The 50745-nt window shown below is 47.4% G+C and overlaps 2 protein-coding genes, 1 long non-coding RNA gene and 1 pseudogene across 8 annotated transcripts; 2 read left to right on the top strand and 2 right to left on the bottom strand.

Annotated features, from left to right (window-relative positions):
* The first annotated feature begins 16959 nt into the window (after positions 1–16959).
* On the top strand, positions 16960–19700 carry LOC141095467 (uncharacterized). The gene is made up of 2 exons (XR_012233396.1): positions 16960–17691; positions 19294–19700. It is a non-coding gene; the product is annotated as an uncharacterized lncRNA (long non-coding RNA).
* Positions 19701–21222: 1522 nt separating this feature from the next.
* On the bottom strand, positions 21223–35886 carry ADAT1 (adenosine deaminase tRNA specific 1). 6 transcript variants are annotated; one of them, XM_073584893.1, is made up of 10 exons: positions 35738–35886; positions 34955–35100; positions 31919–31975; positions 31275–31329; positions 29966–30096; positions 29319–29829; positions 29089–29228; positions 27181–27280; positions 26861–26947; positions 21223–21784 (listed from the first exon to the last, which is right to left on the bottom strand). In XM_073584893.1, coding segments are annotated over exons 1-10 (1356 nt in total). In that variant the 5' UTR covers positions 35740–35886; the 3' UTR covers positions 21223–21657. The 6 variants fall into 6 exon arrangements, with proteins under 6 accessions (XP_073440994.1, XP_073440985.1, XP_073441012.1 ...); XM_073584884.1 differs by lacking the exon at positions 35738–35886 and adding an exon at positions 35593–35731; XM_073584911.1 differs by lacking the exon at positions 35738–35886 and adding an exon at positions 35522–35665.
* Positions 35887–40682: 4796 nt separating this feature from the next.
* LOC141097608 (lysine--tRNA ligase-like) lies at positions 40683–41843 on the bottom strand. The gene is made up of 4 exons (XM_073584872.1): positions 41712–41843; positions 41487–41572; positions 40965–41402; positions 40683–40882 (listed from the first exon to the last, which is right to left on the bottom strand). The coding sequence occupies exons 1-3, from the start codon at positions 41826–41828 to the stop codon at positions 41264–41266; spliced, it is 342 nt and encodes a 113-aa protein (XP_073440973.1). The 5' UTR covers positions 41829–41843; the 3' UTR covers positions 40683–40882; positions 40965–41263.
* A 7409-nt stretch (positions 41844–49252) lies between these two features.
* Positions 49253–50400, top strand: LOC141095461 (carbohydrate sulfotransferase 6-like; annotated as a pseudogene).
* Positions 50401–50745: the final 345 nt, after the last annotated feature.

Here is a 50745-nt window from a genome sequence, read left to right as displayed (position 1 = left end):
GAGACAAATTGAGAAAAAAAAATCCAGAAAATCACATTGTCTGTTTTTTTTTCATTTTATTTGCATATTATGGTGGAAAATAAGTATTTGGTCAGAAACAAAATTTCATCTCAATACTTTGTGATATATCCTTTGTTGGCAATGACAGAGGTGAAACGTTTTCTGTAAGTCTTCACAAGGTTGCCACACACTGTTGTTGGTATGTTGGCCCATTCCTCCATGCAGATCTCCTCTAGAGCAGTGATGTTTTTGGCTTTTCGCTTGGCAACACGGACTTTCAACTCCCTCCAAAGGTTTTCTATAGGGTTGAGATCTGGAGACTGGCTAGGCCACTCCAGGACCTTGAAATGCTTCTTACGAAGCCACTCCTTCGTTGCCCTGGCGGTGTGCTTTGGATCATTGTCATGTTGAAAGACCCAGCCACGTTTCATCTTCAATGCCCTTGCTGATGGAAGGAGGTTTGCACTCAAAATCTCACGATACATGGCCCCATTCATTCTTTCATGTACCCGGATCAGTCGTCCTGGCCCCTTTGCAGAGAAACAGCCCCAAAGCATGATGTTTCCACCACCATGCTTTACAGTAGGTATGGTGTTTGATGGATGCATCTCAGTATTCTTTTTCCTCCAAACACGACAAGTTGTGTTTCTACCAAACAGTTCCAGTTTGGTTTCATCAGACCATAGGACATTCTCCCAAAACTCCTCTGGATCATCCAAATGCTCTCTAGCAAACTTCAGACGGGCCCGGACATGTACAGGCTTAAGCAGTGGGACACGTCTGGCACTGCAGGATCTGAGTCCATGGTGGCGTAGTGTGTTACTTATGGTAGGCCTTGTTACATTGGTCCCAGCTCTCTGCAGTTCATTCACTAGGTCCCCCCGCGTGGTTCTGGGATTTTTGCTCACCGTTCTTGTGATCATTCTGACCCCACGGGGTGGGATTTTGCGTGGAGCACCAGATCGAGGGAGATTATCAGTGGTCTTGTATGTCTTCCATTTTCTAATTATTGCTCCCACAGTTGATTTCTTCACTCCAAGCTGGTTGGCTATTGCAGATTCAGTCTTCCCAGCCTGGTGCAGGGCTACAATTTTGTTTCTGGTGTCCTTTGACAGCTCTTTGGTCTTCACCATAGTGGAGTTTGGAGTCAGACTGTTTGAGGGTGTGCACAGGTGTCTTTTTATACTGATAACAAGTTTAAACAGGTGCCATTACTACAGGTAATGAGTGGAGGAAAGAGGAGACTCTTAAAGAAGAAGTTACAGGTCTGTGAGAGCCAGAAATCTTGATTGCTTGTTTCTGACCAAATACTTATTTTCCACCATAATATGCAAATAAAATGAAAAAAAAACAGACAATGTGATTTTCTGGATTTTTTTTTCTCAGTTTGTCTCCCATAGTTGAGGTCTACCTATGATGTAAATTACAGACGCCTCTCATCTTTTTAAGTGGTGGAACTTGCACTATTGCTGACTGACTAAATACTTTTTTGCCCCACTGTATTTGCGTCTCTTAGACACAAATACATTTAAAGACTGTGGAGCCGGGATAGAAGTAGCGCTCATCAGTCCCGGCTCCGGCGTGCAGCAGCGCTCATCAGTCCCGGCTCCGGCGTGCAGCAGCGCTCATCAGTCCCGGCTCCGGCGTGCAGCAGCGCTCATCAGTCCCTGTCCTTGATGTGCAGCAGTGTGATCACGCTGCTGCTGACACCAAACTGCCAGGAGACGAGACAGCACGGCCAAAATAGCCAAAGACTGCATGCTTAATCGTTGTGGATAAGATGGGGAGGGGGTTAATGTTACTGTGAGGACACGTAATGGTGGAGACCGTTTTGAAAGGGGGCATAGTTTTGTTCGAGGTGGTGGTAGGGGGTATTTTATTCAAAGGGGCAGTGTGGTGTGAGGGGCACATTTTGCAGAGGTACCGTGGTGGGGGGGTATATTATGCAGGAAGCCCAGGCAATTCAGGCGTGCAGCATGGGGGATCTTTATGGTGCCGTAAAATGATACTTAAATTTTCAAGAGCACAGTGTCAGAAATCGCTGCTGAAGACGGAGAGGAGGGAAGTCTGTGAAGATGAACTCAAGCATGAAATCTCTCCATGGCATCTGTGCTACATGGAGACAAGAAGTGATGGGAACAAATTCATTTAGAGAAGATGTAAAATATAAGGTACCCGGATGTAATTATTTATCTGCGATACGGACTGTCATCAGTCCTGTGGTTCCCGCATGGTCCGCAGTCTGATGACTTAACGACTCCCAGTATCTCCTCACCATTGTTAGAGAACCTGTCATCATGTAGTAAACTACAGGCATTGTCAGGTTGGGGCTTAAAAAATGTAACTATAGCAAAATGGCGTCCTCGCCTGCGCAGTGGCATCTAAGAACATTGCTTTCAGATGTTACTGCGCAAACTGAGCAGATTCTCTCCAAATCCTCAAGTACCCAAAACTTTGTTCTGGTCATGTATTGATACGAGTACTGCTTTAAATTTTTTGCAACCCTTGGACCAGAAAATGTTGTGCACCCCTGACTTATAGTGACCCAATAGTCTGGATCAACAAAACATGAATCACAGCTATGCACGCTTTATATGCTGCTGTCATTCTCGATGACAGGAGAAAGCATTGGTGGAAGGGTGTAGGGCTTTTATTGTGTACCCATTGTTTAAAAATGTGATTACAAAGAAAGTAATTGAAAAACACCTTTTTAATACTTTTATTTTTTTTGTTCAAATCATAATCCTAGCAATACTCGTTTACTGATATTTGGACGGTGTACAGAAGAGGCCAATCCCCAGATTCGGTGTCAGTCTTTACACTTGGGTGGACGCGCCTATTGCCGATCCCCGGGTTCGGTGTCAGTCTTAGACTTGGGTGGACGTGCTGATCGCCAATCCCCGGGTTTGGTGTCAGTCTTACACTTGGGTGGACGTGCTGATTACCGATCCCCGGGTTCGGTGCAAGTCTTAAACTTGGGTGGACGTGCCGATTACCTGTCCCCAGGTTTCGTGTGAGTCTTAAGGCCCCTTTACATTTAGCGATGCACCAGCGATCCCGACAAGCGATATGACCCGGTCAGGATCGCTGGTGCATCGCTAAATGATCGCTAGTGAGCTTCCACACAGGTAGATCTCACAGCAATGCAGCAGTGATACAGCAGACGATACTTACCTTTCAGACGCGGCGATCCTGACGTCCTCCGTCCGCGTCCATGCGTCGCTCATCGGCGCCAGCAGGAAGCGCCCGACGAGAAATGAAGCTGCATGATCAGCGATGGACAGCGGGGGAGCCGGTCGGAGGTAAGTATCACACAACACATAGCGATATCGCTGCTGCGTCACCAAATTGGTGATGCTTTAGCGATATCGCTATGTGTAAAGCCCCCTTTACACTTGGTGGATGTGCTGATTTCCACCGTTGGTCTCAGCTGAAGTGCAGGTAGTCGCGTGACGCTCGGATCCAGGATGTGAAGCGCTGTTCTCGGAGTCGCCTCCAGGCCTCCTGGTAACACACAGCAGCTTCTTTGTAATCATAAAATGTCATCAAGTCCCTGGAAGAGAAAAAGGATAAGATATTATACGAGATTTACCTAAACCAGCGATGGGACCAATAAACCCTGAAATCACGATAAGGACGAGTCCTTGAGTCACGGTCTAAGCTGGAAGAGCTGGGGGACGACATTCTGTGTGATGTCAGGAGGCTCTCCTTAGTTCTCTAGGAGGTAATAAGCCGCCAGAGAAGAAACTAAGGTATCAAGAGCCTAAAATCTCCCATGGGAGAGCTCGGCCTGCAGCTGTTAACCAGTTAAATCCCGCTGCCAGTCTCTGACAACTGGATTTAACATGCGTCAACTGGAAGCGTGTCAGAAATCCCACCCATCAGCACTCATCACATGATCGCGGGGTGCCGATGGGTTGTCATGACAGCAGGGGGTCTGCAGAGAGACCCCTGTGTTTGCCATTGTGAATCTTCTGTGAACGCCGGCTTGTGGCTTATGTTCCTAGGAGAATGTGATTTTTGCTGTACATGGCAGGGAGGAAGCATGATGTGGAGCTCGGACGATCGCAGCTTCAACTCTCCCAAGAGGACGAAATATAGTAAAATGTAAAAAAGAACTAAAGTTTAACCCCTTTACCCCCAAGGGTGGTTTGCACGTTCATGACCGGGCCAATTTTTACAATTCTGACCACTGCACCTTAATGAGGTAATAACTCTGAAACGCTTCCATGGATCCCGGTGATTCTGACATTGTTTTCTCGTGACATATTGTACTTGATGATAGTGGTAAAATTTCATTCATATATATGACTTGCGTTTAGTTGTGAAAAAAAAAGAGAAAATTGGCGAAAATTTTGCAATTTTTCAACTTTGAATTTTTATGCCCTTAAATCACACAGATATGTCACACAAAAAACTTAATAAGTAACATTTCCCACATGTTTACTTTACATCAGCACAATTTTGGAACCAATTTTTTTTTTTTTGTTAGGAAGTTCTAAGGGTTAAAATTTGACCAGCGATTTCTGATTTTTACAACACCATTTTATTTTTAGGGACCACATCACATTTGAAGCCACTTTGAGGGGTCTATATGATAGAAAATACCCAGAAGTGACACCATTCTAAAAACTGCACGCCTCAAGGCGCTCAAAACCACATTCAAGACGTTTATTAACCCTTCAGGTGCTTCATAGGAATTTTTTGAATGTTTAAAAAAAAAAAATGAACATTTACGGTAACTTTTTTTTCACAAAAAAAATACTTCAGGTCCAATTTTTTTATTTTACCAAGGGTAACGGGAAATTGAACGCAAAAGTTATTGTGCAATTTGTCCTGAGTACGCCGATACCTGATATGTGGGGGGGAACCACTGTTTGGGCGCATGGCAGAGCTCAGAAGGGAAGGAGCGCCGTTTGACTTGATTTCAACGCAGAATTGGCTTGACGCCATATCGCATTTGGAGAGCCCCTGATGTGCCTAAACAGTGGAAACCCCCCACAAGTGACACCATTTTGGAAACTAGACCCCCCAAGGAACTTATCTAGATATGTGGTGAGAACTTTGAACCCCCAAGGGCTTTACAGAAGTTTATAACGTACAGCTGAACAATTAAAAAAAAATCATATTTTTTCCACAAAATTTATCTATTCACCCCAAATTTTTATTTTTCCAAGTGAAACAGGACCCCAAAAGTTATTGTGCAATTTGTCCTGAGTACACTGATACTCCATATGTGGGGGTAAACCACGGTTTGGGGTGCATGGCAGAGCTCGGAAGGGAAGGAGCGCCGTTTGATGCAAAATTTGCTGGAATTGAAATCGGGCGCCATGTCGCGTTTGGAGAGCCCCTGATGTGCGTGAACAGTGGAAACTCCCCACAAGTGACCTCATTTTGGAAACTAGACCCCCCAAGGAACTTATCTAAATGTGTGGTGAGCACTTTGAACCCCAAGTGCTTAACAGAAGTTTATAACGTCCGGACGTGAAAATAAAAAAAATCATATTTTTTCCACAAACATGATCTTTTAGTCCCCAATTGTTTTATTTTCCCAAGGGTAACAGGAGAAATTGGACCCCAAAAGTTGTTGTGCAATTTGTCCTGAGTAGGCTGATACCCCGTATGTGGGGGTAAACCACTGTTTAGGCGCATGGCAGAGCTTGGAAGGGAAGGAGGACCATTTGACTTTTTCAACGCAGAATTGGCTGGAATTGAGATCAGGCGCCATGTCGCATTTGGAGAGCAAACTAAGGGGGTGATAACGGGGGGGTTTGATTTACTATTTATGGCGGTTTTTATGTTTGGCAGCTGTCACACGCTAAAAGACGCATTTTATTGTAAAAATAGTTTTTGCATCCCCACATTTTGAGAGCTATAATTTTTCCATATTTTGACCCACCGAGTCATGTGAGGTCTTATTTTTTGCGGGCCGAGTTGAAGTTTTTATTGGTGCCATTTTTGGGCACGTGACACTTTTTGATCAATTTTATTCTGATTTTTGGGACGCAGAATGAACAAAAACCAGCGTTTCAAGAATTTCTTTTGGGGTGGGCGTTTATACCATTCCACGTGTGGTAAAATTGATAAAGCGGTTTTATTCTTCGGGTCAGTACGGTTACAGCGATACCTTATTTGTCGTTTTTTATGTTTTGGCGCTTTTATGCAATGAAAACAATTTTATATAAATAATAATTTTTGCATCGCTTTATTCTGTGAGCTATAACTTTTTTTTTTTTTTTTTCACTGATGAAGCTGTGTGGTGGCTCATTATTTGCGGGACAAGATGACGTTTTCAGCGGTACCATGGTTATTTATATCCGTCTTTTTGATCACGCGTTTAGGCGTTATTGCACTTTTTGTTCGGCGGTATGATGATAAAGCATTGTTTTTTTGTTTTGTTTTTTGAAGGGGTTCACTAAAGGGGTTAACTAGTGGGACAGTTTAATAGGGCGGGTCGTTACGGTCGCGGCGATACTAAATATGTGTACTTTTATTTTGTTTTTTTTTTATTTACAAAAAAATTTTTTATTAGGGAATATTTTAATTATTAATTTTTTTAAAAATCTATTTTTACTTTTTTTTTTCACTTTATTATATTGTCCCAAGGCGGACATTATTATAAAGTGTCAGATCACTGATCTGACACTTTTGCAGTGCACTGTGTCAGATCAGCGATCTGACAGGTGCTGCACAGGCTTCCTCAGTGCCTGCTCTCAGCAGGCACTGAGAAAGCCGCCTCCCTGCTGGACTCCGAAGGCCCCCGTAGCCATATTGGATCCAGGGGCTTGCAGGGAGGAGACCCTCGAAACAGCACGATCACATCGCGCTGTTCCGAGGGTCTCAGGGAAGCACGCAAGAAGCCCCCTCCCTGTATGATTATTCCCTATGCCCCCCAGTACACTGCGATCATGTTTGATCGCAGTGGGCCATGGGTTAATGTGCCGGGGGCGGTCCGTGACCGCCCCTGTTAGGGTGTCAGCCATGATAATCAGCTGACACTCGGCCGCGATTAGCAGCGCTTCCCCCGTGAGCGCCGTTGATCGCGGTGACGTACTATCCCGTCCACGGGCCCGGGTCACGTGGATGGGATAGTACGTCACATGTCAGACAGGGATAAAAAAAAAAAAAGTGAAAAAAAAATAAGTTCAAATCGCCATCATTTTGCCCAATTGAAAATAGAATCATTAAAAAAATAAATAAAAAATACACATTTGGTATTGCTGTGTTTCGTAAGCCCTCACCCAGCCCCAGATCCCGAAAAAATGGCGGCAAAAGCAAACTCTTTTAAATTTTGGATTTATTTATTTTTTTTTTTTGCCACTAAACTAAAAAAGAACCTATACATGTTTGGTATCTGCGCAATTTGCTAACGTGGGGTATAATATTGCCAGGTCAGTCTAACCCCTTTGCGACGTGCGCTGTACTAGTACTGTGCATGTCGCATCTCCCCCTTTGGTGTGGGCTCCAGCGGTGAGTCCATATCTTTTCCGGGACATGGCTGACAATAGCCGTGGGAGGAATCGTGATCCACCCGCGGCTATTAACTAATTAAATGCCGCTGTCAAAAAAGCAGCATTTAACAAGCGCTTCCGGCAATCGGGCCGGAAATCCCCTGTCATGTGATCGCGGGTCACGGGTGTGTTGGCATGACAACCGGAGGTCTCCTGGAGACGTCTATGGTAGTCAATGCTGGATTGCTGTGAGCACCACCCAGTGGTCGATGCTCATAGCAAGTCACTAATTCTGATATATAGAGGCGATCTGCTCATCGCCTCTATCTAGCAGAGCCGATCCGGTTATACCAGTTTCTAGTCTCCTATGGAGACTGTTGAATCATGACAAAAGTAAAAAAAAAAAAAAAAATACAAAAGTTCAAATCACTCCCCTTTTGCCCCATTCAAAATAAAGCAATAAAAAAAAAATCAAACATAAACATATTTGGTATTGCCGGGTTCAGAATCGACCGATCTATCAATAAAAATCCTGATCGCTGAACAGCGTAGCGAGAAAAAAAAGTAAAAACTCCAGAATTGTTTTTTTGGTCGTTTCGACATTGCGTTAAAATGTGAACAAAAGATCGTGTCTGCACAAAAATGTTGTCATGAAAACTAAGCCCTCACCCAACCCGAGATCACGAAAAATGGAGACGCTACAGGTTTCGGAAAATGGCACAAATTTTTTTTTTTTTTTTTGGGGGGGGGGGGATTTTTTTTTTTTCACCAATTAAAAAAGAGCCTAGACCTGTTTGGTGTCTGTGAACTCGCAATGACCTGGAGAATCGTAATGGCAGGTCAGTTTCAGCATTTAGTGACTATGGTGAAAAAAAAAAAGTAGGATTGCACTTTTTTGGCAATTTCACCGCACTTTGGAATTTTTTTTTCCCGTTTTTGAGTACACCATATGGTAAAACCAGTGGTGTCATTCCTAAAGTACAACTCGTCCGGCCAAAAACAAGCCCTCACATGGCCATATTGACGGAAAAATACAAGGTTATGGCTCTGGGAAGAAGGGGAGCGAAAAACAGAAACACAAAAACAAACATGGGCCGCGGTGCATTTAGTGAACATGGTTTGAAAAGAAAAAACAATTCTGAAATTGCACTTTTTTTTTTATCCCAATTTCACTTGCACTTTTCCAGTACATTATATGGTAAAATGAATGGTGGTGTTCAAAAGTACAACTTGTCCTGGAAAAAACACGATCTCACATGGCCATATTGCTAGAAATATATCAAAAACAATGGAAGAAAGGGAGAAAAATATTTTTTAAAAATAAAACCCCTCCAATCCCTAAACGCAGCCCCTGTTGGGTAGATCCAGGGTGGGAATTGCCCAACAAGCCATTATTTCACAGGCGTGCTGTAAACATAGTCGTCTCGGGTGTGAGCACGGTACTCGCTGTCCATGGATTGTTGGGCGAGTATCACGCACCCTCCCAAATTTGGTGACAAAAAAAAATGACAAAAATGTGAAAACTAATTATACGATTATGAAACTGGGGGTGTCCAAAACTGCGCATCCTCATGACGCAAGGAGTCAAAGCACAAAATGTAATGAAACATTTCACTTTATTTACGGTAAGTTAAAAAAAAATAATTTGCACCCTTTTGGCTTTTACAGGTTCTTAATTTTCTCGCAACATTCAACTTTGAGGAGGTCTGTGGTTATAAATCAGCTGAGCGGAGCTTGTGCCATCTGAATAAGCTCACTGATGGACTCTCAGTTGACTCATTCAATATACTGCACATTACCATGGCTAAAGGCAAACGGTGCAAAATTTTGAATGAAACCTAATTGCAAAATTAATTATGGGGGGTCTCATGGGGTGGGCTCTTGTGGGAGGGTCTTATTGGGGGTGGGGTCTTGTGGGGGTCTTATTGGGGGGGCTCATGGAGGTGGGTGTTATGGGGGTCTTATGGTGGGGTGGGAGGTCTTAATGGGGAGGGGTCTTATATGGGGTGTCTTTGGGGTCTTACATGGGGCAGTCTTATGTGGGGGGATTTTATATGGGGCTGTCTTATGTGGGGGGTCTTATATGGGAGGGTCTTATGGGGGATCTTACATGGGGGTGTCTTTGGCATCTTATATGGGGAGGTCTTATGGGGGGCGTCTTATGAGCCACATTATCAGTTAAGTACCAGAGATGGTGAGAATCCGGGGGGGTTTATATTGGAGGGGTCTCGTGGGGATATCTTATATGGGGGAGTCTTTGGAGTCTTATATGGGGGAGTCTTTGGAGTCTTATATGGGGCGTCTTATATGGGAGGGGTCTTATGTGGGGTGGGTCTTATGGAGGGGTCCTATATGGGAGGTGGAAAATGATTGTCCTTGGTTAGATTAGAGCCAGTAACCCGAGCAATGGAAACCTACAATGCCAACCTGTGGGGATAATGTTTATTATTGCATATATTACAGCTACTATGTTCTACTGTTTATTGGGGCAGGAGTCTGTGTCTCCAACAATAGTGTTATATTGTCAATAATACATTGTCTACAAAAATAAAACGAGCCCCAGGACGTTCCCGCTCGCTGTTCACACTGTGTGTAGCCGGAGCACACTCTGCTGTCACTTTACAAGCTGGCAGGCGAGATGCTAAGATCCCGAGCTGTAAGGAGGAGGATCTGATGGAGGCGATACTATGTCTCAGAACAAATTCATAGACCCATCTTCCGAGCAGCACGGTGGCTCAGTGGAAAGCACTGGCGCTGTGCAGCATGGGAGTTCAGGACCTTTTTGTTGAAAACTGTTTTTCCCACTTACTGCACAGTGTATAATAAATTGTAAGTATGTAAAAGGTTTTTGTTCTAAAGTTGTATTCCAATAAATATATTTTATGTTCTATCTAAATCCAGGATATGCTTTTTCTTGAGAAATAATAAAAAACCTTTTTTGGATAATAAGAAACCTTGGATCCTACACCTATGGGAGCGCAAATAGCCTGGTATAAAGTTTATTGGATCAGTATGTCTTTGGAAGTGGAGCTGCTCACACTCTGTTCCATTCATTGGTTATAGGACTGTCTGAGAACGCAGAGCTCTGTTATTTCCAGACAGTCCCATAGACAATGAATGCAGTGGAGGATAAGCCCGCGCACCTCTGCTCCATTCAAGAATGGGATGGATCTAGGACACTTGTGCACCGAGCTCTGGAGACCGTGTCATGGAGATTACTACGTGATGTTTTCTAGTACGTGGATGTGTCAGAGATGTCCCACAGTGAACGGCCGCCCTCGCCGGTCTCCTGTCTGAGAACACGGATACTACAAGCCTTTTGCTCCCATCTCATAGCTCGGTGCACAGCCTGCTGTTGCTGGTGGGTTGCACCCATGGGGCAGCATGGGAACACTGGGGCTTTCTTTTTCTTGTTGCTGTTTTCATTGGTTCAGCTCTGACCAAGAACAATGAGATTCCTCCTCTCAGACTCATCTCAGAAAATGAAATCAGCGACCACAAGGGAGCCTGCTCTTCCTTCTCATGACCTGTCTGTGGGCACTGATAGACATATTGATGACCTATCGATGACCTATCCATTGGGTAATGCTGTGGTGGCTCAGTGGTTAGTGTTAGGACCTTTCAGTGCTTGGGTTCTTAGTTCAGTTCTGACTGAGGTTGGAGTGATTCTACCTCTCAGTTGTACTTTAGAAATTGCAAATGGACCTGCTCTAGTTTTCCATGATCTGTCGGCGGGTACTGATAGGTATACTGATGACTTAGCTATCAGATGATGCCGTGGTGGCTCAGTGGTTAGCTCAATTACTTTTCAACACTTGGGTCCTTAGTTCAATTCTGACTGAGGTTGGAGCAATTCTTCCTCACAAATGACCTGCTCTAGTTTTTACCGATCTTCCCATTGATGCTGGTAGTAATATCAATGACTTTGCCAAAGTTTATCTTCTGAGCAGCACAGTATCCCAGTGGAAAGCGCTGGTGCTTTGTAGTGTTTGAGTCCGGGGCTCTAATCCCACCATGGATGACATCTGCAAGGTGCTTGTATCTTCTGACTGAGCTGCCATCCATCCTCCAAAGACATATAATGATGGTGTTACCTGTGCAGCATCCAGGAGGGCTGCTTGTCCCTTCATTGGGCAAGTATCCTGAGTGGTGTCCGTCCTTATTGGATGAATGTTGTGATGCAAGAAATTGACTCTTATATATGCAGATCAGTTGCAACTGAGCTGTGAAAAGTAGTTTTTGGACTTAGTAAAATTTCAGCCCCCCCCTCATGTCCATAGATGCAAATGTTTTTCCAACCCTCAGTAACACCATCACCCACGGCAAGGTGACACTTCCCTGATGGGTCCTCTCATCACCCTTCCATGACACTGAATGTGCACATGACACTTTCAGGCTAAAAGTCTACAATAATGGACAAATATGTCTCTCCCGGGCTGCAACCCTACAATTTGAATGGGCAAGTAGAATTGGTTGAGAACTCCTGCAGGTCAGTTGGAGGAGCGCAGTGTCAGAGCAGAGGGAGTCACCCCCTCCAAATCAGCTATACAAAAACCTGACCAGCACCTCCCAAGTGTGAATAGGTGCCAGTTGTAGTGACTGCAAAATATGTATAAAAAGCCCAGCAGCAGGAGAGACGCGTGCAGTCACTACAGCTGGCACCTATTCACACTTGGGAGGGGCTGGTCAGGTTTTTTGTATAGATAGATAAATATATAGATGATAGATACAAGAGGACTGCTGCTGGAGACATTGCTTCAAGAGTCACCACACACAGACGTGTCCAGGACATGGCCTACAACTCCTCACTTTAGAAATTGAAATCAATGAACAGATTGGTTAGATGTGTTTGGCGGCTATGTCTATTATTCCTGATCTTCCCATAGGTGCCGGGAGTCATATTCATGACTTACCCAGAGGTTATCACTCAGGCAGCATGATGGCCCAGTGGTTAGCACTGCTGCTGTCCAATGCTGGTGTCCTTGATTCAACTCTGACTGATGACGATGAGATTCCTCCTCTCAGGTATATTTTATAAATTATAATCAGTGATTGTAATGGGACCTGCTCTAGTTTTTTCTGACCTTCCCATAAATGCTGAGAGTCCTATTGATGATCTGGGCAGAAATAAACTCTCAGGCAGCACAGAGGCTCAGTGGTTACCTCCATTGCCATCCTACAGTTGGGTTCTGAGGTCAATGAGATTTCTCCTCTCAGACACATCTTAGAAAATGAAGTCAGAGGCCTCAAATGGAACCTGCTCTTCCTTCTCCTGACCTCTTGGTGGGCACTGATAAGCATATTGATGACCTAGCCATCAGGTGGCTCAGTGGTTCGCTCCCTTACCTTTCAGTGCTTGGGTCCTTAGTTCAATTCTGACTGAGGTCGGTGTAATTCTACCTCTCAATCGTACTTTAGAAATTGCAAATGGACCTGCTCTAGTTTTTCCTGATCTTCCCATGGGTGCTGGTAGTAATATCAATGACTTCGCCAAACATTGTCTTCCAAGCAGCATGGTGGCCCAGTGGAAAGTACTGGTGCTTTGCAGCATGGGAGTCCAGGGTTCAAATCCCACCATGGATGACGTCTGCAAGGAGTTTGTATGTGCTCAGTGGTCTGCCACCCATGCTCCAAAGACATACAGGTAGGTTCCAGTGATGGTGTTACCTGTGTTTCTGAGGGTCAAAAGAACATTTACATCTATGGATATGAGGCGGGGCCAAAATTTTACCAAGTCCAAAAACTACTTTACACAGCTCATCCAATTTCTTGTATCTGGACATTCATCCAATACAGACAGACACCACTCAGGATTCTTGCCCAATGAAGGGGACAGGCAAGCAGCCCTCCTGGATGCTACACAAGTAACACAAACACTAGATATCTTTGGCATGAGGATGGCAGCTCAATCAGGCAACATACCAATACCTTGCAGATGTCATCCATGGTGGGATTTGAACCCTGGACTCTCACACTGCAAAGCACCAGCGCTTTCCACTGGGCCACCGTGCTGCTCGGAAGATAACCTTTGGCAAAGTCATTGATATTACTACCAGCACCAATGGGAAGATCAGGAAAAACTAGAGCAGGTCCATTTGTGAGGAAGAATTACTCCAACCTCAGTCAGAGTAGAATTAAGGACCCAAGCACTGAAAGTTAAGGGAACTAACCACTGAGCCACCATAGCATTACATGATGGCTGTGTCATCAATATGTCTATCAGTGCCCAGGGTCCTTGGTTCCATTCTGAGTAATTCTACCTTTCAGTTGTACTTCAGAAATTGTAATTGGCCATGCTCTAGTTTTTCCTGATCTTCTCATAGGTGCTGGTAGTAATATCAATGACTTTAGCAAAGGACATGTTCTGAGCAGCACGGTGGCTCAGTGGAACGCACTGGTGCTTTGATACATGGTAGTCCAGGGTTCAAATCCCAATGCTTCAGAGTTCAATTTTGACTGATGTCTGAGTAATTCTACCTCTCAGTTGTACTTTAGAGATTGCAAATGGACCTGCTCTAGTTTTTCCTGATCTTCCCATTGGTGCTGGTAGTAATATCAATGACTTTGCCAAAGGTTATTTTCCAAGCAGCACAGTAGCCCAGTAGGAAAGCACTGGTGCTTTGCAGTGTGGGAGTCCAGGGTTCAAATCCCACCATGGATGACATCTGCAAGGAGTTTGTATGTTCTCCCTGTGCTCAGGTGGTCTACCACCCATGCTCCAAAGACGTACAGGTAGGGGCTAATAATGGTGTTACCTGTGCAGCATCCAGGAGGGCTGCTTGCCCCCTTCTTTGGGCAAGTAGCCTCAGTACTTATTGGATGAGTGTGCTCATACAAGTGATTGGCTTGTATATAGACAGCTCAGTTGCTTGCAACTGAGCTGCTGTCTTTTTGGACTTACAGTCACTAAATGTATTTTAAGTCCAAAAAGACAACAGCTCAAGCAACTGAGCTGTCTATATACAAGCCAATCACTTGTATGAGTACATTCATCCAATAAATACTGGGACTACTTGCCCAATGAAGGGGGCAAGCAGCCCTCCTGGATGCTGCACAGGTAACACCATCTTTAGCCCCTACCTGTATGTCTTTAGAGCATGGGTGGCAGACCACCTGAGCACAGGGAGAACATACAAACTCCTTGCAGATGTCATCCATGGTAGGATTTGAACCCTGGACTCCCACACTGCAAAGCACCAGCACTTTCCACTGGGCCACCGTGCTGCTCAGAAGATAATCTTCAGCAAAGTAATTGATATTACTACCAGCACCAATGGGAAATCAGGAAAAACTAGAGCAGGTCCATTTATAGTTTCTAGAGTACAACTGAGAAGTAGAATTACTCCGACTTCAGTCAGAATTGAAGGACCCAAGCATTGAAAGGTAATTGAGCGAACCACTGAGCTCAGTGGCTCCTTAGTTCAAGTTAATACTCAGACAGCACGGTGGCCCAGTGGAAAGCACTGATGCTCTGCAGCATGGGAGTCCAGGGTTCAAATCCCACCATGGATGAATGTCCAGATACAAGTCATTGGCTGTTATGTGGGCAGCTAAGTACAACTGAGCTGTGAAGACTCTTTTTCGACTTAGTAAAATTTATCTTCAACCTTACCATATCTTCCCTCAGAACCACGTGATAGCACTTGCTTACCTCCATGATAACACCATCTCTGGCCCCTACCTGTATGTCTTTGGAGCATGGGTGGCAGACCACCTGAGCACAGGGAGAACACACAAACTCCTTGCAGATGTAATCCATAGCGGGATTTGAACCCTGGACTCCCATGCTGTAAAGCACCAGCACTTTCCACTTTGGCTAAGTCATTGATATTACCACCAGCACCTATGGGAGGATCAGGAAAAACTAGAGCAGGTCCATTTGTGAGGAGGAATGGCTCCAAGCTCAGTCAGAGTAGAACTAAGGACACAAACATTAAAAAGTAATTGAGCTAACCACAGCATTTCTCAATGACTAGGTCATCAATATACCTATCAGTGCCCACCAACAGGTCATGAATAGGAGGAGCAGGTTCCATTTGAGGCCTCTGATTTCATTTTCTAAGATGTGTCTGAGAGGAGAAATCTCAATGACCTCAGTCAGAATTGAACTAAGGAACCAAGTGTAGGATGGTAATGGAGGTAACCACTGAGCCACTGTGCTGCTTAGGAGTTTATTTCTGGCCAGATCATCAACAGGACTCTCAGCATTTATGGGAAGGTCAGAAAAAACTAGAGCAGGTCCCATTACAATCACTGATTATAATTTATAAAATACACCTGAGAGGAGGAATCCCATTGTCCTCAGAGTAGAGCCCAGGACACCAGCATTGGACAGTAGCAGTGCTAACCACTGGGCCATCATGGTGCCCGAGTGATCACCTCTGGGTAAGTCATCTATATGACATCCGGCATCTATGGGAAGATCAGGAATAATAGACATAGCCGCCCAACACATCTAACCAATCTGTTCATTGATTTCAATTTCTAAAGTGAGGTGGGGGGGTTTTATATGGGGAGGTCTTATGGGGGGCCGTATACTTATATGGTTGGGTCTTATAAGGGAGGTCTTAGGCTAGTTTCACAGTAGCGTTTTTTAGCGCAGCGCTTCGTGCGCAATAGAAACGCATGCAAAAAACGCATCATGCGTTTTGCTTTTTTTAGGCGCATGCGTTTTAACCAGTTTGTAGCCATGTTAACTCTTAAAACGCATGCGATTTTAAACGCAGGCGTGCGCATGTCCATGCGCATGCCTGCGTTCCCATAGACTGTAATGTGATTTTTGGCGCATTCTGCACGCATGCGTTTTTTTGACACAGGTTGGACGGACCAAAAATGCAACAGGTTGCATCCGGCGTGCCTGGGCGCACACTACAAAAAAACGTATGCGCACGGAAATGCATACAAACGCGTGCAAACGTAGACCATGCGCCCCCATGTTAAACATAGGGGAGCATGGCGCATGCGCATGGACGCGCACGATGCCCTGCGCTAAAAATCGCTAGTGTCAAACCAGCCTTATATGTGGGGGTCTTATGAGCAACATTATCAGTTCAGTACCAGAGATGGTGAGAATCCAGGGGGGTCTTATATGGAGGGTTTTATATGAGAGGGGTCTTGGGGGGGGTCTAATGTGGGGGGATCTTATGGGGATATCTTATATGGGGAGGTCTTATATGGGGGTCTTATGAGCGACATTATCAGTTCAGTACCAGAGATGGTGAGAATCCAGGGGGGTCTTATATGGAGGGTTTTATATAGGAGGGGTCTTGGGGGGGGGTCTAATGTGGGGGGATCTTATGGGGATATCTTATATGGGGAGGTCTTATATGGGGGTCTTATGAGCGACATTATCAGTTCAGTACCAGAGATGGTGAGAATCCAGGGGGGTCTTATATGGAGGGTTTTATATGGGAGGGGTCTTGGGGGGTCTAATGTGGGGGGATCTTATGGGGATATCTTATATGGGGGTCTTATGGGGGGAGTCTTATGAGCGACATCAGTTCAGTATCAGAGATGGCAAGAATCCAGGTAGGAAACTGACAATTCTCCCCTACAGATGTCTCTGATTGATACTGTGGACGGCTTCACCCCTCTCCCACTGTACGTCAGATAGGTGGGGACATACACTTCACACCCCACCTCTCTTACACACATACTCTCAGGAGGAGGGTCGTCTGCCCCGACTGAGATCGACGGGATCGGTCAATGCTCGCCTGATGTGCACCCTCGGCTTATTGTCCCAAATTTTTCTTTGACAGCTTAGATAATCGAAAAAAGTATGACGCGAGAGAAGCCCGTCTTTTGTTTATTTATTTGTTTCCTGGGTCAAATGTGGGGGGCTTCTGGCTTGGATAAAAAAAAAATCTTGTGTGGTGCCCCCTTTCTTATTGGTCATGAATTGGATGTTTCATTTCCCCCTATATCTGTTTGTTTTGTTTCTGACAAGCTGCTCCTTGTTACTATCCGGCCCAGGGAAGCAGGCGCCTCGTGCCAGGTACGTCGGGGGCACACACCTGTGCCATCACATGAATAACCCGCCATGTCTCATTCATAAAGAGTCTTGTCGGCAGTCGCCCCACATTCCTGCCGTGCGGCTCACTTGACGGGTGACTCCTCCGTCATCTCCTGGTTATTACGTGGACTCTTTCCTGAATCTTCCTTAATTCCTAATTTATTTTTTTCAGAGCACAGGTGCGTGGAGTTGGCGAAAATCCGAGCCAAATATCCTGACCGTGTTCCGGTAAGTTGTGGTGTTTCCTGCGAGGGCTCATCCATTATTCAGCACTCGATCTATTAGAGCTGTATATAGATTGCATCTGCTACAAGCAATAATTCCCCTCTTATCTCCGAGTACCAGAACCTGTTTATGAGATTCCATTATCCCATAGTCTTAAAGGAGACTCGTCACTTGTCAGTAATCCGTATTATTGCTACCTGGTGTAAATCTTTTTGTTCTCCTTTATCTGGTGCTGTTTTGCTTTTGTTTCTGTGACTTTCTGCTCCTGAATCCGGTGCGCCCAGTTTCTTTATATATAAATCTAACCTTGTTAGCCAAGAGGGTGTGTTCATCAATATTCTCCGTAGTTAGCTTTTTATGACCACACCCATTTAGATAAAGCAAAATTTACATACAGAGGTCCCCCCAAATCGTTAGGTTCGACTCACATTCATGTAATAAATACTAGCTTGGCCCATGCAAAATTTTTGCACATTGGTCATCGGGGGCGCAGGCAATTTCAGAAAAAGCAAGCTGGTCAAATGTAAATGTATTTCATGAGCTGATGAACCCAGACAGGTATTTCTATATGGAGACTGGTAATACAATAAATTGGCTTGATAAGTAGAGGCCAAAAAATATTTTCCGGTTGAGGTGCCACCTGCAGGTCATTGTGTCTTTCTGCAGGCTTGTGAAAATTAATGTTTAAACTGTATTTTAGTGAAAAAATCGTGAATGTGTGGATTGTTTTCTTGCTGAAGGGGGCAAGATGACCTTTCAAATGGTGTATCGTGTGTGTGTGGGGTGAAGTAATCAGCGAAAAAGCAGTGCATGTATACAAATGTGTTGGTAGTGTGCTTTGGTGTACTGTGGTGCCACCTGCAGGTCATTTTCCTTACTGCAGGTTTATGAAAATTAATGTTTAAACTGTATTTTGTGATCAAATCGAGGATGTGTGGCTTGTTTGGCTATTTTCTTGCTGAAGGGGGCAAGTTAACCTTTCAAATGGTGTATCATTTGTGTGTGTGGGTGCAGTGTGAACGGAGATACAAAGGAATCACCGAAAAACAGTGCTTAGAAATAACAGAATAGATGGCCACCAAAGTGGCCCCTCACTTGTGCTGACGCTGTCATTCCTTCTGGAAATGTTCCCAATAAATATATTTGTCCTACTCGTGCACTTCCCAGGTCATCGTGGAGAAAGTATCTGGTTCACAAATTGTGGGTATCGATAGCGGGGGGCTGAATGCTAATCCTTTGCCGACTCCTCCATATTTCTGTGGGGGTATTGCAGGGTGATAACGGCTAGCTTGGTGGAAGCTCTTAGACTGATGGCCGCACGTCCTGCACTGAAATAGCGCGGATGTCGGGCGTGCGTGCTACCGCTTCATTCCAAGTTCTGGACCCTCATTCTGGTTATTGGTCAGACTCCAGCAATCTAGCAATTGTTACTTGTCCTGAACCCGGAATATCCCTTTAAAGAGGAATTTAGCAGATTTCTAGATATTTTACCAAGCTGTGGCAGTCAGTCTCATCAATGTCTAATCACATGACAAAGCCAAAGTTTGATCCGGTGGAACGGCAGTGCGGCTCAGTAATTGTTTTCCTGTCTTTTTCCCCCTTCAGTCTAACCATGGGACAGCTGTACGAGAAAGAAAAAGACGAGGACGGCTTTTTGTACGTGGCGTACAGCGGAGAGAACATGTACGTAATTTATTTTTTGTGCTTTGTGAAGACGTCACTTTACTGCCAAAGAGGCCGGCAACGTGTCGGAAGGTAGATATCTTCAGTCGATTTACTTTGGCAGTGAAATGGTCAATAGTACTTAGGTACTTAGGAAGAGGTAAACTGGCGACCCCCCCACTGGTAGCATTCATCATATATAGGTTTTGGATTTTATTTCCATGGTTCTGTCATTTGCTGACCTTCGCTATAAGACACAGATGATTAGTGATTGATATTGTAATCAGTAATTACCGGTATGTAATATTCACCTTTACAAATTCCTGCAAATAAAACCATTCAGTCCATAACTTCTCGTTTCGTCACAGTAAGGAATTACTCACACTATGCACTTTACAACTCCAGACCTGAACTATGGATTATGACAGACCTGCAAAATGTGCGGCCCACCGGACGAGGGTGTGCGGCCCGTGGGGCTGTCCGAGATGCACTGCTTCTTCTTCTACTCAAATGTATTTGCGTCTTTTAGACACAAACACATTTAAACACTGTGGAGCCGGGATAGAAGCAGCGCTCATCAGTCCCGGCGTGCAGCAGCACTCATCAGTCCCCAGTGTGCAGCAGCACTCATCAGTCCCGGCCCCGGCGTGCAGCAGCGCTCATCAGTCCCGGCGTGCAGCAGCGCTCATCAGTCCCCAGTGTGCAGCAGCACTCATCAGTCCCGGCCCCGGCGTGCAGCAGCGCTCATCAGTCCCCAGCGTGCAGCAGCACTCATCAGTCCCGGCCCCGGCGTGCAGCAGCGCTCATCAGTCCCCAGCGTGCAGCAGCACTCATCAGTCCCGGCCCCGGCGTGCAGCAGCGCTCATCAGTCCCCAGTGTGCAGCAGTGTGATCACGCTGCTGCAGACACCAAACCACCAGGACGAGACTTTGCGGCCAAAGTAGCCGAAGCTTAATCATTGTGGATAAGATGGGAAGGGGTTAATGTTACCTTGAGGACACGTAATGGGGGTGTCTATTTTGAAAGAGGGCATAGTTTTGTTCGAGGTGGTGGTGAGGGGTACTTAATTCAAAGGGGCAGTGTGGTGTGAGGGGAACATTTTATAGAGGCGCCGTGGTGGGGGGTATATTATTCAGGAAGCCCAGGCAATTATTTATTCGGGCGTGCAGCATGGGAGATCTTTATGGGGCAGTAAAACGATACTTAAATTTTCAAGAGCACAGTGTCGGAAATCGCTGCTGAAGATGGAGAGGAGGGAAGTCTGTGAAGACGAGCTCTGAGCAGGAAATCTCTCCATGGCATCTGTGCTACATGGAGACAAGAAGTGATGGGAACAAATTCATTCAGAGAAGATGTAAAATATAAGGAACCCGATGTAATTATCTGCGATACGGACTGTCATCAGTCCTGTGGTTCCCGCATGGTCCGCAGTCTGATGACTTAACGACTCCCAGTATCTCCTCACCATTGTTAAAGAGAACCTGTCATCATGTAGTAAACTACAGGCATTGTCAGGTTGGGGCTTAAAAAATGTAACTATAGCAAAATGGCATCCTCGCCTGCGCAGTAGTAGCTTTCAGATAGATACTACAGAGCAGATTCTCTCCAAATCCTCCTCAAATACCCAAAACTTAGTCCTGGTGATGTATTGATGCAAGTACTGCTGTAAATTTTTTGCATCCCTTGGACCAGAAAATGTTGTGTACCCCTGACTTATGGTGACCCAATAGTCTGGATCAGCACAACATGGGTCACAGCTATGCACGCTTTATATGATGCTGTCATTTTTGATGTCGGGAGAAAGCATCGGTGGAAGGGTGCAGGGTTTTTTTTTGTGTTCCCATTGTTTAAAAATGTGACTACAAAAGAAAGTAATTGAAAAACACCTTTTATTTTTTTTGTTCAAATCATAATCCACTTGGGTGGACGTGCCGATTGCCAATCCCCGGGTTCAGTGTCAGTGTTATACTTGGGTGGACGCGCCGATTGCCAATCCCCGGGTTTCGTGTCAGTCTTAGACTTGGGTGGACGTGCTGATCGCCAATCCCCGGGTTCGGTATCAGTCTTACACTTTGGTGGAAGTGCCGACTGCCAATCCCCGGGTTCGGTGCCAGTCTTACAGTTGGGTGGACGTGCTGATTGCCAATCCCCGGGTTCGGTATCAGTCTTACACTTTGGTGGAAGTGCCGACTGCCAATCCCCGGGTTCGGTGCCAGTCTTACAGTTGGGTGGACGTGCCGATTGCCAATCCCCGGGTTCGGTGCCAGTCTTACACTTGGGTGGACGTGCCGATTTCCACTGTTGGTCTCAGCTGAAGTGCAGGTAGTCGCGTGACGCTCGGATCCAGGATGTGAAGCTCTGTTCTCGGAGTCGCCTCCAGGCCTCCTGGTAACACACAGCAGCTTCTTTGTAATCACAATATGTCCTCGAGTTCCTGGAAGAGAAAAAGGATAAGGTATTATACGAGATTTACCTAAACCAGCGATGGGACCAATAAACCCTGAAATCACGATAAAGACGAGTCCTTGAGTCACGGTCTAAGCTGGAAGAGCTGGGGGACGACACTCTGGGTGATGTCAGGAGGCTCTCCTTAGTTCTCTGGGATGTAAGAAGCCACCAGAGAAGAAACTAAGGTATCAAGAGCCTAAAATCTCCCATGGGAGAGCTTGGCCTGCAGCTGTTAACCAGTTAAATCCCGCTGCCAGTCTCTGACAACTGGATTTAACATGTGCCAACTGGAAGCGTGTCACAAATCCCACCCATCAGCACTCATCACATGATCGCGGGGTGCCGATGGGTTGTCATGACAGCAGGGGGTCTGCAGAAAGACCCCTGTGTTTGCCATTGTGAATCTCTTGTGAATGCCGGCTTGTGGCTTACGTTCATATTAGAATGTGATTTTTGCTGTACATGGCAGGGATGAAGCATGATGTGGAGCTCGGACGATCGCAGCTTCAACTCTCCCAAGAGGACGAAATATAGTAAAATGTAAAAAAGAACAAAAGTTATAAAAAATGTGAAAAAAAAGAAATTAAAACCGCCCCTGGTGTGATAGAGGGGGGTCGGGAGTGTCTAATGGGGGGGGGGGGGTCTTAAGAAGGGGGGTTCTTAAGAAGAGGGGTGCGTTCTTAAAAGGGGGGGGTCGGTCCGATGGGGGGGGTGTGACGGTGTGTGTGACAGAGCAGGAAGGGACACCAGGCCGAAGATCAATCCAACGGGATTTATTGAGACAGGGAGCACAGAACAAAAAATATCAATAGCGTCTGTTAAGAGTCCACAATGAGTCCACACCAAGAGGGAAACACTTCCGGGGTGGGGCCAGGGAAAGAAAATAATCCTGGGATGAGTTCAATGGATCCAACAGATGAGGGAGATAACACCATTCCGTGTGGCAATTTCTAACTCTCCACACATGGGCACTGGGATCTCGCCTCGGCATAAGATCCCAGCTCTTCACAGGTCACCACACAAGTGACTCAGCCTACACATGAGTCTATTGTCCTCTGTCCTGGGATCAGCCCATCAATGGGGGAGGTTCACACCAACTTTTAACATGTGGCTACATTGAGAAGCTTCCACAAGCTATGGACTCCATTCTATCTTACAGGTTTGTGTATTGACCAATTCCCATGCTGAGAAGAACAAAGACAGAATCCCCCACTAGATGCAGTACAAGTTAAGCCCCCGGTTACACATAGCGACGCACCAGCGATCCCGACAACGATATGACCTTGCCAGGATTGCTGGTAGTCACTACATGATCGCTGGTGAGCTGCCAAACAGGCAGATCTCAGCAGCGATCAGGACAGCGACGACGTGGGTAACAAGCAACGCACGTCGCTTAGTTACCTGCAGTGTACCTTAGATACCAGCGCGCTGGTGCAGGGAGCTGGTATCCAAGGTAAACAGCGGGTTTCTAAGTTCTGCGCGCCGCTTAGAAACCTGCGGTTTACCTTGGATTCCAGCTCGTTGGTCTCCCGCCTGCCACATGCAGCGATGCGTGCTGGCCAGCGGGAGACCAACGATCAAAAAAAATGTCCAGGGCTTTCCAGAACGATCAGCGATACCCGGCGGGGGGGGGGGGGGGGGGGGGGCTGGTCGCTGATACCTGACGGCACATCCTAGTCTGAATAGGTGCATACCAAAAAACAGCTTACATATCAAAATAAGGAAATGGTTGCACTCAATTGCATTAAGGCATATCAAATATGAAATATATGAAATACGAATAGCATAATGGCTTTTGTAATTTAGAAAAAAACATATGAGATACTTAGCACAAAATTTGGCCAAAAGATGTGAGCCCATTCACCAACGTCAAGGTGATCTCATTGAACCTATTCTAACTGCCTAGTGTGAACTACTGGCTAATAACAAGATAAAGCCTGTATAGGAGGATAGGAACCAAAAAGTGATTGTAATTAAAATCACAGCCTGATGAAGGGCGGAGTGCTAAGTCAGAAAGCGAACATACAAATTACAGAAAAAACTGACGGCACATCCTAGTCTGAATAGGTGCATACGAAAACATTTTAATTACATCCAATCACTTTTTGGTTCCTATCCTCCTATAAATACAGGCTTTATCTTGTTATTAGCCAGTAGTTCACACGAGGCAGTTAGAATAGGGACCCGTTCAATGAGATCACCTTGACGTTGGTGAATGGGCTCACATCTTTTGGCCAAATTTTGTGCTAAGTATCTCATATGTTTTTTCTAAATTCCAAAAGCCATTATGCTATTCGTATTTCATATATTTCATATTTGATATGCCTTAATACAATTGAGTGCAACCATTTCCTTATTTTGGTCGCCGATACCTGTCACACACAGCGATCTCGCTAGCGATCTCACTGTGTGTGACGGGGGCTAATGGTGGACCTAGGCCTGAATACATTACAGTCCAGGAACACAGGCAGGGGGAGGGACACGCTGTTACAGGGGAGGGTCTGATTAGGGGGGTCTGACAGGAGGGGGTCTTAAGGGGGAATCTGATGAGGGGGAAGAGGGTCCGATAAGGGGGGTCTTAAAAAGGGGGGGTTCTAAAAGGGGGGTCCGATAAAGGGGGGGTCTTAAAAGGAAGGGGTCTTAAGAGGGGGGGTCCGATAGAGGGGGGAGGGTCCGATAAGAGCAAGGTCTTAAAAGGGTGGGGTCCGATAATTGGGGGTCCGTTAAGGGGGTCTTAAAAGGGGGGGTCTTAAAAGGGGGCATCTTAAATGGGGGGGTCTTAAAAGGGTGAAGTCTTTAAAGGATGGGGTCTGATAAGAGGGGGGGTCGATAAGGGGGGGGGTCGATAAGGGGGTCCGATAGAGGGGGTCTTAAAAGGGAGGGGTCTTAAAAGGGAGGGTCCGATAGAGGGGGTGGTCCGATAGAGGGGGGGTCCGATAAGGGGGAGTCCGATAGAGGGAGGGTGTCCGATAGATTGGGGGGGTCCGATAGAGGGGAGGTCCGATAGAGGGAGGTCTTAGGGGGGGGGTGGTCGATAAGGGGGTCCGCTAGAGGGGGGTCTTAAAAGGGGGGAGGGTCCGATAAGAGGGGGGGTCTTAAAAGGGAGGGGTCTTAAAAGGGGCGTCCGATAGAGGGGGGGTGTCTTAAAAGGGGGGGTATTAAAATGGAGGCCGACAAGGGGGGACTTAAAAGGGGGGTCCGATAGAGGGGTGTCCGATAGAGGGGGCGTCTTAAAAGGGGGGAGGTCGTAACAGGGGGGGGTCTGATAAGGGGGGGGAGATTTAAAAAGGAGGGTCTGATAGGGGGGTTTTTAAGGAGGGTCTCATGGGGGAGGTCTGATGGGAGGGTCTGATAGGGGGGGTCATAGAAGGGAATGTCTAATGGGGGGGTCTTAAAAGGGGGATCCAATAGGGGGGTTTTAAGAAGGGAGGTCTGATATGGGGGATAGGATTAGATACACGGCTCAGCAGTCAGTATCACACACAATAGGATTAGATACTCAGTGCTAGACAGGAGGAAGTGGGTGGTCTGAAGTCCTGAACAGGAGCTGCAGCGAGGAGCCTTCCCCCTTCCTCTCTGCAGCTCCTGAGAAGATGACAGCTAACGCCCGCTGTGAAGGGGGTGACAGATCGAGTGGTCCCTCCTATTACAGCGCGGCTCTCATTGAGCCGAGCGGTTATAGGGGGAAAGTGGAGCTCACAGATACACTGAGCTCCAGAAAAATGGCTCCGATCTCCTCCCTCTGCTGTGATCCGGACGGCCCAGGGGGCGCGCCCAGATCACAGCAGGTAGCAGCTCAATGCAAGATATAGGGTCAGCGGGCGACCGCTGTCTCCTATGCCCAGGGCTGCCATATTTGCAGAGTGCAAGTGTCGTGCTGGGACTCTTACACTCCTGCAAAGCAAAATGGCAGCGCCCTGTGGCTGCAAAAATGATTAAAAAAAAAGCACCTTCCCTTTAAATCTTTCCAAAAACACTTTACGTCTCAGGTAAGATCTCTGCTTGCTTCATGCAAGACCTAATATGTCTCACAGCTCAAGGTCTGCTACAGAAGTATCCGGTCTAAATACATAGAGGAAGCGATTCTGTGGGCTGGAAGTGAAGTTGTCAGGCTTAGAGACCAAAGCGAATATCGAGAGAGCGCCGATTTATTGAAGTGGACAACCCCTTTAAGGCCGTTACAGGAGGACGGACTAGTGAGTAAACCAGCATCCCCCTTTAGCTGTGACATGTATGAGGCGTGGAGAATATTCTTTCGTTCGCCCCTCTGAATCCCAGGACGGGGTGACATCACAAGTCACGGACATTCCTTCACAGCAGGCAGGCGTCCCGGCCATTGTCCCACCCTGCAGAGCAGAGCTGCTCATCTGTGGACCCGTCCTGGCCATTGTCCCACCCTGCAGAGCAGAGCTGCTCATCTGCGGAGCCGTCCCGGCCGTTGTCCCACCCAGCAGAGCTGCTCATCTGTGGAGCTGTCCCGTCCATTGTCCCACCCTGCAGAGCAGAGCTGCTCATCTGCGGAGCCGTCCCGGCCATTGTCCCACCCTGCAGAGCAGAGCTGCTCATCTGCGGAGCCGTCCCGGCCGTTGTCCCACCCTGCAGAGCAGAGCTGCTCATCTGCGGAGCCGTCCCGGCCGTTGTCCCACCCTGCAGAGCAGAGCTGCTCATCTGCGGAGCCGTCCTGGCCATTGTCCCACCCTGCAGAGCAGAGCTGTTCATTTGCGGAGCCGTCCCGGCCGTTGTCCCTCCCTGCAGAGCAGAGCTACTCATCTGCGGAGCCGTCCTGCCCGGACATTTAGCTTTATCTTTAACCCTTTGGCGCTAGGTAATCAACGTTGAGCACCATAAACGTACAGCGTCCACCGCTGTCCGCAGACCCTCGTCCTGAGGGCGGGCCGTGATGTTCAGACCTGGACTTAACAGTGCCATAGGAATCCATTAAGCTGCAGAGTTCAGGTCAGTAGTCCCCCCGGCCGGTCCGCACATCGCGGCCCATGCTCAGGACACACGCCCGCTGCGGCTAGTCACCAGTTTATCATTTTCGGGTGTGCAAAGCCGTTACCTGAGGGTCGCCGGGATCTGCTCTTCGGACAGATTCTCCACCAGGTGACGGAACGTATGAAACATTTCCACTTTACAGATTCGGGATCTGGATAAAAACATAAATCACCTTCCATTATATACAGCAGTAACTACACCACGTCCGCGCCGGGTCACAACATCGGGCTGACCCCCAAGAGGACGCCATGTACCACTGGTGTTAACGCTTTTTGGGTAATCCACTGTGTAGTTGGCTCGCCTCTATGTCCCGGCACCAAGCCCGGTTACAGACCTGCTGGGGTGCAGGACCCTCTGCAGCCCCTACACTAGCGGTATCACTACCTGGACTGTGGCGCTCCGATTGCCTTTTTCGTTGTCCCTTGTCTGTAGCCGTTAGCGGTGACATCTAGTGGCTGATGTGGGACTGCGCACCAACTAATCGCTGCAGGAAAGATTGAACACAACGTTAATTCTACTCGGTATCTGATGGCAGAAAAAGGTCGTTCCATACCAGACACAATCGCTGAACGTTTTAGCTGTACTATCTGGTTGTTGTGCCCCTGAGAATATTAAGAGACCATTTACTACGCAGCCGGCAGGGAAGCGCAGTCGGGCCACCTAACATGGAGGCCCGAAGTGTCTCCCCCGGCAGGCTGCCATCCGCCGCCCCCCTGGACTGGGAAGTGGGACAGAGAAGCTGCAGCATGCCGGCTCCCAGTAAACAATTGCACTCGCGTCTGTAAGACCACCGGGTCAGAGCAACATTGTCAGCGTGATCGGGTTGTGTGATCATGCTGATGCCATCACTCGCTGGTGCTGAGAGCATTGGCGGAAAGTGCTAGGGGAGCGGGGGGATGATTTGAGGATAAGTTTGGGGAGTAAAGAAGGGACAGGTGCAGACACAATATGGGAAGCAGGAGACATTTTAAGAAACAATATGAGGAAGGTATGAGATGAGGGCATGTATGGGGGGGATGGGTGCAGACATAGTATGAGGAGTGTAGGGAAACGTATGCGGACACAGTATGGGGAGTTGCAGGGATGTGAGGAGGCAGTATGGAAAGTGAGAGGGTAAATGTATGAAGAGGGAGGGGGAAACGTGAGGTGGATAGTGTGAGGAGACAGTAGGGGGAACAAAAGTGTGAGTGGGCATAGAACAGAGACTGAGTAGTGTTGGGGGGATAACATGGGGAGACAGTAAGCCAAGGAGGGGGGAGTGTGATGAGAGGGCACAGCATAGAGACAGGGCCCTATAGAGAGGACACAGTGTGAGTGTACAGTGTGAAGGGGCCCAGTACGGAAAGGTCAGTGTGAGGGTCAAATCTTGTGCCGGGAATATAGTGAGGGGCAGTTATTTAGGGGCTCGGCGTAGGGCAGATATTTTAAGTCAGGAGCATTATAATGTCACTTCTATCTTTAAGGGCGTCGTGTGAGGATGTGCTGCAGAAGACCGGAGAAGATGGAAGTCTGTAGAGACGAGCTGGACAAGATGAAGACGAAAAGAAAGAGAACGACTACAGAGACGTCATCTATCAGGTACCTGGATGTAAATGTTTTTTGTGATACTGATTAGTTCTTATATTTTTATGTATTTTAGGAGCATTAGTGTGCGCTGAGTCTGCAGCATTCTATGTGACTGCAGACTTCTGAATTCTCACAGTGCGCACTGCAAGCTGTCAAGATTTTCTCGTGCCAGCGATTTACAGACATGCGGCGGTCACATGCCAACTAGACATTTGTGGCCTTACTCAATGAAAATGAATTGAGTGAGACCGGACAAGTCTAGTCGGAATATGGCCAGAAATATTCAAATCTCATACTTGTGCTGACATGACCGTCCAATCTTGCAACCGGCAAAGACTAATCCTAAAAGAGTCAAGTGCATGCTCTGTGAGATTTCAGAAGCCTGCAGTCACATAGAGCGACTGTGGACTTTCATCGCAAACCTGGACAAGCACTTTAATTATAAAATGAATCACTTTAGCCAATCCTAACATTGTGTAATATCCTCACTGTCAAGATTCAGTGCTGCAGGTTCCAACAGTCATCACATGGCCACTTCACTCATATGCGATTTTCATACTTAAGGTCACGTGACAATGAACTTCTCTTCCTGCTTCTCTCAGCGTTTGACTGGACATTGAGAGAATTAGTTCTTGCCCCCCAGAGACAGAGAACCTAGCTACCCCTCTGCTTTAGGGCGTCGTGCAGCATGGTACGGTCAGGCGTACATCTCCGGCCTGGACTCACCTGCCCCGCAGGGCACCATCTTCCTTGCGCCGTCCGCCTTGCTCAGTGCGTCTCTTCCGTGCTGAAACTGTAATTGTGAGTGCAGAATCTGTGGCTGATGCACGCGGTATCCGTCGGGCAGACCCCGTACATTTTGGCACCTGGATAGGAAAGAAAAAAAGAAATCAGACGAGTCCGCCGCTGCCTTCCCCTGTATTCATGGTGAATAGTGGCCATGATGTATGACGTACCGACTGTGCAGAGCCCGCTCCATGGACTGCCGGCTGAACGAGCACTTGCCCACCACCACCGAGGACAGATAGACGGGCTGTTGTACAAAGTGCATGAGTAGCGCTCCCTGGAGGCCCAGCACGTTCCAGCGAGCCATCTTATCGCTGCAGGACATGGATATGGTTCGGTCCCCCCGGCCGGGCTTGATGCGGAGGACCCCCACAGTGTGATAGTCCGGCCCTGGATCCCGCCTGTCCTGCACCTCCCCGGGAACACACTTCGCTCCGGTCCTGAACACATCTATGGGCTCAGGGTTAAAATATGCACTGTCCTCCTGTTCCTTCAGTTTAGTTTTGCCCCCGGTTTCCTGCACGGATCCATCTGGTCTCATTCTCTTAGCAGCGGGGGAATCACAAGCCGCCAGCTTCCTTTTATTGCCGGCAGTGATCGGTGTAGCCTCGGATGACGCTGCGGACGTGGGACAGAGCTGGTCCTCTGGGGGAAGCATGGGAATAATGGAGGCATCACCGCCTGTAGGGGTATTAGATGGATGCTCTATGGCGGTCAGACACGGAAGGGAACGGTGTGTCCCCTATGTGGATCCACAGGGGCCCCAACATGGCAGCCATGCACAGGACCCCCTCCATTAGCATAAGTGGGTACTTACATGGTGTGTGACTGGTGAAGAACACAAAGGAGACCCCCGGCCTCAGAGCCCACCTGTTGGCATCACTCCCAGGGACCAGAACACAATCCCGGCTCCCTGACAGTGCTAAGGAAAGCTGGTGGAGGAGATACCTGACCGAGACAAGAAGGCAGAGCCCCCATTACAGTGTGTAGTACTGAACAAAAGCCTAGTGTCTACTCTGTAAGACGAGCGGTCTGATCCCGTGACATGGCCAATCACCCTCCCCAAGATACAGTAGATCCCCCCCCCCCCCAGACATGTTGTTCCCCCTCCCCACTACATGGCAGATCCCACCCCCAGACATGTTGTTCCCCCTCCCCACTACATGCCTGATCCCCCCTCCCCGGACATGGCCGATCATTCCCCCGGCATGGCCGATCTACCGATTTCCCCCCAGACACAGTCAATCCCCCAATTCCCCCCCAGACATGGCCGATCTTTCCCCCCAGACATGTCTGATCCTATACTCGACTCAAGTCACAGTTATATCATCACAAGCGGCGCCCAGATTGTGAGCGCTATTGCAGCTCGTTCCGACACATTACCCCGACGCTGACCTGCATTTCCGCACCCGACCAGTGCACAGAAGACAGCGGTGGTGTTTATCTAATCCTCTTCGAGCCCTTTTGTCCCTTCACTTTCTCCCTTTTATTTTTGCATTGTGCTTTACTGCTTCCACACACAGAACTTGAGAGCTGCGGAGGAAACGGGCACCGGTCGTGTGTACTGTGCTGTCCCGCAGCTTCTCTCAGCCTGCAGGTACAGAAGAGAGGCGCTGTTCCACCCCATAGTTTAGAGAGGATACACTGATTCTCAATCCTATACTCGCCTCCCGCGCCGCTCCTAGGCTCGCCTCCCGCGCCGCTCCTACGCTCGCCTCCCGCGCCGCTCCTACGCTCGCCGCACCTACGCTCGCCTCCCGCGCCGCTCCTACGCTCGCCTCCCGTGGTGCTGCTATTTGATCATATCTAACTGCTGCTGCCGATCACTGGGATAAAACTTCATCACAGGAAGCAGAGGAGTACTGGACCGGCCGCGACCAGTCATGGGGCAGATATAACGTTTTTTGTTTTATTTTGCACACTGCAGACGATCAGCAGTAAAGTTCAGACCAACATCTGAAAGATTAAGTGCTGACTTGCCACAGTGGATGTACTACGTAAACTTTCCACAGCAAAGCCGTCAATTGCGGATATGAGGACACGGCAGAAGAAAGGATAGTGCGGGAGCCGACAAGTCGTCAGATGTCTGTGACTAACAAGCATTCATGCAGAATCAGCATCGTTACCTCTGAAAACTCCTCTTTGCAATTATCTCCGCATGACTGTCCTGGAGAACGTCACCTGGGCAGGAACACAACGTAGTGATTAATGCCAGGGTCGTGTCTGACCCCGTATACAGTACAAGACATTGAAATAAGTGGCGCCGACCTCCGCTCAGTCTTATATATATTTTTCCCCATGTGAGTGTGTTCATGGCCGGACAGACGAGTCGACTCCTGTCATACCGGCCATAATGGATGACAGCTCTTTGTTGTCTAGCTCTCTATGCAGGAGTTAAAAAAAAAAAAAAAAAGTTGAGTTGAGCAATTCATCTACATCCTTAACCCCTTCACCCCCAGTGTTGTGCCGATGGGAGCAGAAAGGGAGCTCCCTCCTGCTGCGATGCTGATCGATGTCACTACTGACGGGCATTCGTGGGGTTAAACGTCCACCCTCTGCACTAACACAGATAATTTCTGCCCGGTGTCAGCCACGATCTGTAGCGGATGCCCGCTGATGATTGTTTGGCTCTGTGAGTGAGCTCACACTATCATTGCACCTTTTATGTTTGAGGGTTTGCAGGAACGCACGTCCCACGGTGCTGTACATGTACAGCGAATGTCAGGAAGGGGTTAAAGAGATTCTCCAATCTAGTGATGGCATAACTCACCGGTCTTCCGTAATTTTGATTGCCCGATACATTTTGTTCCAGTTCCCATAGCAACAACTGTGAAATAAAAGGGAAAAAAATATAGTATAGACGATGGCATCTCAGATCATTGGAAAAAGAAGCGCTAGACCATCTGGTGGACAGAAAGGGAAATACAAGGGCAGGATTGGATATGGAAAAGTTACACCACCTGGTGGATGGAAAGAGAACTACACAGGCAGGATTAGAAATGTAAGCGTTACACCACCTGGTGGACAGAAAGGGAACTACATGGGCAGGATTGAAAATGTAAGCATTACACCACCTGGTGGACATAGAGAGAACTACACAGGCAGTATAGGAAATGGAAGCATTACACCACCTGGTGGACAGAGAGGGAACTACAAGGGAAGCATTGGAAATGGAAGTGTTACGCCACGTGGTGGACAGAGAGAGAACTACAAGGGAAATATTGGAAATGGAAGGGTTACCCTAAAAATAATACTTTATTAATAAAAAACCAACAAGGGTCACACCACAAGTGAACACAGAAAAACTAGACAAAAAAAGTGTCCCAAAAATACAAAACACATAAAATTGTGGGGAATATCCTAGGAGTCCCTATTGATGTCTCCTGTTATCACCTTCCTAACCGCGGAGGTTGGCACCCCAGGGGGAACGTTGTGGCGCCCCCGCTCAACGGTGGCTGTCCCTGGGGGCCCTATTGTACCCTGGCACCACTAGTGGAGTCCCTTCCCCAATACTAGGGGGACCCCTATCAGATAACAGAGAAAATCCTACGATGAGGGGGACCCTAGAACCCACAAAATATTGCACATATAATAGAACACATAAATAGGCATATAGGGATACAGTACTGAATAATAGAGGATTAATGTACTATACAAAGTCCCATCTAGACTCGTGGCTCAGACATATAAATATAACTGAGAGGATAAAATGCATCGTGACTCAGCAGCAGCAGACAATGTATATCGATCCACCTAATTGTAGCAGCATGTATATTAATTCACAAATCTATATATATAATCAAAGATGCCACATCCTCATATATATATAAGTCACGATATGTAAAAATAGCCAAAGTCAAAAGAACACATTGAGCCCATATCCACAGCATTGATTCACAGATCCCATCATATTGTCAGACAATAGATAAAAAAATTTCCTCAGTGGAAAGCTCAAATGGATTTTCCATGTAGATTGGTTTGATATCATTTCCCTCAATATTGCATGGGACGGGACACCCCATAATTAATAACCATCGAGGTAGTTATAAGAAAAGATCAATGCAGATTATTCACTTATGGTGCGTTTTTATGCAATGAAACAGTGGAGAAAATTAAAAATAAAATTATTGAGGTCTCCAGGATAATTGAAATGAATTATTGACATCAGTATGTATATACATTATGAACTTATAAACTGAGAGTCTGCATTTATCTGCCTGTATGGTTTTATATAATGTCTTTATCTGGGCATGACATTACCTCTTCCTCTAGAGAACATACATATTGATATCACTAGGAGACACTTCCATGGTCTCCGTGTTGTTGATGGTTAATTGTATGATCTGACGCGGGTCATTTTCTAACAAGATGCGCGTCTTTTTTGTATATTACGGATATCGCGCTATGTGGTCTGTGATCACTAATGTAGAAAAGACATGCGCATTTGAGAGATGGAAGAAACTATAAAATTATATAATGATCCATCCCCTATGTTAGTCGATCTAGGAATGTGATGTGCCCTTCACGGCCGGTATGTGCATTGGATTGATTGGTGTTAAGTTATCGCCAGACTTGATGTGAGATCTCTGTCTTGAGATCAGATATGCGCACCGAGAGGATGTGTGCCGATGGAGCGCCCTGACAATCAGGTGATTAATGACACTCCGGTCTGACATGCGCACAGACGCTGGGGGGTGTGTCCCTACGCAGCGTTCGGGGCTGGCGCACACTGCGGCGATAGTTTTAAATGGAGGGCTATCGGGACAGTGCAGCCATTATACCACATCAGGACACTAGTAAGGTTGCTATCGAGCCTCCTGATGATCCCAAAGGGGTGAAACGCGTTGAGGCGTCTGAGGCTATGGGACAGTCGATGGATTATACGATGAGTACCCTAACTCTTTCATTTGAGCTTTCCACTGAGGAAATTTTTTTATCTATTGTCTGACAATATGATGGGATCTGTGAATCAATGCTGTGGATATAGGCTCAATGTGTGACTTTGGCTATTTTTACATATCGTGACTTATATATATATGAGGATGTGGCATCTTTGATTATATATATAGATTTGTGAATTAATATACATGCTGCTACAATTAGGTGGATCGATATACATTGTCTGCTGCTGCTGAGTCACGATGCATTTTATCCTCTCAGTTATATTTATATGTCTGAGCCACGAGTCTAGATGGGACTTTGTATAGTACATTAATCCTCTATTATTCAGTACTGTATCCCTATATGCCTATTTATGTGTTCTATTATATGTGCAATATTTTGTGGGTTCTAGGGTCCCCCTCATCGTAGGATTTTCTCTGTTATCTGATAGGGGTCCCCCTAGTATTGGGGAAGGGACTCCACTAGTGGTGCCAGGGTACAATAGGGCCCCCAGGGACAGCCACCGTTGAGCGGGGGCGCCACAACGTTCCCCCTGGGGTGCCAACCTCCGCGGTTAGGAAGGTGATAACAGGAGACATCAATAGGGACTCCTAGGATATTCCCCACAATTTTATGTGTTTTGTATTTTTGGGACACTTTTTTTGTCTAGTTTTTCTGTGTTCACTTGTGGTGTGACCCTTGTTGGTTTTTTATTAATAAAGTATTATTTTTAGGGTATGTTATATGATTTATTATTATTTTGAGACCCTTGAGTATTTAATTGATTTTTTTAAATGGAAAGGTTACACCACCTGGTGGACAGCGAGAGAACTACATGGGCAGCATTGGAAATGGAAGGGTTACACCACCTGATGGACAGAGGGGACTACACGGAAGGTCTCAGCAGCCCAGGATCCACCATCACCTTTCTTGGTGCCGGGCACAGACTCCACCTGTATCACTGCCGCCATCAGGGTCCATTCCTTGCTGGTGTCCGGTTGGCCTTGCTTAGGGAGCTTGGTGCGATAATGATCATAACACAATGCAGCGATCTCATCTGCAGCGTCCGCCCTGTAACCAGAGAGAAGATCCCATTACGATACACGTCATGCAGCCAGTCCTAGCTTAGGCGAGTGCGGCATGCCAGGACGCTTTGTGACCCACAAGGTACAGAACAAGCAAGTGGCAAACAGCCGGAAGTCGCCGGAGTGTTGACGACTTGCTTGCTGCACACTTGCGGGTGATAAATCACAGATCACTTGCTTCAATTAAAGGGATTGTCCGTCAGCGCTCACCTCCCCGGCGCAGACGTGACCTGTGATGGACAATCCCTTTAATTCATGTGAGCCATTGGCTTTGAGGTTGGGATCCTGCCCCAAATCTTCAGTCACAGCCCGAAGAGGCGCAGTGTCCGCTCTCCAGCACCAATGTAGCTGGAACTGCAATCACAATGGCCACAAATCTCAAGGAGCACATTGGTAATGGGAGATACCGGCAGCCTGGCTGTCACGGAGACTCGTCAGGCCGCCCCCTGTGGGAGCTGCGCCACATCGGCTCCCGTACCCCGCAGCCATTAGTGATGACGTCATCACGCGCCGCTGAGCAGGGAGGCTAGAAAAGCGCCGCAGCCGACGGGCCGCTCTCCGCTGCTCCTGACAGACCGGGCTCCGCGGCTTCTGCCTTTCTTTCCGTCCGACGTTAGACTCACATCACACTTCGCGCCGGACCGGAATGTGGGCGTCACGCGTGAGGGATTCTGGGAGTTGTAGTCTTGTCCCGTTGGTTGGTTTCCTTACACATACGCCGATGTTACGTGCAGGACTACAATACCCAGAATCCCTCACACAGTGCACTGCTGAGCTGGAGACTGAGAGCAAAGCGGGCTTAACGGGATCTACAGACTGAGGATAAATGCAGGAGGGGAAGGGACTCCGACCAGGGGAGAGGGGACACAGAATTACCACTCCCAGGATGCCCTGATCACTGCAGGCTACCGGGAATGAGATTTCTCATTAATCTATGGGGAGAAACTGGATCCTAAATCATTTATGCTGCCAATTAAATCTGGACTCAGAGTAAAGACTCCACCCCCGAGTAATCAGGCCAGTGGGCTCCACCCCCCGAGTAATCAGGCCGATGGGCTCCACCCCCGAGTAATCAGGCCAGTGGGCTCCACCCCCCGAGTAATCAGGCCGATGGCTCCCACCCGCCGAGTAATCAGGCCGATGGCTCCCACCCCCGAGTAATCAGGCCGATGGCTCCAGGCACCCCCGAGTAATCAGGCCCATGGACTACACCCCCTAGTAATCAGGCCGATGGACTCCACCCCCGAGTAATCAGGCCAGTGGCTCCCACCGAGTAATCAGGTCGATGGGCTCCACCCCCGAGTAATCAGGCCGATGGCTCCCACCCCCCGAGTAATCAGGCCAATGGCTCCCACCCCCGAGTAATCAGGCCGATGGCTCCAGGCACCCCCGAGTAATCAGGCCCATGGACTACATCCCCTAGTAATCAGGCCGATGGACTTCACCCCCGAGTAATCAGGCCGATGGCTCCCACCGAGTAATCAGGTCGATGGGCTCCCACCCCTCGAGTAATCAGGCCCATGGACTACACCCCCTAGTAATCAGGCCGATGGCTCCCACCCACCGAGTAATCAGGCCAATGGCTCCCACCCCCGAGTAATCAGGCCCATGGACTACACCCCCTAGTAATCAGGCCGATGGACTCCACCCCCGAGTAATCAGGCCGATGGCTCCCACCGAGTAATCAGGTCGATGGGCTCCACCCCCGAGTAATCAGGCCGATGGTTCCCACCCCCCGAGTAATCAGGCCGATGGCTCCCACCCCCCGAGTAATCAGGCCGATGGCTCCCACTCACCGAGTAATCAGGCCGATGGCTCCAGGCACCCCCGAGTAATCAGGCCCATGGACTACACCCCCTAGTAATCAGGCCGATGGACTCCACCCACGAGTAATCAGGCCGATGGCTCCCACCGAGTAATCAGGCCGATGGGCTCCACCCCCGAGTAATCAGGCCGATGGTTCCCACCCCCCCGAGTAATCAGGCCGATGGCTCCCACCCCCCGAGTAATCAGGCCGATGGACTACACCCCCTAGTAATCAGGCCGATGGCTCCCACCCACCGAGTAATCTGGTCGATGGGCTCCACCCCCGAGTAATCAGGCCGATGGTTCCCACCCCCCGAGTAATCAGGCCGATGGCTCCCACCCCCCGAGTAATCAGGCCGATGGCTCCTACCCGAGTAATCAGGCCGATGGCTCCCACCCCCCTAGTAATCAGGCCGATGGCTCCCACCCACCGAGTAATCAGGCCGATGGCTCCCACCCCCCCGAGTAATCAGGCCGATGGCTCCCACCCCCCCGAGTAATCAGGCCGATGGCTCCCACCCCCCCGAGTAATCAGGCCGATGGCTCCCACCCCCGAGTAATCAGGCCGATGGCTCCAGGCACCCCCGAGTAATCAGGCCCATGGACTACACCCCCTAGTAATCAGGCCGATGGACTCCACCCCCGAGTAATCAGGCCGATGGCTCCCACCGAGTAATCAGGTCGATGGGCTCCACCCCCGAGTAATCAGGCCGATGGTTCCCACCCCCCGAGTAATCAGGCCGATGGCTCCCACCCCCCGAGTAATCAGGCCGATGGACTACACCCCCTAGTAATCAGGCCGATGGCTCCCACCCACCGAGTAATCAGGTCGATGGGCTCCACCCCCGAGTAATCAGGCCGATGGTTCCCACCCCCCTAGTAATCAGGCCGATGGCTCCCACCCACTGAGTAATCAGGCCGATGGCTCCCACCCCCGAGTAATCAGGCTGATGGCTCCAGGCACCCCCGAGTAATCAGGCCCATGGACTCCACCCCCTAGTAATCAGGCCCATGGACTCCACCCCCGAGTAATCAGGCCGATGGCTCCCACCGAGTAATCAGGTCGATGGGCTCCACCCCCGAGTAATCAGGCCGATGGTTCCCACCCCCGAGTAATCAGGCTGATGGCTCCCACCCCCCGAGTAATCAGGCTGATGGCTCCCACCCCCCGAGTAATCAGGCCGATGGACTACACCCCCTAGTAATCAGGCCGATGGCTCCCACCCACCGAGTAATCAGGTCGATGGGCTCCACCCCCGAGTAATCAGGCCGATGGTTCCCACCCCCTAGTAATCAGGCCGATGGTTCCCACCCCCTGAGTAATCAGGCCGATGGTTCCCACCCCCCGAGTATTCAGGCCGATGGCTCCAGGCACCCCCGAGTAATCAGGCCGATGGCTCCAGGCACCCCCGAGTAATCAGGCCGATGGCTCCAGGCACCCCCGAGTAATCAGGCCGATGGACTACACCCCCGAGTAATCAAGCCGCTGGATCCCACCCCCCGAGTAATCAGGCCGAAGGGCTCCACCCCCTAGTAATCAGGCCGATGGCTCCCACCCTCTAGTAATCAGGCTGCTGGATCCCACCCCCCCGAGTAATCAGGCCGATGGACTCCACCCCCTAGTAAACAGGCCGATGGCTCCCACTCCCCGAGTAATCAGGCCGATGGATCCCACCCCCTAGTAATCAGGCTGCTGGATCCCACCCCCCGAGTAATCAGGATTTGCAGCCTTTAGAGGGGTATTTTGGCTAAAAAAAAAAAATATAGCAGAGGACGACACCAAAAGAAACAAAAGTCCAGCGGCCCTGATCAACATCCGATTCCCAAAACTCACATGTTCTAGATCAGGGCTGGGCAACTAATTTTCCCGAGGGGCCACATGAGAGACCATGACTGTTATGGAGGCCAAACCAATAGCTTGAAATTAATTCTACTCAATATTAATTTCTTATTAATTGTATCACTTAATATTGAGCAGAATTAAGTATGCTGACACCCCCCTATATATCTTTGAACCCAAGTACAGCCCCTTCTGTATATAGTATGAGCCTCCCACAGGCCCTTATATACAGCATGAGCCCAACATAGCCTCCCCACATGCTACATGTCACCTCCATAGCCTCCCCATGTGCTGTCTGCCACACCCATAGACTAACCATGTTCATTAAAAAAAAAAGACCACCACATACTCACCTTGGTCCCGTTCCTTGGCGATCTGCTCTTCTCTCTGTCTCCTGTACGCGGACTCTACGGCGGTACATAGCTGACTATGAGATGACGTCATCGCGTCAGCTGTTTCACACGCTGATTGGTGGAAGTGGCCAAAGGCTCCTCCTCCACCATTGCTGACTGTGCCCTAGGGAGACAACAGAGACAGCCAACGGACCTCTGGTTTCCAGCCCCATGGCTGTCTTGGTCCGCGGGCCGCACTTTGCCCAGGTCTGTTCTAGAAACAGTTGGCCAGTTGGATATAGTAAGGTGAGAAGAGTAAAATAACTTTTAATCTGTAGTTCTACAAATCACATAGAGGGTAGTATAAAAGGAAAACACCTTCGTTACACATAGGTAATATAAATGAGTAGACAGCCACAGTGGTGGACAAGTCATTAATAGAGAAGATAGACCTGTGGACTGAGACTCCGCTACTCTGCCACAGAATGTGATCACTAACCCAGCATTTAGCACATGGAGACAAATATCATAAAGTGTCAAAATGGGGGGAAAAAAAAATCATTTGAATTAAACATTTGGCAGTTTGTCCTACTATAGTCTCTTTTTGCAGTGTTTATTGCTGCTTTTGGGTGCAGAATTTAAAGCATTTTTAATAGTGCTCTTTTTTTCCAAGGGTCCCTACAGAAGCTAATAGGGAAAATAAAAACGCGCAGTCCACATGCAACTATAAAGGCGCAGCGGGCAGGAGTCTTCAGAATTGCATCCACTTTGCTCAAACTGTTAAATGCAGTGGATTTTCCACATTAAAAAAAAACTTTGCTGTGGGAACGTGGCCTTGCATATTATAGGCCAGATTTATCAGCTGCAGTCTTTATTTGCCTTATTTTGCACTAAAATCTCCCATACAGCACACACGTACTCATTGAATATTTAGGAAAAGAAAAACAAAATTCTCTATAAAACTCTAACATCTCTGAAATTAAAAATAAAAAAATAAGAAGCCGTGCGAGTGCTGCAAATTCTTTTGTGTCTAATGCAAAGAGACGAATATGAAATACGAGTTTCGAGTCCTTCATCAGAGGAGCCTATTGTGAGGTTCTTGCCGTTTTTTTTTGGCTAGGGCACAGAATGGAGTGGAGTACCAATGTCACCTCTGCAAGATACACCTGATGGTTACAAATACCTTCAGAAGACTCACAAACGAGCTGTCAAGGAGGCGACCTGTTCATTGGAAGCCATTCCAGGTGACCACCTAATGAAGCTGCTGGAGAGAATGCCAAGGGGGTGTAAAGCGGTCATCAGAGTAAAAGGGGGTACTGTGAGGAACCTAAGGTGTAACAAGGTTTGGTCCTTCTCGTTTCCATATGTGTTCCTTCCTTCGTGGTTTTGCCGCCTTCCGTCTGAATCTACAATGTGCACCTTATCTCACTGTATGAACAGACGTGTCCAAATTTTTATATACAAGAACTGGAATCTGAGCATGACGATGTATGAAGAGCGGCCATGAAAGCTCAGGACCATTGTAACCGCCTTCGGCACTGGAATCATACCACGGCTACCACCGTATATTAACACTCTACACGCCAAGAACACAGTTTATATAATTTATTTTTCGGTATAAAGCAGCACAGAGCTGTGACGAGGTGTAGACAGAGCCCCTGACAAACACGTATCAAACAATTTAAAAGAAGACAGATCTCAAAAAGTTACACAGACGTCCCGGAGTCCTGACTGGGTGCAGATTCCTTCCTGTTGTCTTCGGGCTTCATGGCTGGGAACAGGAGCACCTCCTAGAGAAACGGGAGAGCTGGTAGCAGATCTAAGTCACCTCCGCTGTTTGGGATAACCCCGGAACGGTCAAAGTGCCCTTACCTTTATATTATTGGAGTCCGTCAAGAACATGGTCAGTCTATCAATACCCATCCCCCAGCCGGCGGTAGGTGGCAGGCCATATTCCAGGGCAGTGCAGAAGTTGTCATCGATGAACATGGCTTCATCATCGCCTTCTGCTTTGGCCTAAGAAGAGGAAACCATTCACATGGCAAATTTAGGATTTCTCTTAAAAGTTAGAGAGGACACGACCCGCACAAATCAATCAGGATGAGGTTGGCACATGTTCCTATTTCTGATCGATTTTTAGCGCTGGGAGACAAGATGGCGGGAGCTAGACATTAGTAATTTACCTTTGCTTGGTCTTCAAAGAGTTCCCTCTGCCTGACTGGGTCGTTCAGTTCTGTATAAGCATTGCAGATCTCCTTCTTCATGACAAACAGCTCAAACCTTTCCGTCAGCCCCTTCTCAGTTCGATGCCTTGGGTGCAGGGTTAGGAAACCGGATATAAATATGTATATTACAGAAACGCCACGTCCGCTCAGGTTGTAGGTCGGGTCTTACCATTTAGCAAGAGGGCTCATGATTTGCGGATGGTCACAGATGTAAGTTGGGTTGATGCAAGTTACTTCCAAGAAGTCACCAACAAGCTGGAAGAAAAAAAAAAAAGTATTTGAAGGATCTAGATAGTCAGCACAATTTACCAAGGTGTCGTATCCCTTTAAATACCAGAGATCTGATGGATGGGCATAGGAGGCGCAGTGCTGCCCCTTTTCTATCCTCACATACCTTATCTAATAGCCTCGCCGTGGTCCGAGGCGGCTGACACTCCACGCCCTTCTCTGCACACAGATCATCCAGGAACTTACGGGTTTCTGATATAGAGAATATGACAAAGACAACCATTTACAAACTTTAAGAACATATTTGTTCTTGGACGATATGGCTAAAATTGATGCATTCATACACTCCCCCCCCCGTTATGCTTACCTTCAGTGTCAAATTGATCGGTAGCGGGGAGCTTCTTTCCCAGAACCTTCTCCAGCTCGTGTACCATGCTGATTCTCCTGAATGGGGGAGTGAAGTCTATCTCCTGGGCTGGTCCTTCTGGACCCTCCGGGTGGTAGATCACTTTGTAACCACCGGTAATGTGTTTAACCATACCTGCAATCAGAAAGGTAGTGGACTAATGACCCAGTAAAAGGGGTGAAACAAAATATCCTCTTTTCACAATTTTATATTAAGAATTATAAGATTTGCAAGCAAACTAAAAAAGGTAAATATTAGAAAAGAGAAATTTAATTTGTGCTGCCTTATTCCGGTCCTCGGTCTCCACTTGTGCACCCGACATCCTCAGCTCCATGACATCATGGCGTCACATGAGGAATGGTCACAAGGCGTAAGAGGGACAACATGGCTTGTGTCCAGGAGGCCTCATGAGCCCCATCTGTCCCTCTGTTACCGCCCCTGTCACACGCTGCCATACATAGTCACACAGGTGATCTGGCCGCATGCACAGCATCAGCACCGCCATCTCCTGCTGTACACCGTGCCCGTCATGCAGTGTATACAGCGCTGTGCAGAGGTGGAAACATGCATCCTTATAAGAGCGGATGACGCCTGCATCTAAGGTAACACATCTCATATATGTTCCCTGTCTCATTCAATTAATTACTTGTTATTGGGTTACACAAATGACTTTCCTTTTTGTAACATCTACAAGTATCTGTCATTCTTAGGTCTTCCTTGTTGTAATGTAATTGTATATACGTTTAATGGGAGGGGTAGAAAAAATGTCAAGGGCTCAATGGAAAATTGGGCAGGCAAAGGCTGTCACCCTCCCTTGAGAATACGGAAGGAGCCAATTGAGGGCCCTTGGTTTATCCTATAACCCCTGACCCCTCACTCTTAGGATCTAGGAACACTTTTATGGCAGGTCTAAGCGACATGATATAAAGGATAATAGTGGGAAAAGTGATGACCGTCTATATGGACTAGACCTGCCCTCCGTATGGAGAAATGTCAGGACATGAAGGGGAGTCAAAGGATCATTGGATTGTGTGTAGGAATGAGCGGACCCTTGGATGCTCGGGGTCATCAGATTCAACCGAACTTTAGTCCAAAGTGCAGTTCCTGTACCAGAACTCTACCGAACTTGAATCTGAACCCCATAGAAGTCAATAGGGAACTGAAGTGCTGTACAATGGTCTCTCTCCATCTCTATATCACTCTCTATGTATCTCTTTCTCTCTGTAGCTCTCATTCTGTCTTTCTTTATCTATCATCTATTGTCTATTTAATGTCTATCATCTATTATTTATCTATTATCTATCTTCTATTATCTATCTATATATCTATTATCTATATATCTTTATCTACCTCTCTCTCTCTCTTTAACCATCTCTATCTCCTTATCTCTCTCTCGCTCTGTCTTCCTCATTATCTCTCTTTCTCTCTTTTCATCTGTCTCTCTCTCGTACATGTCCTTATTTTCCTTTACCCGAGAACTTCTACAGGAAGATCTATGCAAGATCCTAATGCCCTGTCGTCTGCCTTGATTGTAGGCTGCCTGGTACATGATCATTCCCATCTGGCCAGTTTCTGTTTGCATGCTTATTGCCATGAGAAGCGCAGAGACGCTCAGTGTCTGTAGACTGTTTCCTACCCGTAGCTGCTACATGATGTGACGCGACATTTCTCACATACACTAGAAGTGGAGTGCTAATGTAAAAACATGTGCGTCCACTTAACTTAGGTAGAGGACTTAAACTCTATTGCCTTCTATTAGACATATTACCTCTAAAAGTCAATATCGACCCTTTAACAAGCCTTGCCACAGGATACAAGTCTAACCAGAGACTATTTACAGACACATGTTTTGGGGTGTTTGCCCCTCTTCAGTGCAAAGGAAGATATTAGTTGGCTGGATGAGAGTCCTCTGAAGAGACTATAACGAGTAACGTTTCTCATTGTGATGAGTGACAAGTCGTGTAAGACCCTACACCAACTTGGCACTCTCCACAAGGAGAGACATTAACACATAAAATCCTACCAGAAGCTTCTCATCCATCCAAATCTCTTGCTTTGCACTAAGGAGGGGAAAACACCCTGAAACACTTGTCTGCAAATAGGATACAACCAAAGCCAGACACTAAGTCATGTGGCAAGGCTTGTTAAAGGATTGATATTGACTTTTAGGTTGGTTACTTCCATTAGGAGTCACTATAGTTCAAATCCTCTTCCTCGTCAAAGAGACCATTTGCATATATAATTTCCCAGAGCAACATTGCATGGCCTATAAGTCTCCTTATGCCAGCTTGACCTGCTACACAAGGAGAGCCGTTACCCCTTAGACATCCTTTTATCCGCTAACATTATAGTATATTATTGGCCAGTATACACCTTCATCTTTGATCAATTACTTCTGTGTTGTATACAATGCATAAACAAACCAATCACATTTGACCATTGTTGAGACTATTACTGAATTATTTACCCCCGTACCTGTGACCTCTTTTATACATTTTGTTTGTTGCTTCCAGTAGCCTAACTTGAAATTCGTGGGCCCCAATGCCCTATCTATAACAAGATAGTTCAGATATCATGGCTATATACTGTATTAGCATTGGTCTATTAATATGGGCCAAAAGGACCAGAAGAGCGGACTGTCAGTCATTACATGTCTAACTTTATTGTCTCCTTTCATTTACCATAAGTTCTGGAGGCAGATTCTCAGGGAGATCTATGTCCAGCCCATAGATCTTAAGAGCTCATTTACATATTAAGAAAAATGTGGATTTCTCTGCAATAAAACATCAGATCGCCTATATCAAAATATCATTTTGTTCAGCTTCCTATGACCTACATGCCAATATGGATGGCTTAGGAGAGTAGATTCTGCTGACAGATTCCCTTTAAGGCTGGTTTCACATTAGCGCTTTTTAAGCGCACGCACGGCCGGGGGTAGCTCCGCCCCCGAGCCGGCTCTCTGCCCGGCGTGCCCGCCCCTTGCTTGTAGCGCTGCCTCCTAGCGCACAGCGGCGCCTGCGATCGGCGCACCCTATCTTTAGCATAGGGTGCGCAGATCGTGCGCAGGCCGTGCGCTAGTTGCACTTTGACCTGCGCTGCGCACTTTTGACGGTGCGCTGTGCGCGCCAAAATCAAACTTTTCGGATTTTGGCGCGCACGGCGCACCGTCAAAAGTGCGCAGCGCAGGTCAAAGCGCAACTAGCGCACGGCCTGCGCACGATCTGCGCACCCTATGCTAAAGATAGGGTGCGCCGATCGCAGGCGCCGCTGTGCGCTAGGAGGCGGCGCTACAAGCAAGGGGCGGGCACGCCGGGCAGAGAGCCGGCTCAGGGGCGGAGCTACCCCCGGCCGTGCGTGCGCTTAAAAAGCGCTAATGTGAAACCAGCCTAAGCTGGACATACACATATTAGTTGAGCACTTATTTGACAGAAAGTTATTTCTCCCGCCATCCCCATATTTATAACTGGACCTGCGTTCATATATTTTTAAAGTGGAAAAAGCCGCTGCCAAATGTCTCTGCCTTATCTGATGAAGAACAATATGGCCTGGTATTACAATTCAAACTCCCTGACCCTTATCTCTCCACAACACCATCTGCCAAGGGAAAACTGAAAAATCTCCGTGCACATCAGAGATCGATGAGTTCACTTTTGCAGTCAAACAGTCCTTTCACCTCTTGGTCCCCTGTGTGGCTGCACATGCTGCACCAATGATATGTCCACCCCTGGACCTCAGTTAAATACTGTTTTTTTCACAATTATAATCCCTAGTTTATCTCCATTTCAGCATCTTAAAGGAATTTTAGAAAAATCCATCCTCTGGCTGCAGTTTGTTGCAAAAAACAAACAGCACTTTTCTCACCCTCCTCAGGTCCAGCGCCGAGTCTCTGCAGCTTCTCCCTCTGCTTGTCATTGCTGATGTCACGTCGACATCGCTGCAGCCAATTATTGTGCTCAAAAGGCTCTGCTTAAGTTGAGCTGATTAGCTGCAGTGCTTTTGATACGGCGTTAGTGTTGCAGACAATAACAGACAGCGGGAGCAGTGGTGGAGACTCAGTAGACTCAGTGCTGGACCTGGGGAGGGGGTTAAAGCTATAGTTTGTTTTTTTTTTAAACAAACTGCAGCTAGGGAGCATAGATCTTCGGAAACTCCTTTTAGACACCCATATACAGTACATGAAATCTGCCAAACTGAACAATATTGAATAGTTGTATCCTACATGCATCATATTGAGCATATACTGTAGAATGATGATCATGACCGAGGGCATAATGCTACTCAGACAAAACAGGGTGAGGGTAAAACAGAGTAGCAATACTTTATTGAACCACAAACGGGCAGATAACACATAGCACAGTCTTAGCAAAATACCCAAGATGGTGCACATTACAGAGTCTCACCCTGCCGCTGACTCGCTGGGACAAGAGCAGCTTTGACTTCAGAGCTTCCAGGGCCGACTACTACCACCTATTGCAAGAGAAGAGGTAATGACAAGCTTAGGAAGGTGACAATACATTTAGGTACAACGCCAGTTGACCGGAGGGTCACAACCTTGGCTTCAGCTTCCGCAGACGACTATCCCACCTGTGACATGCACAGAGAGAAGGTAACAACAAGCTTAGGAAGATGTCAGTCCATTGAGGTACAAGGCCAGTTGAGGGTCACAGCCTGGCTTCTCAGAACATGTCCATGGAGCCAGGCGACCACAGGGTCCCATTACTGGCTTTCACAAATGTATCCTTGAGTCAGTGATGGGCAATGGAGCAGAATCTGTATTCTTCCAGCCGGGCCCAAGGTCCCCTAAGCTGGCATCCTGTAGAATGTCAAATCTCTGTTCCTCATGATGGAGCCATGCTGTCTGGGATGCTGTCCTGTAAAGAGTCTCTGGTCCTTTGGATGTTTTGACTGAACATCTGCCTTTCTCATATGGAGGCATGTAACCTCTTTTTATAGCTAACAAATGTCCTTCATCCAGTATTCACAGGTAAAAGTGAAGAATGGTGATGAGAGCAAGTCACATTATTTGATTATTTAATCTATTTGCATAGTTTTTCCTCTCTATTTTAAAAGTCAACAAACAAACTAGCTGGCCTGGACAATGTGTAATCAACATATCAGCAAATATCATTTTTCCATGACCCTTTTATCAGTCTGTTTTCTTGACCAACCAGAAAGAAACACTAAAAATAGGTATCTGGTTAATTAAGATACAATGGTGTGTCCTCACAATAACCCTTAACAAGTTACCCATCAGAGTAACTTGGTCTTCTCTATCGCTTCGTTGGGGGACACAGAAACCATGGGTGTATGCTGCTGCCACTAGGAGGCTGACACTATGTACATAAAAAGTTTAGCTCCTCCACAGTATACACCCCACTGACCGGCACTAATTTCCTCAGTTTAGCTTAGTGTCAGTTTAGCTTTCAATTCTTTTCCAGAAGACATTGGCCTCCTGTCCGCAGGTCAAGACCTTTCTTCAGGGAGTGGCTCATGCGGCACCTCCGTACCGCGCTCCCGTGGATCCATGGGATCTCAATCTGGTCCTGGAGGCTCTTCAAGGGTCACCCTTTGAACCTCTCAGAGAAGTCTCCCTATCTCTTCTCTCCTGGAAAGTAGCCTTTCTGGTGGCTATCACCTCCATCCGGCGCATTTCGGAATTGGCGGCCCTTTCTTGTCACCCCCCCTTTCTTGGTGCTCCACCAGGATAAGGTGGTCCTGCGGCCCCCGCCTTCCTTTCTCCCTATGGTGGTGTCCACTTTCCACCTAAATAAGGACATTGTTCTCCCATCCTTTTGTCCGGGTCCAATCCACCCTCTGGAGCGCTCCTTTAACAAGCTAGACCTGGTCAGGGCGATGAAGGTCTACCTGGCTAGGACGGCTCCCTTGCGGAAGACAGACTCACTTCTCGTCATTCCAGATGGTGCGCGGAAAGGTCAGCTGGCCTTCAAGGCTACTATTGCTTGCTGGATCAGATCAGCAATTTTGGAAGCCTACCCGGTCAAGCGTTGAGTGCCCCCTTCTGGAATTAGAGCTCACTCTACCCGGGCAGTGGGTGCCTCTTGGGTGGTGCGCCACAGAGCCTCCGCGCTGCAGCTTTGCAAAGCTGCAACCTGATCTTCGATCCACACGTTTGCCAAATTTTACAAGGTCCACACCTACGCTTCGGCGGACGCCAGCCTAGGCAGAAGGATCTTTCAGGCGGCGGTGGTGAGTTCTCAGACCTAATGGAAGTTTGCTTCTCCCTCCCCAGGGACTGCTTTGGGACGTCCCATGGTTTCTGTGTCCCCCAATGAAGCAATAGAGAAAACAGGATTTTTGGGTTGCTTACGGTAAAATCTGTTTCTCGGAGCCTTCATTGGGGGGACACAGCACCCTCCCATGTTTCTGCAACTCCTGTTCTTCTGTTGGTTGTTGGTTACAGTTGAGTTGTCTGTGCTGTTGTTACTCTATTTTGATACTTCTCTTACTGCTTTCTCACTAACTGAGGAAATTAGTGCCGGTCGGTGGGGTGTATACTGCGGAGGAGGAGCTAACCTTTTTCTGTACATAGTGTCAGCCTCCTAGTGGCAGCGGCATACACCCATGGTTTCTGTGTCCCCCAGTGAAGGCACCGAGAAACAGATTTTATGGTAAGCAATCCAGAAATCCTGTTTTTATGCCTTGACATAGGAGCCGGTTCGGTGCAGAAACGCGTTGGTATTAATAAAAAACAATTTGTAATCCCAAGGCTCTTCATTACCGCAGCGCAGCCTAAACGTGACAATTTCCATTTTTTCTATCCATTTAGTTTTGATTCCTACTGAACTTTTGAATACTATTTATCCAAATGTCCAAATTGTTAGTCTTGTTTTCAATCTATATCGTTTAGAAGGCTTGTGTGCCAAATAAAATAATCACACAGTATAAATCAGTAACTCACAGTCACGCTGGGTGAGGGAGAAGCAAGGTGCACAACAACGGGAAAAGGGAGGGGAGGCCCAAACACTAGGGAAGGGGGGAGTGGATACCCCTAGGCAGATCTAAGAACACCCTGTCGCTCCTGACATCCCTAATTAGGTTTCGCACCTATTGCCAAGCAGGACCCTAATCCCTGCCTAACCCTAGCGATAGGCCCTGGCTAGGGAGGGGACGATGATAGAAGTGTCAAATGTTGTGGTTGATTTTGTACATTAATGATTTACTAAAATTTTATCTAGTATACCTTTGTAACTTGTAGCTTACAATTTATTCTTATTAATTGATGGATTTAACTAATTTGTGTTTTTTTTTTGTTTTTTACAGAAAGAGGTAATTACGAAACCATGGCCAGGATAAGGGTGATGGGATGTTTAATTTCTGTAGTAATATTCCTACAAATCATTTTCCTGGTTAATTTACACCAAAAATAATATGTTAATTCACCAACTATCGAAGAGCTGAGGAAGGTTCATCTTCTCATCCTTTCCACGTGGAGGTCTGGATCATCGCTCTTAGGTCAGATTTTTAGCCAGCACCCTGATGTCTTCTACTTGATGGAGCCGGCTTGGCACATATGGAAGACCCTACCGCGCTACAGTGCCCACGTTCTTCACATGGCCGTAAGCGACATGGTCCGATCGGTCTTTAAATGCGATATGTCTGTGTTTGATACATACATAGAAAATAAGAAGAAAGTTTTGAATCTATTCCATTGGTATTCCAACAAAGCTCTCTGTTCACCCCCCGCGTGCTATTCCTTTTCTCGTTCCAACGTCACAAATGGAACGGCTTGTAGGAAACTTTGCGGAAACGATTCTTTTAGTAAAGTGGAAGAGGCATGTGAAAAATACAGCCACATTGTTGTGAAAGAGCTTCGATTCTTGGACATCACGGTCCTCTATCCTCTTCTCAAAGACCCTTCCTTAAAAATGAAAATTCTTCATTTGGTACGAGACCCTCGAGCGGTCGGCAAGTCTCGCGGAGAGGCTCCAAGAGCTCTTGCGGGGGACAATGGCATCGTCCTCGACACGAACGGCACGAAGATAAATGACACAAACTATGAGGTCTTACAGAAAATCTGTGAGAGTCACATTATTATGTACAAAACGGCCACCCACAAACCTCCATTCCTAAAAGGGAAATACATGCTGGTCAGGTATGAAGATCTGGTGAGAAATCCATTAGAAAAAGTGGAGGAGATGTATAAATTTGCAAATTTACAATTGATGGACCATCTTAGTCAATGGATCTACGATATAACTCATGGGGAAGGACTAGGCAAAGAAAGGAAGCCTTCGAAACCACTCCGAGAAATGCACGAAACGTATCGGAAGTTTGGAGGAACGTTCTACCCTTCCCGAAAGTCAGGCAAATTCAGGACGTTTGTAAGGAAGCCTTGACTGCTTTTAGGTACCAGTTCATGAACTCAGAGGCAGAGCAGAAGGATAAGTCACGAGATTTTATACTGCCATTGTAGATCACAATGCCTTAAAATAATGTTATAAGAATAAAGGGCGCCCTAAATTATCAAGCATATATGATACAAAATGTTTTACTTCCAAGTCCAAAAAACTTGCACTTATTTTATATTTCTATGTAGGAATTAGAGGTAGATACATTGTGAAGGCCTCAGAGGTTTGTCTGAAAACATTAGTGATCAAACAGCATCATGAAAAACAAAGAGCACACTAGACAGGCCAGGGATAAAAGTTGTGCAGAAGAGTAAAGCAGGGTTAGGTTATGAAAAAAATACCCCAAGCTCTGAACACCTGACAGTCAGTCATCTAAACATGGAAATAATATGGCACAACTTATAAAGCTACCAAGACATGGCCGT

Source organism: Dendrobates tinctorius, unplaced genomic scaffold, assembly GCF_039654945.1.
Source record: "Dendrobates tinctorius isolate UK_male_01 unplaced genomic scaffold, ASM3965494v1 ptg000009l, whole genome shotgun sequence".
Classification (NCBI taxonomy): domain Eukaryota; kingdom Metazoa; phylum Chordata; class Amphibia; order Anura; family Dendrobatidae; genus Dendrobates; species Dendrobates tinctorius.
Note: the sequence above shows the minus strand (reverse complement) of the source record. Positions and strands in the feature narration are given on the sequence as shown.

Excerpts from the sequence above, each read along its gene's own strand:
- ADAT1 (XM_073584884.1), bottom strand. The coding sequence starts at position 35,618 with ATGACGTCATCACTAATGGCTGCGGG. Across the intron at positions 29,830-29,965 it reads CTTCACCAGTCACACACCAT|GCGGTGATGCCTCCATTATT; the intron begins GTAAGTACCCAC and ends ATACCCCTACAG. Across the intron at positions 21,785-26,860 it reads CAGATCCCGGCGACCCTCAG|GAACTCGAGGACATATTGTG; the intron begins GTAACGGCTTTG and ends TTTCTCTTCCAG.
- LOC141097608 (XM_073584872.1), bottom strand. The coding sequence starts at position 41,828 with ATGGTTGTCTTTGTCATATTCTCTATATCAGAAACCCGTAAGTTCCTG. Across the intron at positions 41,573-41,711 it reads CGGCGAGGCTATTAGATAAG|CTTGTTGGTGACTTCTTGGA; the intron begins GTATGTGAGGAT and ends TTTTTCTTCCAG. Across the intron at positions 41,403-41,486 it reads ATGAGCCCTCTTGCTAAATG|GCATCGAACTGAGAAGGGGC; the intron begins GTAAGACCCGAC and ends CCTGCACCCAAG.